The 52,073-nt window shown below is 51.3% G+C and overlaps 4 protein-coding genes across 7 annotated transcripts; 2 read left to right on the top strand and 2 right to left on the bottom strand.

The window, feature by feature from the left end:
• Positions 1-7,799: 7,799 nt before the first annotated feature.
• Positions 7,800-22,736, bottom strand: UBQLN4 (ubiquilin 4). 4 transcript variants are annotated; one of them, XM_073806294.1, is made up of 11 exons: positions 22,562-22,735; positions 20,888-21,039; positions 20,282-20,499; positions 19,208-19,470; positions 17,422-17,580; positions 15,700-15,799; positions 12,260-12,399; positions 11,693-11,776; positions 11,413-11,528; positions 11,028-11,214; positions 7,800-9,659 (listed from the first exon to the last, which is right to left on the bottom strand). In XM_073806294.1, the coding sequence occupies exons 1-11, from the start codon at positions 22,667-22,669 to the stop codon at positions 9,507-9,509; spliced, it is 1,680 nt and encodes a 559-aa protein (XP_073662395.1). In that variant the 5' UTR covers positions 22,670-22,735; the 3' UTR covers positions 7,800-9,506. The 4 variants fall into 4 exon arrangements, 3 of the variants coding, with proteins under 3 accessions (XP_073662395.1, XP_004312558.1, XP_019788881.1); XM_004312510.4 differs by lacking the exon at positions 15,700-15,799 and adding an exon at positions 13,471-13,696 and having other exon boundaries at positions 22,562-22,732; XR_012332591.1 differs by lacking the exon at positions 15,700-15,799 and adding an exon at positions 13,471-13,696 and having other exon boundaries at positions 9,484-9,659; positions 11,028-11,251; positions 22,562-22,736.
• A 959-nt stretch (positions 22,737-23,695) lies between these two features.
• Positions 23,696-27,124, top strand: LAMTOR2 (late endosomal/lysosomal adaptor, MAPK and MTOR activator 2). The gene is made up of 4 exons (XM_033857342.2): positions 23,696-23,853; positions 24,149-24,311; positions 26,609-26,698; positions 26,935-27,124. Exons 1-4 carry the CDS (start codon positions 23,786-23,788, stop codon positions 26,989-26,991), a joined length of 378 nt encoding a protein of 125 aa, XP_033713233.1. The 5' UTR covers positions 23,696-23,785; the 3' UTR covers positions 26,992-27,124.
• Positions 27,125-28,523: 1,399 nt separating this feature from the next.
• On the top strand, positions 28,524-35,139 carry RAB25 (RAB25, member RAS oncogene family). The gene is made up of 5 exons (XM_033857335.2): positions 28,524-28,787; positions 31,690-31,885; positions 33,499-33,692; positions 34,350-34,430; positions 34,810-35,139. The coding sequence occupies exons 1-5, from the start codon at positions 28,745-28,747 to the stop codon at positions 34,920-34,922; spliced, it is 627 nt and encodes a 208-aa protein (XP_033713226.1). The 5' UTR covers positions 28,524-28,744; the 3' UTR covers positions 34,923-35,139.
• An 809-nt stretch (positions 35,140-35,948) lies between these two features.
• MEX3A (mex-3 RNA binding family member A) lies at positions 35,949-49,144 on the bottom strand. Its single transcript, XM_033857328.2, has 2 exons — positions 45,265-49,144; positions 35,949-41,661 (listed from the first exon to the last, which is right to left on the bottom strand). The coding sequence occupies exons 1-2, from the start codon at positions 45,716-45,718 to the stop codon at positions 40,553-40,555; spliced, it is 1,563 nt and encodes a 520-aa protein (XP_033713219.1). The 5' UTR covers positions 45,719-49,144; the 3' UTR covers positions 35,949-40,552.
• Positions 49,145-52,073: the final 2,929 nt, after the last annotated feature.

The raw sequence follows: 52,073 nt of genomic DNA, 5'->3' as shown, positions 1-52,073 counted from the left end.
CCCTGGTCCGGGAAGATCCCACATGCCGTGGAGCAACTAAGCCCGTGCACCACAACTACTGAGCCTGCGCACCACAACTACTGAGCCCGCGCACCACAACTACTGAGCCCGTGCACCACAACTACTGAAGCCCAGGCGCCTAGAGCCTGTGCTCCACAACAAGAGAAGCCACCGCAATGAGAAGCGGTGGAAGGGTAGCCCTCGCTCTGTGCAACTAGAGAAAGCCTGTGCACAACAAGGAAGACCCAACGCAGCCAAAAAATAAATAAAATTGAAAAAAATATATTTACCAACAAAAAAGGCTGTAAAAGACTTTGGAAAGATTGAGGAACTGTCATGTATTAAAGGAGACTAAGGAGACATGACAATTAAATGCAATGTGGGATTCTGGATTGGATCCTGGAACAGAAAAAAGGCCATTAACAGACAAAGTGGTAAAATTCAAATAAAGTCTGTAGTATAGCTCATGTTATCATACCAATGTTAATTCGTTTTGATAATTGTACTGTGGTTATGCAAGATACTAACAATAGGATAAACTGGGTGCAGAACACATGGGAACTGTTCTATTTTTGCAACTTTTCTGTAAGTGCAAAATTATTTCAAAACAAAACATTAAATAAATAAATGCTTACTCTGAGAAATTATAGTAGCCACTGCTCAGGTCAGGAAATGAACATTATCAGTACCCCTGAATTATCCCACATGTCCTTCTTCCGAATCACAACTTCTTTCTTCCCATACAGGTAACTGCTATGGTGACTGTTACGGTAATTACTTCCTTGCTTTGCATTACAGATTTTCCTTCCAGGCAACCATCCTTAAAAAGTATAGTTTAACGTTGCCTGTTTTGGAGTTTTATATACATGAAATCATAGACCATATATTCGTTTGTGTTTCCCTGTTTGCTTTGTTGTATTTATTTTTTATTTCATTAATTAAATTTATTGCGGTAAAATATACAACATAAAATTCACCATCTTAACCTTTACGCGGGCCTCTCACTGTTGTGGCCTCTCCCGTTGCGGAGCACAGGCTCCGGACGCGCAGGCTCAGTGGCCATGGCTCATGGGTCAGGGATCTTCCCGGACCGGGGCACGAACCCGTGTCCCCTGCATCGGCAGGCGGACTCTCAACCACTGCGCCCCCAGGAAAGCCCATCTTAACTAATTTTAAGTGCACAGTTTAGCAGTATTGAATACATTCACATTGTTGTACAACCATCACTACCCCCATTTCCAGAACCCTTTTCATCTTGTAAAACTGAAACTGTATACTCATTAAATAATAACTCTCCGTTTTCCTCTCCCTTCAGCCCCTGGCAACCACCATTATACTTTAGGTCTTTATGAGTTTGACTGCTCTAAGTACCTCATACAATCATACAGTATTTGTCTTTTCTTGTGACTGGTTTATTTCACAGCATAATATCTTCAAGTTTCATCCATGCTGTAGCATATTGCATAATTTCCTTCCTTTTTAAGGCTGAATAATATTCCATTGTATGTATATACAACATTTTGCATATCCATTCATCCATCAGTGGACATTTGGGTTACTTCCGCGTTTTAGCTATTGTGAATAATGCTGCTATGAACATAGGTGTACGAGTATCTCTTTATGACCCTGCTTTCAATTCTTTTGGGTATATACCCAGAAGTAGAATTGCTGGATCATAGTGGTAATTCTATTTTTAATTTTTTGACAAACCACCACCATACTCTTTTCCATAGCAGCTGTACCAGTTCAAATTCCCACCAACAGTGCACAGAGTTCCAATTTCTCCACATCTTTGCCAACACTTGTTGTTTTCTGTTTTTTTTGTTTTTGTTTTATAGTAGCCATCCTAATGGGTGTGAGGTGGTATCTCACTGTAGTTTTACTTTGCATTTCCCTAATAATTAGTCATCTTATCACGTGTTTATTAGCCATCTGTATTATCCTCTTTTGAGAAATGTCAATTCAAGTCCTTTGCCCATTTTTGAATTGGGTTGTATGTTTCATTGTTGTTGAGTTTTAGGAGTTTTCTATATATTCTCTATATATTTCTATATATTCTATATCCCTCATCAGATATATGATTTGTTGTGGTTTTTATTTCATTAATTTTTTTATAATAGTATACAGCCTCATGAGTTAGTGGTGAGATTTTTTTTAATATTTATTATTTATTTATTTTTTCTGTACTGGGTTTTAGTTGTGGCACACGGGATCTTTAGTTGCAACATGTGGACTCTTAGTTGCGGCATGCACAAGGGATCTAGTTCTCCGACCAGGGATCGATCCTGAGCCCCCTGCTTTGGGAGCGTGGAGCCTTACCCACTGGACCACCTATTTCATTGATTTTTGCTCTTCTCTTTATTTTTCTATCCTTCTACATTCTTTGGGTTTATTTTGCTATTCTTTTTTTTAACTTTCTGAGCTGGTTGCTTAACCCATTACTTTTCAAACTTTCTTCTTTTCCAATATATGCATTTAAGGCTACAAAATTTTCTCCACATACTGGTTTAACTGCCTCCCATCAGTTTTTACAGGTAATTTTTTATTATTTAGTTTTTAAATATTTTATAATTTACATTGTTATTTCTTTTTTGACCCATGGTTTACTTATTAGTATAGATCCTTATTTCCAAAAATCTTGGGGTCTAGAAAACTGCATTATGATTAGAGGTCATACTTTGTATTATTTCTGTCCTTTAAAATTCATTGAAAATTGCTCTCTTTTTTCCAGCATATATTTAATGTTTGTAGATGTTCCATGTATGCTTGAAAAATATATATATATATTCTATACTTTATTGGATGCAGCATTATATGTACTGTTTTTCACTGAAACTAAGATGCACCCAATATTTTTTTGGTATGGTTGCCTTTAAAAAGTACCACAAACGAGATGGCTTAAATAGGAATTTATTGTCTCACAATTCTGGAGGTTAGAAGTATGAGACCAAGGTGTTGGCAGGGTTGGTGCCTTCCGAGGGCTGGAGGAAGAATATGTTCCATGCTTCTTCCCTAGCATCTGGTGGTTTGCTGGTAATTTTTGGTGTTCCTTTGCTTCTACAGACATCACCCTGCCTTCATCTTCAAACGATGTTCTTCCTGTTTGCCTGTCTCTGTCCAAAAGTCCCCCTTTTTTTTTTTTAATTTATTTTTAACTTTGGCTGCGTTGGGTCTTCGTTGCTGCGTGCAGGCTCTCTCTAGTTGCAGAGAGTGGGGGCTCCTCTTGTTGTGGAGCACAGGCTCTAGGCGCGCGCAGGCTTTAGTTGTGGCATGTGAGCTCAGTAGCTGTGAGCTCGTGGGCTGCAGAGCGCAGGCTCAGTAGTTGTGGCCCACGGGCTTAGCTGCTCTGCAGCATGTGGGATCCTCCCGGACCAGGGCTCGAACCTGTGTCCCCTGCATTGGCAGGCGGACTCCCAACCACTGTGCCACCAGGGAAGTCCGAAAAGTCCCGTTTTTTAAAAGGGACAAGTCTAATTGGGTTAGGGCCCACCCTACTCCAGTATAACCTCATCTTAATTAAATTCATCTGCAATGACCCTCTTTCCACATAAGGTTACATTCTAAGGTACTGAGAGTTAGGACTTTAACATATGAATTTTTGAGGGACACAATCCAACCTATAACACACTGTTACTTTACTTACTATCAAAAAGTTTTAACATGCTGCCAATTAAACTATGACTCAATACCAGGAAACCAACAGATTAAAAAACAAAACAAAACTTCCTTCCAGAGTTGTTAAAATGTGAAAAAATCTGTATCTTAGAATGAATTAACATCGATATTTTTTCCCTGCCTATTCTATCAATTACAGAGAGAGGTATATTCAAATCTACAATTGAGGGTTTTTCTAATTCTCTTCAAAGTGCTCTCAATTTTTTTCTTTTTATATATTGAGGCCATGTTATTAGATGCATAAATATTTAGGATTATTATATTTTCTGGTGAATTTTACCTTTTATCATTATGAATTAACTCTTTTTTAAAAATTTTATTTATTTTTTATTTTTATTTATGGCTGTGTTGGGTCTTTGTTGCTGCGCGTGGGCTTTCTCTAGTTGCGGTGAGGGGGAGATACTGTTCGTTGTGGTGCGCGGGCTTCTCACTGCAGTGGCTTCTCTTGTTGCGGAGCACGGGCTCTAGGTGCGCAGGCTTCAGTAGTTGTGGCACGCAGCCTCAGTAGCTGTGGCACGCGAGCTCTAGAGTGCAGGCTCAGTAGTTGCGGCGCATGGGCTTCCTTGCTCTGCGGTATGTGGGATCTTCCTGGACCAGGGCTCGAACCCGTGTCCCCTGCATTGGCAGGCAGATTCTTAACCACTGCGCCACCAGGGAAGCCCAACTCTTTATCTCTTAGTGTTAATTTCTGCCTGAAATTCCAGCTGGTCTATTATTAATATAGCTCTCCTAGTTTTCTTCTGGTTTGTGTTTGTACAGTTTGTCTTTTTCCAAACTTTTACTTTCAATCTTTCTGTTTTCTTATGTTCTGTAAATGTCTTATTGTCAGCATACTGTTAGGCTGTTGCCCTCACCCCCAGCTCCACCCACTGGGGAATTCAGAATGTTTCACTTAAAAGGGAGTGATTAAAACTAGTCCCTTGCCATGCTTCTCTGGGACACCAGCTTCTCTTTGAGGCTGGGCCATAACCCTCCTCCCCCATCACTCTGCAGACAGGGCTATGACCCAGGAGGTGGCGAGGTCTCTGGGACCAAAAAGCACAAAGCAGTTGGCCTGTGACCCACCCACCATGGCCCCTGTGAGTGCCCCTGGGGTGTCTTGACCCCTGCTCAGGCTCAGGGAAGGCTCAGTGCCTCACCTCCTTCCAGAGGTGGGCCACCAGTGGGCCCAGGGCCTCCTGGATTTGGCTTCTGGGTCCCCAGTAGATGTAGGGTGGGGTGTGGATTGGGCTGTCCTGCAGGCTCACATCAGAGCCTCCATTTGCAAGATCTTCAGAGCCTTGTAGTTAGATTTTTATTTTATTGATCCAGGCTGACAATCTTTGCCTTTTTTTTTAATAAATTTTATTTATTTATTTTTTGGCTATGTTGCGTCTTCACTGCTGCGTACCCTGCTTATGTACAGTTTCTTTTGCCTTTAGTCTTATAGATTCCACTAATTTCCAAGTTACTTAGGTAATAACTTACCACCCATCCTTCAGTGAAGTTATTCCGTGAATTTGTAGTATAGTTAGATTCTCTGGTTACATTCATTTCATCCTGGGATCCCCTGACTTCCCTTTTTTTTTTTGGCCTCACCATGCGGCATGTGGAACATCCCCGACCAGAGATTGAACCCAAGCCCCCTGCAGTGGAAGCTCGGAGTCTTAAGCCCTGGACCACCAGGGAAGTCCTATATGGTTTTTTTTAGTTTGCATATATTAATGTTTACTCTTTGTGTAGTAAAGTTCTATGGGTTTTGGCAAATGCATATTGTTGGGTATCCAACATTACAGGATCAAACAGAATAGTCTCACCATCCTAGAAAATCTCTTGTACTTCTTGACATGTTTGGGTTTTTTTTTCCCCTTGTCTTGTTTTTGAAAGGTAATTTTTATCTTATTTTCCCCCGTATTAGTTTGGTAGTTATACATTGTTTTTCTGTTTAGTGGTTTAGCAAAACATTCATCCTTGCCTTACCAACGCCTAACATTAACTGACACTTTACTTTCTACCAGCACAATGCAAAGACCTTAGTATACTCCAACTCCATTTACCACTGCCTTTCTGACTCCTATGCTGGTGTGTGACACACTTTAATTCCTTGTCTATACATTTTAGCACCATGAGACTTTATCATCTTTGTTTTACAGTCAATGTTTATTTAGATTTACAGACATATTTACCACTTTCATTGTTCTTCCTTTTATTTATTTTTTCCTTTTTATTATGACTGAAGATTAATTACCCTTTGGAATTTCCCTTAATGTGAGACTGCTGGTGGTGGACTGTTTTTGTCTGAAAATATTTTTATTTTACTTTCATTTTTGAAAGATATTTTCACTGGGCAGCTACCTTCTTTAAGCACAGGGAAGATGGCATTCCCTCCTCTGTCTTCCAGTTTTGCTGTTGAGATGTAAGTAGTAGTCTGTTGCTCCTTTGAGGATAAACTATCTTTATTCCTTAGGTGCTTTAAAATATTTTCTTTTTGCTTTTGCCTTTTTGCAGAGTGCAAGTTTAATTCATTGGGCTTCCTGAATCTGTGACTTGATGGATGTTTTCATCAGTTATAGATAATTCTGACACTATTTCTTCAGATTGCTTTTTCCCCTTTCTCTCTTCTCCTTGGACTCCAATTAAGCATAATTTAGCCCAACTTACTGTCTCTTCTGTATTTTCCATCCTCTTATTTTTCCAAGGTTCATTCTGTTTCTATAATTGACCAGTTCTCTCCTTAGCTATGTCTAATCTGCTATTAAACCCATCTATTGAGACCTTAATTTCATTTATTTTATTTTTCTAGCTAAAATTTCTATTTGGTCCTTTTCCAGTTGTGCTATGTCTGTTTGTGTTGTTTCAGGTCTCTGCTGAAATTTCCAAGCCTCGCTTTTATCTTCTTGAAATACGAAGCAGTTGTTTTCATTTCTGTATAACTCCAATATACGGAATTGTCCATTTGTTGTCTCTCATTTCCTTGTTTTTGGTCTGTCATTTGCTTGCTTTCGTTTTCATTGCCTTATTTCTTCAAGAGCTCGACTAATTGACTAATTCTTATTGTGGCTGATGTTATATTTGAAAAATTATTAATTATAATACTTTTGAGGTCTAGATTGTTGTTAAGTTCCTTGAGATTTCTGCTTGCTTCTACCAAGTATCTGGAGATGCTAGCAATCTGGGATCATCTTATTCCAAGTTTGAGACTTGAGAATTTCTGGACCACCCAGAATGTTGGGACACTAGGCTGCAGAATATGAGGACTGGTTTACTTCCGATTCATCCTTAGGGGTTCTTAGTCCAAGTGGATCTTTACCAGCATCGCTATCTTTAGCTGTCCCCAGATTCCAATTTTTTGTTCCTCTAGCTCCTAATCCTTCAAGGCCCTCAAAACCACAGCTTAGCCTCTCAGCAGCCTTTTCCCAACTGGAAAAGCCCCCTGGGCAAAGGCAGCCTTTAGGGCCTTCTTTTCTTTCTGGATTCCCAGCCAATCTTGTTAACCCTTTGATTTTTTGATAGTTTTCATATTTAAAATTTCTGAGAGTGCTGGTCTGAAACATCCAGCCTACCACTATCAGAAGTGGAACCTCCCACTCGCTTTATTCTGATATCACAGAGCTCTAATCCATAACCTCACTACACAAAAGATAAAACCGAATACATATGAAAAGACTTCCTTAAATTCACATATTTAGTGGTAGAGCTAGGTTTAGCCTCAGAGCTCAAGACTAATAACTGTTAAACTCCACTTGCATTAGGTCTGGATACAAGGGTTTCTCTTGTTTTGACCTTTTTCCCTGGGGTAAGGAGAGGGCAGTCTTGCCAAAAGATCAGAGGATGGAAGTAAGGACTTAGCCATATTCCCGGCACCTTTCATACATTCTTCTCCCAGCCCTGACCTATGGGGGAGCAGGGGTGGGATCTGATAACTTATGGTCTGGCGATGGGGAGTAGAAGAAAGCAATCCTTCCCATTCCTAAACTACAGATTATAGATATCCCCACGATCAGTTATCCCTTGTTTCTGAACACCTGTGGTAACCGAACCCAACTTCAAATTCCTCTAGATCCCACTTTACAAAAGTCCTCTAAAACCAAGAAGTTGTCTTCAGCCAGCCTCCTCTCCCCCAGAAAACAAACACCAAGACACCCTCACAACAAAGACCACACCATTTATTTACAAAGGCCAGTGTGGGAGCTGGGGGAGGTAGGGAGGGAAAGCCACACAGACATCCTCTCTGGACTGCTTGAGACCCTTTCCCACTTGGAGAAAATTCCGTTCCTCTTGCCTCCATATTCCCAGCAACGGGTCCTCCAAGCAGCTGGGCTAAGTAGCAGATAGAGGAGGTGATACGAGCCTCCTCTGTGCTCCAATAGAGCAATGTCCAATTCCAGATCAAAGGCATCATTGCTGCCCTCTCCTTTCCTTCCTCAAATAGAACTTTCTGGCCTGGAGGGAAACAGTGAAAACTCAAAGGGCAGGAGCTAAGACGCCAAAGGCCAGGGGTTCTAGAGGGAAAGACTCCTCCCCTACTATTTCCCGAAGCAATGAGGGGAGGGGTAATAAGGGTGCTGGTCACAGCCCTGACAGCTTCAGAAGAGGTACCCACACTACCCTTGGCTTACCCAGTATCCAGAAGCCCAGGGGATCTAGCTCTCCAGGCTGTATTTATTCCTGACCTAGACTGGCCCTTTTGCCTACTTCTCTCTGGTGGGAGAAAACTCTAAACCGGAAATCGACAAGGGATCCACCCTCCCACTCAACTCACATGCACATGTGTGCGTGCATGCATGCATGCACCCACCCACCCCCACACACACCCACTGCTAAGACAGACCCCAATCCTCTTCATGTCTTTTGAGGGGAGCTTAAATTACTGGTACCTGGAGACACAGACAGGTCCTGGGTTCATGGAAATGTGTGTGTATATATATAAGCATGTGTGTTTGCGGAAACGGAACCAACATAACCCCTTGTGAGCCGTATTGTTTAGCTTCATTGAGCCCTTTTCTTCCACTCAAATTCCGTTAACATCTCTTAAGTCTCCTTTGCCAGGCCTGAGCCTGGACTCTCCGGCCTAAAAGAACTATTAGTTCTTCCATTCCCTAACTGTCAGTTCCAACTTCCAAGTCCTCTACTCAGGCTCTTTCCCTGATTGCCTTCCTCCAGAAAATCTCATTCCCTCCTCCCCTCATTGGGCTGGTCCAGGGCCTGTTAATTCGTGCTCCAAAGGGCTGTGTCTCACCTCTCCCTTCAGACGGGGAGAACAGGCATCTTCCTTCCTCTGGAAGTCCCAACAGACCCCATGAAAAAGTGCTGGGTGACGTGAACAGAACAGGGGGTGAGGAGGAAAATCACAGCCTGTTTCACCTGCCCCTCCTTCAGAGCATGGAAGTCTAGCATTGGTTAGGCTAGAGGTGGGAGGGGATGGGGGAGAGAAAGAAGGAAGAGTTACCAAAAGTAAACATAAGACAAGCAAAACCCTAGTGGTTCAGACGGAAGACCCTGTTCCAGTAAAGCAGAGAGTCGGTTCCTCCTTCAGCTCTGCACTGCCACTGAGAAGTCTGAAGGTTGCAAAGGTGAAGGCGGGGAGGGCCAAGGAGGAGGGGCCAATCAACAAAACTGTGAGAACTGTTTAAATAGCTCTGCTAAAGCAGGACCAGGAGAGAAGGTTCTACAAGAGGTGCAGAAGTAAAACTGGAATTCTCAGAGCTACGGGGCTGGGGCCCACGCCTCTAAAGTCACCCTGCCGTCTGGAGAGGACAAGGGAGAAGACAGAAGGGATGACAAGCTGCAGAGGGTCGGAACCAAACGCTGGCATCGAGGGACGGGACAGGCAGGAGGCACGGGCCGAGGGATTAGGACAGCTGAGAGCCCAGGAGTCTCTCGATAGCTGCGTTGATGTCCCCTCCTGTGGCGATCAGGGCCTGCAGGTTGGCCTCACGATTGATGAAGCCCATGGAGTTGAGCTGCTCCAGCTGCTGCTGAAATCTCACTTCTGGCGTCTGCACCTGGAGGGGACAGGCCTTTTGAAGCGGGCACAGGACCAACGCCAGGGGGCCTATCTGATTCTGAGCGTTTATAATGGTGAGAAGAAGACATCCTCAGAATCAACCAATGGGGCAGGGGTCGGTGAGCTGCAAACAGAGGCCAAGGAGCCGGCGTCCCAAGTCACTAAACAACTGTGTCATCATAAGATGGGGGGCATCTTTCTTAAGATTTCGAAGTAATGGATAGGCCTAGATCAGCCGATATTCCCAACTGCTTTCCATCAACACTCTGGAGATGTTAACAGGCAATCCAAAAGCCAAATGTTCTGTGGTTGATAAATACCACCTCCAAACCCCCTCCTTCCTGGCAGTCAACACACACATGGCCATAGTAAAGGTCAGAGAAGGGCCCCAGGAAAGCAAGAACCTGCTAATTGTGTTTAACCAATCAACAAACACGGTTATTTACGAAAGAGAAGGCTTTTCGTTTTTGACACTCCTATAAACATCTCCTGGAAATGTTTTCCCCAAGGCATGTTTAGGAGGCACTAGCCTAGATCATGAACAGAAAACTCAGAGCTGAAAGGAGCACAGCAATCACAGAGGCCCCCAACACGCAGTACAAGAGCCGTTTCCAATGCTCCGTGCTGTTTTTCATCACGGTCCACACAATTTAAGCTGGACTGGGCCTTGGGGATCCCTTCATCCAGCCCCCTCAGTGCCTTGCACAGAGCTGGGCACACTTATATTCCTGTTGAAAGGCTTTTCCCAGATGAGTCACAGAGGCCATAGAAGGGATAAGGGGCTCATCCCTGCTCCTCCCCCAAACCCCAGGCCTTGACTATGTGGCCCACGGCTCTGGTCACCTCACCTCCCAGAATCCTCCTCTCTTGTCACAGAGAGGGAGGCTACTTTAATTATCAAAAGGGTCCTCTGATATAAGCAGAAATGGTGTAACAGTACTTAAAGTGTAAATTCTGGAGCCAGCATGCCTCAGTTTGAATTTTAGCTCCATCACTTACTAGATATGCGACTCTGAGCAAGCCACTTAACCTCTCTGGGCTTTAGTTTTCCCCTTTTGTAACACAGAAATAATAATAATAGCTTCCTGGCAAGGCTGTTGTGGAGAATAAAGTAAATGAGCTCTTATACATAAGGCACACAGACCAGCACCCAGCTGACCCAGTAAGAGCCATTACTAGTCTCATCTCCATTTCACAGCTGTGGAAACTAAACTTACGAAGGTCGGTAACTTGTCCAAGGCTAGAAAGTAGCAGACCAGGAACCAAAGCCAGGTCTGGCTGACTCCAAAGCCTGCTCTGCTGTCTCCATTCTACTGCCACCCTGAACACTGCAGGGTCCCAGCGCCAGCCCCGCTGCCCCATGTACCTGTGAGTTTCCACTTCCAGCCAAAAGCTGGATCATCTGCTGCATGAGCTGCTGCTGAGCACTGGAGGCCCCTGTTGGAGAGGATGTGGCTGGAGGGGCTGGCAAGGAGGTGGGGGCCTCAGGCGCAGACCCAGCGTTGCTGCCTGTAGAGGAGGCTGGGGTCCGGGACATCCCAAAAGAGCCAAGGCTGCAGGCAGGAGAGACCGAGAGGTGGGAGATGGCCTCTGAGAAAGGGATGGCAATGTGAGATCCAGAAGGAAAAGCAGTTGGAAGGAACAGGAAAAAGACCCTCAGAGACACAAGGGCTGCTCAGAGAGTGGCAGAGAAAGGGGTTGAGGGGGAGGAGTAGCCAGAACCTTGCTGCCCACCTGCCACCGACCCTCACCTGGGTACCAGTCCGGGGGCCTCGGTCTGCAAGGTCTGCAGTCCCTGCTGGATCTGCAGCAGCGCCTGCATGGCTCGGGGATTGGTAAGAATGGAGAGTGACTCCGGGTTCTGCATCTGGTGGGAAACAGCAGAGAAAGGCAACAGGAGGTACCAGGAGACAGGAGGCAGCCTAGACCCTGAGTCCAGAGCCAAGCACGGCCCCTCCTTTAAGTTCCACCCACTGGGCCTCGGGGTCTACCCCGGCCCTCAACCTCCGCCCATCTAGGCTCCTCACTCACCTGCTGCAGGAAGACTGGGAGCTGCAGGCGGAGCTGCTCCTGCAGCTGGGGGTTCCCCGCGAAGAGCGGCACGTTCACCATCATCTGCCAGGGTGAAGGCAGTAGGGGAGGCCTGGGCCTACCCACCCCCAGAATGCCCCCACGGCCTCATCTCCCTTGGCACCCCCTCCACTGCAGGAAATCTGGCCAGCTTTTCCAAGGCTCTCAAAGTATCCTGAAGGCCTAAGTGGGACAGTGAGAGGAAATGGAACTATACTCTGGACGAGGATGAGTCAGGAGCCAGTCTGACGAGGATGATGACAGCTAACATTTCCGAGTACGTAGGGCTTACTACGTGCCATGCCATGTTCTAAACACTTTATGGTATTAACTCAACGCTCACAACTCTGAGGCAGGAACTATTGTTATTACCATTTTACAGAGGAAACTGGGGTTAAATAACTTGCTTGGCTCACGCAGCTAGGAAGTGGCAGAGCTCAATACAGAAACCCGGCGGTCTGGCTCCAGAGCGTTTTGATCATCGCAAGCAACAGCCCCCAACACACTCCCCTCGTGCCAGTTCCATACCTGAGCAGCAAAGTCGGGGTTCTGGGCAAGCGTTTGCATCATGCTGCGCATGTAGGGGGCTGAGATCACATTCTGCATCAGCTGGGGGTTCTCAGAGATCTGCTGGAGGAGGGCCTGCATTTCCGGGCTGTTGAACATCCCTAGGACAAGAAGGAAAAAACAAGAGAAGAGGGGTCCAGATGGAAACCAGATGCCTCACTTCCATCTACATTACTTCAGGCACTGAGTGGTTACAAAACTCAGAGAGGCCACGGTCAAATGGGCACCCAGGTACTGGGGCGTGGATCCAAGTCTCTCTTGACTCTGAGGTCATCTCGCCCGGCTTTGTCCTGGCCCCTTCCCCAACTACTCTGCTAAGGACAAGCCAGTTGCAAACTGGATCTGATTCATGCCCCTCTGGACTGTTCCTGCCACAGGTCAGATGTCAGAGTTGGAAAGGATTTGACTAAAGATCATCCAGTTCAATGGTTTTCAAACTTGTCTTAGCAGCAGAGACCCTTTCCTCAAACCAAATCTCACTTGGAAACCAAGTATGTCAGTGGTCTGGTTGGAGCCAGGGCAGGAGGCCTGGAGCCTTTCGCTTTTGGTCTTCCCTCATCCTGGAGATGGGCCAGAGCCCTCAAGACTCAGAAGTAATTTTAAAACCATGGATCAGGTTCAAGTACCTTATTTATGAAATAAGCACATAGAGGGGAAGGGACTTTCCCAATCAAGATGCTCCCCAGGGTACAGAGAAATCAGAGCATCTACCACACATCCCTAGAGCCATATGTATAGTCATAGTCCAGACAAATGGGGCATCTCCCAGGGTTGTGCAGTGCATAACCTGCACCTCTGTACAAGGCAGCTCTGCACATCCCTCTCCCCCAGCCCACATCTACCTGCCCCCTGATTCCTCTCCCACACCCCATTCCCAGTCTGACCCATTTACTCTGGATAGTACCAGGAGTGTTGAAAGAGCTTAGGAAGTGGGGCCTGGTTTACTCATAAGCCTTTACTTAGGTCACTCCTAGGGACATCAGGACAGGGCCAGAACCAACCCTTACCCTGAGGGGTCGAGCCACTACTCCAGGCTACAGAGCCCCCTCTGTGGCTTCAATACAGTCTCACCTCTGTCTTCAATATTCTGGAGCAGTGTGAACCCCATTCAGTCCTGGGGCAGAGGGACTGCCCTGGTGACCCCACTAAGCTCCTTCCACCCTAGGACATACCTGACCCCAGGCTAGCCGCATTGATCCCAAAGGGGTTCGAGACTGTCGGGTGCACCTGGCTGGTCCCCGATCCTCCGGTGCCCTCCCCACCGGACCCGGGGGCCTGGGAGGTGGGGGGCGAGGGGCTCCAGGGGTTAGGGAGGGGCTCTCGATTCTCAGTCCGCAGAGGCTGGGAGGATGAGCTGTCGGAGTTCCCGGCCAGGGAAGAGAAGGGATTGTTGCCAAACTGGGAGGAGGGAAAGGTTTTGGGTTAAGGACTGAAACAAATCCTTAAGGGCTAGGCCCTTTCTTTCTTCTCACCTAATAGCCTCCCCTTCCCCGGGAAAGGGAGAGAGATCTAAAACCTTGGAGGTCCTCAGGTCAATTTCTAGCCCCACAATGGGCAACTTCACCCTCATCCTGCAGGGTGGGAGCTGCCTGCTGATGACTGGATAACTGAACCCCTCAGATAACTGGAAACGTCACTTCTCCCCTGGTGGCTCTAAATATTTGGTATCTAATCTCCTCTGTGCTCTGTAGTATCAATACTTTACACACACCTTTCCCATTGTGTAGTGAGATATTTGTTTTCCTTAGCTCTTAAGGGGCAGAGACGATGTCAGAGTCACCTTTGCACCCCTGGCCCCTGACACTAGTAGGTGCTCAATAGGTAATTATTGGTTTGATGGGAGCTGGCTCTCTACTTCGACCCCGATCTGCCTCTAGCTCTCCCTTTTCCAGCCACCTTGGTCTAAGACTAACTCCACTGAACCCTCTCCCTCACCCCCAGGTCCCCCACGTGGCATTCTGTCCATCCAGGCATGCCACAATGGAGCCCCTTAGTAGGCACACCTCTGGCTGAGCACACCTCTGGCTAAGCACACCTCCCTAGGTCTTCTCCTTCTGTTGCTTCCTCCATGTAATCTCCTCCTTCCCCTCCCTCCCCACAGCCTATCTCCTCAGACTGGCTGCTTCAGCTAAACAGTCCCCCTCAGCACCAGGCCCCCAACTATGTTATCCAGGATCGTCTCAGGGTCTGCACCCCACCATATGGTGGGCTGCCCACGGCAGCACCCACATGTCCTCCCTCTGGACCCGCCAACACCCACGCAGGAGGTACCTGAGCAGCCTCAGCCCCTCCCCACCATGGACTTTCGTATCCAGTCACTTTTCCTGTTTATTCAAAGTGGGTCGTGGGGACCAGGGTTGACCAAGGACCCTCTTGCTCTGAGCTGTGGTTCCTTCACCCTACCAGATACCTGTTCAGGTAACAGGGATTGCAGGCCAGGGTTCATGCACCACAGTTTCAGTCTTTGTCAACGTTTCAGATTTCCTGTTCAGGTAACTTGCCTAGCACCCAAACCCACCTAGTTCTGGGTCCTGCTTTGCTCTTCCCCATACACCCTAAGGCCTGAATTTCTTTCCCTGAACTCCCAAAAGTTATAATAGCTGCCATTTATTGAGCACCTACTATGTGCCTGACCCATTTATTCTAATGTTTACACTATCCCTCTAATACACCAGTTCTCAAAGTGTGGTCCTAGGACCCCTGCAAGGTTTACAAGCCATTTTTATAATCCTAAGATGTTATTTGCTTTTTTCACTCTCATTCTCTCATAAGTATTCAGTGGAGTTTTCCAAAGGCTATGTAACATGTGACATTGCAATGGACTGAATGCAGAAGCAGATCTGAGACTCCAGCTGTCTTGTAGTAAGCCAGACATTCAAGAGATCTGCAAAAAAGTCAAACAAGGCCATTCTTTCCTCTAAAGTTTTGTTTTGGAAAATAAAGTTATTTTTCAAAAGAATATGCTATTTATGTTAATGTATAATGGATTGTTATTTTTAAATGAGTTAATAAATAAATTTTTTTTTACTTCTCAGTTTTAATTTCAGATACAGTGAATATCAATAGGCCTAACCCACAAAAACAAAAGCTTCTGGAGTCCTCAATAATTTTTAAGTGTATAAAGGGGTTCAGAGGGGAATTCCCTAGCGGTCTAGTGGTTAGGGCTCTGAGCTTCCACTGCAGGGGGCTCGGGTTCAATTCCTGGTTGGGGAACTAAGACTCCCGCATTCCACACGGTGTGGCCAAAAAAAAAAAAAAAAAAAAAAAATTTTTTTTTTAAAAATTAAACAAAAAATAAATAAAGGGGTCCAGAAACCAAAATGATTGAGAATACTGCTATAACACATTGTCTCCATTTTGCAAATGAGGAAGTGAAGACTCAGGGAGGTTAAGCAACTCACTTAAGATCACACCACTGAAGTATGATGGAGCAGGTATTTGAATCCAGGTTTGTTGATGCCAAACGTTATGTTCTTTTAGTTGAACCAGTGGTTCACATACCTTAGAGTACATCAGAATTAGCTGGGTGCTTGTTATAAAGCCTTGCTCAACTACCTGAATTTTTTTTTAACCAGGTACATACATTACTTTGATATACATTTTTAATTAAATACTTATATAAAATTAAACTTAAAATAAATTAAGTTTTTTAAAAACTCACAGTTGATCCCTATAGCACTTTCTAAAATTTGAAAGAGCAATGGCAAGAATAACCAAGAGGATGGTGAAGTATAAGCTGGAAGGGGGGAGGGGAGGTTCACCCTACCTGATGCCCAGACTTAATTAAGACAATGTGGCATCATCGTAGGGACAGGGTCAACAAGGCACACTCATCTGTGGAGACTTGGTGTAGGGCAGAGACGGCATGAACAAGGAATCTGCTGGGATAGCACGGGCCACTCAGGATATGGTGCTTTTTCCTTTCCACAAGGAAGAAGGAATGTGAGGCCCCACCCTCCCACTGGGTGCTGGTTGGGGATGGTGGGGCGTTCAGTCTGTGAAGGTCCATCAAGCTGTACACTTATGATATGTGCACCTTTCTGCAACTATATTATTCTTCAATAAAACATTTTTAGATTTTTTTAAAAAACAAGTTTAAAATTATATGAACAGCATGATACCACTTCTATAAGGTTGAAAATATGCAAAACAAGGCCAGAGATTGTTTATGGATTCATACATAGGTAATTAAAAGAATCGAAATGACAAACACCAACTTCAGGGTGGTAGTTAGCTCCGGAGAGGGAAAGAGAGGTATAAGATGGGGGAGGGGTATGTGAAGGCTGCAATTCTATGTGTAATATCTTATTTGCTAATGTTTAATACGCCTAGGAAAACATACAAAATACTAACAACATTTGTTAACTCTGGGGTGGAAAAGAGGTGGCTGGGAGATGGAAATAGCAGGATCCCTTGTGTATACTTTTGTTGAGCCTGTATACCTTTCTATACTTTTTAAATACCCTTTTGTTTACTTTGTGTAACTTTTGAGTTTTGAAACAGGTAAATGTATACTGTATTTAGTGTAAGCTAAACTTTAAAAAAAGAACCCAAAAAGACACTAAAACTATATATGGCAACATTTTAGGGCCACAAGGATACAAGAGAATGCTATACTTTTTGTATATTTGGAAAGAATTCTTAAAGCCTTTTTTAAAGTGTGTATTCCCAGGACTTGATTCCAGAGATTGACTCAATAAGTAGCTCAAAGGTGGGGACCAGGAATCTCATGGTTAACAAGCTCCCCAGGTGATTCTGATGCAGGTGATCTGTGGACCACACTTGAGACACACTGTGCTAGGGCTGGCTGTTTGACCCCAGGCGTGCCCCACAACCTCTGAGCCCTTGGTGCAAGAAGTTTGTCAGAACAATGTCAAATCCCTTGGATACTACCCATTGCCCACTCCCCTAGGGAACTCTGCTATCTTCTGCCCTAGTGCCTCAGTCCCATGCAAGTTGGACCATCCCTGGCTATGCAGCGTGAGAACCACTTTTAAGCCAAGGCCCACCCTCAGGGGGCTAGGGAAGGAAAGAGGAGCAGACAGCACCTCAGTCTTGCCTGGGTCTGGGGTAGGTAATCCTAAGTCCAGACTGCCCTCCCACAGCCCAGCCCCTGGCCCCACCTGTTCCCGGGCAGCGCTAAACATGGGCTCCTGGATGTCCGTGTACATGCGGCGGAGGGCATTATACCCTCCAGGGATGCTCTCCAGGTTGCTTAGGGCCCGGTCCTGGTTCCGCATCATCTCCTGCATCATGGCTGGATTCCGAGCAAGCTCCATCGTCTGGTGGAAAAGGGAAAGAGAGAGAATGGCCCTGGAACCAGGGGATCACCAAGCTTGGAAAAGAGTGGGCCCTGATGAGGAGGTCTGCATCAGGACCAGGGTCCAGGGCCTAGGAACTGACCCATAGTGGCAGGGAGTAGGGTGAACTGGACTTCCTTCCTCTACTGTCACCTTGGCTCTAACCCTGTCTCCCTATGGGTATTCTGGTTGACTTTTGGGGGTACAATGATCCCAGATGGGGTGAGGGGAGCAGTTTCCCTCCCTCAGGTTCAGAGGATCCTCAGAAGTGTCAGGGAGCACAAGGAAGTTGAATAAGAAAGGACATGAGAAAAAAGAAGAAGCAAAAGAGAAAATTAACATCTACTGAGCAGTTACGACATACAGGCACTGGGCTAAGTACTTTATAGAATTCAAATCATTTAATACCCACAATAACCATCCCATGTAGGTATTTCTGTCCCTATTTAGCAGATGAGAAAATAGGCTCAGAGACTCATTGCCTGGGACACACAGCCAGTTAGTGGTGGAGACAGGGTTCAAGGCCAGATTGGTCTGTCTGACCGAGACCAGACTATGGCTTCTGGTAAATGACAAGTTGGGGAGGGAAAGGATTCAAGCTGGGACAATGCTACCAACACCTTCTAGATCTCACCCCAGGTCTTTGGCCTCACTGAATCTTGAGAAACAGGATGGGGGCTTTCTCTTGGGAACCAATGGCTCACTTTCAATAAGGAAGGGGTGACCTATGTCAGCTCTAGGGGACAGCAGTACATAACAGATAAAATGAGCATAGCTGCTTCTTGTTCCCATCCAACTTGGAATGCCTTCCCTGTCCTTCTTCCCAAATTTGCTCCATACTTGCCTCTTCTAAGACACTTTTATGTCTATGATAAGATTCTGATCTCTTATCCCACAATTCGTTCATTTAATAAGTACTTATTGAGTGACTACTATATACCAGGCACTGTTCTAGGCAGTGAACAAAACACTTGCAAATCCTTGCCCTCTGGAACTTACATTCTGGTGAGTCTAGCACTAGTGTCCACAGCTCTGCTGAGATCGTCTACCCTCGTCCCATCCCCTGGTGGATGACCACGAGATGGAGCTCCCAAAGACCAACACCAAATCACCTCCCCTGGGTCTCCCTTACCCACCAGGCCCTGTCCAGACACAATGCTCCCCAATCCTCCTATTATCTTTCATTCCCAGACCTTTGTACTTGCTGTCCCTCAGCCCTGAATACTCTTCTCTTTTTCTTCCTCTGGTTCATTCTTCCTCTTTTGGGTCTCTGCTTGGGTGACACTTCCTTTAGGGCCTCCTCTGAGCCCCAGGTAGGATCAGGAGCCCTTCTGTGTGCTTCTAGGGGATACTGTGACTATCTCTATAATAGCACCGACCACACTTTATTATAACAGCCTGCTTACTTGTCCCACTTCCCTTTAAGACCAGAAGTTCCTGGAAAGCTAGGACTATGTCTTTTCATCACTGTACCCCCAGGGCTCAAAACATGGCTGCTGAATGAATGAATGAATGAACAAGTCAAGGTAGGACAAGGTGGGAAAAGGCCAGGCAGGGCACAGCTGGGCACCAGGTGCCCTCCACAATCCCAACCTTCTCTCAGACCCACCTGCCTCATGAGCTCAGGGTTGTTAAGCATGTGGCTGATCTCGGGGTTCCGCTCCATCAGCTGCTGCATCTGGGGGTTGGCCATGATCATGTGGCGCATCAGGTCGGGGTTAGACATCATGTCCTGGACCAGGGGGTTCTCCATGATCTGCGACAGCATCTCAGGATTGGACATCAGCTGCCTCTGCATCTGCTGCTGCAGCTCCATGAAGTTGGCAGAGCCCAGGCCCAGGCTGCCCAGGCCCAGGATGCCCCCAAAGCCAGCTGGGGGGAGGGGGCAGGGTCACAGTCTGTCACAAGACTCTTCCCCTACCTGGCCAGAGCCAATGAAGTCAAGTCTCCAGGATGGGCCCCTTCTGCTTCTCACATCTCCCTTTTCCAATCATTTCCACAGCCCCAGCCCTAATCCACTGCTGGCAAAGAGATGTGAGCCTACTAGACTGAGACCTCTTTGCTGGCCAAGGCTGACAGGCAGGCACAATACTGAGCACAGAGAGGGTAAGCAGTGATGGCCTACTGAATGAGCAAATAAATATTCCCCAACTGGCTACTGTTGGACCCACCTTTTTCCCAAACTCCAATATCTTTACCCAGGGTTCCCCACATCCCCAGCCCCATTTCTCCCCTCACTCTTTTTTTTTTTTTTTTTTTTTTTTTTTTTTTGGGTACGCGGGCCTCTCACTGCCATGGCCTCTCCCGCCGCGGAGCACAGGCTCTGGACGCGCAGGCCCAGCGGCCACGGCTCACGGGCCCAGCCGCCCCGCGGCACATGGGATCCTCCAGGACCGGGGCACGAACCTGTGCCGCCTGCATCGGCAGGCGGACTCCCAACCACTGCGCCACCAGGGAAGCCCCTCTCCCCTCACTCTTAACATTTTGCCATGCTCTCCTCTTCTGGGAAGCCCTCACAAACTGGTTTCTTCCCCCTCTTGGCTCAAGTACCAATGTCTGGACCCCTATGTCCAGGGGTCCCCAATCCCCATCAAATCAGGAACAGGGACCATATTTTCCCCTCTTGGCTCTCCCACAATCCACAGCCCAAAACAGGACAGTGCCTTCCACCCTAAAGGCTTACAGAGTATGGATGCAGTGGCACTGGGAGGTCCCTCCCCAGTCCCTGGGGAGGTACCCCCGCCACTGCTCCTTCGGCTTCCACTGCCAGTATCTGAAGTGGCACTGCCAGAAGTGGAGGGCTGAGCAGAAGTGGCGGGTGAAGCAGGCGTGGTGGAAGGCGCTGAGGCTGGGTCTGGAGTGGAAGGGGAAGAAGCAGTGGCAGTAGCCGGATCTTGAACCCTGAGGACAGAAAGAAAAATCCTAGTTGAAGTGAACACAAAAGGGAAGACAATGATTTCTATGTTTGCTGTGCAGGTACAGCCCTAACCCAAGCCACCTCCTAAGCAACCTTGAGGCTGGGGCAGGGTGATGCTGGGGGCAGTCAGTAACTCAGACAGAGGAAGAGAGGAGCGAGTATCCTCTATCTTCAGGGTATTCAGGGAGAGGTAAATCAGGTTCCCTTCCCCTGCAGATGAGATCACAGGGCTTCCTGGCAATCCATCCAAGAGCCACCTTCCTGGGCCTTGGCATAGGCCTTAGAGGTACAGTTGAACAATGGGTGAGAAAGTATCAGATGGGGAAAAAAATGCCCAATCCGAAGCTGGACCTGCTCCTCTCCTGAACTTACTTCTGAGGGGTCTTGATGACCAGATGGACAGTGAGCCCATCCTTGATCCCATGCTGGTTCAGTGTGTCCCCATCCTTGAGGATCTTGCCTGCGAAGATCAGGACCAGCTGATCCTGCTGAGCCTTAAATCTCCGGGAGATTTCCTCTTTGAACTGTGATCAAGAGGCAAAGGTCACTGTGGAGGCTGCCTGGGCTCCTCCAACCAGGGACCCTGCCTCTTCTGCAAAGCCTCTGCATTCCCTTGCCCCCATCTCTAGTCGTGGGAAGTCCTTTCAGCAGTCCTGACTGCATCCCTCCAGCTGCAATAAGCAGCCCCTTTCTTAACCAAGGAGTGGACCAGTGAGAAGCTCCTCTCAGCTCTACCCCAGGGTCTCCCACCCTAGAAAGCCCTTGCTTCTATCTGCCACTCCTTCTTCAGTCCATCCACCCAGTTTCCTGTGAGCATACTACCTGGGCAGTTCTCTCCATCCCAACTCCTTCAACAGCCTTGGGCCCAGGCCCTATCTCCCTTCAGCCTTCTCTTTCCTCTCTTTATTCCCAGAGTTCCTGTAACAACTACAACAAATAGATCCTACTTATAACGGCACTAACTATTCACTAGTTAAGAGTCTAAGTCCCATGAGATACATGTTAATTATTATCTCCATTTTAAAGATGAGAAAACTGAGGATCAGAACAATTAGGTAACTTGCACTGGGCAGACTGGAACTCAGGTCTTGACATCAAAGCCCCAGGCTCTTAACCAAATACATGGGGCCACCCAGTTAGGGCTGATTTCAAATTCAGCTTTGCAGGCAAAAATTATTTAAATTCTGGAATGTAGTCATTTTATAAGGTGGGGGGAGGGGCAATGACGGCACTAAAGGCTGGCTTGGGGGAGAGTTAGACTCCCCAAATCTATCAGCAACACCCCTATCAACCCAACCAAATCAAACCCACACTCTAAGTAAAAAGAGTGCACTTGTTAAGCAAAGGCAGCTTCCAGATCCCTCCCTTCCAACCAGACGCCTATCTTAAGCCCCGCCTCTGTGAAATTCTGGAGCAGCCACAGGGGGGTGGTGAACACAGGCAATATTCCCTCATTCACTCATTCAACACATTTTTATTGAGCACCTACTGCACACTGTGTAAATCCCAGAGGGGCTGAGAATCAAATGTAACCACCTTGATTGGAAAGAGTAGGAAACATCCGGGCAGAGGGAAATCCTGCCCCCTGGCCGGGCGTGAGAATGCTGGGCGTTCTCTGAGGCGCACAGTAGCAGCCCGGAGCTCTCCCCCAACCTGCGCCTCCCGCCCGCTCAGCTCCTTGCCCGGCCCCCACTCTGACTCGGCGCCTCGAACCCCGACCAGTAACTGGGGCGAATACTCCCCTCAAACCCAGGGTCCTTCCCCCTTCCCTGTGCAAGGTGTTCTCTTCGCACTCTCCACCACGCCCCCAGCCCAGGCCACAAGGCAAATCCCCGGCCTCCCTTCCCCAACACGCGCCACGCTCCCCCACACCACCCCCGCAGGACGCCCCCTACCCTCCTGCCCTTCCCTTCCGCTCCTCCGAGTGCGTGCTGGGCCCCCGCCCTCCTCTCCCCGGCCCTCCAGTACACCGCACCGTCTCAGAGCCACCCCCCTCTTCGCAGACCCCTCCTCCGCGCTCACCCCCACCCCCGCCACCCGTACTACCTCTTTGACCGAGGCTCGATCGCAGATCACAATTTCCTCCTTGTCCTTGGGGGTCTTGACGGTGACCCGAATGGGGGGCCTCGTCTCGGCCCCGCTCGGCTCCGCCATGCCGCCGCCGCCACCCGGCCGCCCGCCAGCCCGCCCCGGCTCCTCCTTCTCCCCGCCCGGCCGGCCGTCCGGGCTCGGCTCCGGCGCCTCCAACACTCCCCTCTCCCCTCCCCTTCCCAAGGTTTCACCGCCCCCTCCGGACCAGCCTCAGCCACAGCGCCCCGGGCGGACTGGGGGGGCCACTGCAGCGGGGTCCGCCCAGGACTGAGCCCGGGGTCCGGCAGCTTTGACAGGGCCGTGCTGGGTTGCGGCCCCCGAGGGGTTCGGGGCGGAGGCGGGGCGTGTCCGTCACTGCGGGACGGGGGCCGAACTAGCCCGCCCGAGCCGAGTTGAAGTCCACCCGGGCCCAAAGCTGCCCCCGCCCCTCTGCGGGTTAAGTCCCGTTCCGGGACAAAGGACTTTCTGTGTCGCCGCTTTATCTCCGTTCCCTGTGACAACTGGTCTTTCTCGGGAAGCCCAAATTCTTTCTAGGCCTGAGACCTCTCCCGACTTTGAGGTTGAATTTTCCCACTTCTGGATGTCCACCTAAAACCTTGTCTCTAGGATTGACTTTATTCCCCTGAGAGTAGTGGCCTGCCCGAAGTCTATTAAGTACAGTTCTAGAGACCTGAATTTTGCCTGCGTGGCCCTTCTGAGCCTTGGTTTCCTCAATAGTATCTATCGCCTCATCTCACAGAACTGTGCATAATGTAGAAATTTACTTTGAAAAGTAACCAAAGGTGTGCCCGACAAATATAGGGATTTTATTTTCTTTTAACTACTGAATCGTGAATTCTCAAGCGGATATGACTTTTCTCTGCCCGAGGGGGTTAAATGTCCTTCCAGTACTGCCTCTGTCCTTTTTCTCCCGCTCTTTTCCCCCATAACCGCGTGGTCGCACTGGAAAAAACGAACTGTAGTTCCCAGGGTGCCTCGCGAAATCGCAAAGAACTACAATTCCCAGGGTACTCCGCGGTGGGGCGGGGTTGAGTCAGAACCACAAAGCCAGGCCAGAAAACTACAACTCCCAGGGCGTTCCGGAGCAGGGCAGCTGGACTACGGGAAGCGGCAGGCGGAGGGCGGCAGTAGGAAACTCGGAGATCTGGGTGCAAAAGCCCAGGGATAGGAGCTGCAGGCATGCTGCGTCCCAAGGCTTTGACTCAGGTGCTAAGCCAGGCCAACACTGGAGGCGTCCAGAGCACCCTGTGAGTGCGGACCGAGAACCCGAGTGGCGAGCACTGGCGTGGGGCAGCGCGCGACTCTCCGAGGGAGGGGTGGGGAAGGGAGGAGGTGGCAGAGGGAGCAGCAGCTAGGTGAACCGGCCGGAGGGCCCCTCTCGAAAAGAGAAACCGACGTAGTGGGTGCTCGGGGCACGTTGTAGCACACACTCAGCCCAGACGCTTGCTTTCTAGAAGGGCCAGTGGCGGGAGTTAGGATGGGAGCCCAGGCGTTTGACTCCCCGTCCTGAGCACGTTGATATCCCTCCTGCTCCTTCGCCAGGCTGCTGAATAACGAGGGATCTCTGTTGGCCTACTCCGGTTACGGGGATACGGACGCCCGGGTCACCGCTGCCATCGCCAGTAACATCTGGGCGGCCTACGACCGGAACGGGAACCAAGCGTTTAATGAAGACAATCTCAAATTCATCCTCATGGACTGCATGGTATGGAGAAGGGAGCCACTTCCTCTTTCTCTAAGGGCATCCCCAAGGGGCGACCTGGACCCCATCCTGGATGGTTGGAGGGGCAGGGACAGGATCTCTGGAAGATTACTAAGAGTCGGTCTGCAGCAGCATTTATAATAGGCAGGACCCTATGCATCAAGTGGTGATGAGAAAGGAGTCCTGGACCTGAGGTCTGGCTGGGGTTCTGGTCTCAGCCAGCCACTTATCATTTGTGGAACCTTGGGTAAGTCACTTAACCTCTCTGGGCTTTCTTAACCACACCTCCAAGGTGAAAACAATAATCCCCATCACCACACCATGCACACAGGGTTGTTGTGATCAAATGAAAGGGTGGATATAAACTGTAGAGTGATATGCAGACACAAAGTGTTGTCATCTGAGATTCACAGACTCAGAAGCATGGCAGAGACTCCAGACCCTAGTCCAATCCCTTCAGTTTACAGAGGAACGCGATGCAGTCCAGAAAGGGGAAGTGGCCATTAGACTGTGAACTTCTTGGAAACAGAAACTGTCTCATTCACCTTTCTATCTGTTCAGTCAACAAATTTTTAGATCCCTGCAGTGTTCTCAGGACTGGGGAAAAAGTAGCAAACAAGACAGACAAAAACTACAGCCCTAATGCAGCTTACAGTCTTACATATGCCTTAAATTAAGTAAAATATGTATGTTCATAAAATAAGTTCGTAAATATGTTTTGTAACATGTATGTAAGTGTAAAAAGTAGTATGTTAGGTATTGAAAATGCTGTGGAGAAAAAGCAAAAAGGAAGTGAGATAGGATGTTTGTGTCAAGGACTGTCTCACTGAAAAGGTGACATCTCATCAAAGATCTAAAAGATCTAAAGGAAGTTGGCAAGCCATGTGGCTCTCTGGGTTAAGAACATTTCTTTTTTTTTTTTAATTAATTTATTTATTTTTGGCTGCATCAGATCTTCGTTGCTGCGCACGGGCTTTCTCTAGTTGCAGTGAGAGGGGGCTACTCTTTGTTGAAGTGCACGGGCTTCTCATTGCGGTGGCTTCTCTTGTTGCGGAGCACAGGCTCTAGGCACTCAGGCTTCAGTAGTTGTGGCTCGTGGGCTTAGTTGCTCCACAGCATGTGGGATCTTCCTGGACCAGGGCTCAAACCTGTGTCCCCTGCATTGGCAGGTGGATCCTTAACAACTGCGCCACCATGGAAGTCCAAGAACATTTCTGATAGAGACAACAGTAAGTGCAAACGCCCTGAGGCAGAATGATGCCTGGTCAGAGATCAACAAAGTTGAAGTGGCTGGAGTAGCATGAGAATGGGAGAGGTTAGTAGATGAGGTACCCAGAGAGGCAGGGGGTGCAGCACCTGGTTCCAAGCACACAGTGGATGCTTAGCGAAAGCTTGCTGAACCAAATTGAAAAAGCCTCAAGACTGAACTCTCCAGGAAGGATTTCCACTGTAACTCAGCCACCTACCTCTTCCTCACTCCCTCCTTAACCAAGGATACTAGTTCCACTGATGATTCCTAGGGTGCCTACCCTAGAGCTGGTGCTATAAAGGCGATAGCTTTCAAATGTTCTGACCACAACCCAGCCATAAGAAATATATTTTAAGTCAGAGTCCAGTAAAATGAAAGTTTCATGAAACAGTACTTCCCTTACTATATGCAATATACTTCATTTCCCTTCTTTTTTTTGGCCGTGCCGCACAGCTTGCGGGATCTTAGTTCCCCGACCAGGAATTGAACCTGGGCTCCAGCAGTGATGGCGCCGAGTCCTAACCACTGGACCACGGAATTCCCCTTCTTTTTCTTTTAATGCTGATCAACTTCTTAATTGATCTGGGGTCAGTTAACCCTGGGGCCAAACCTACAGTTTGAAAAACATTACGTTGGGTAGTGAGGAGAAGTATAAGTTGGGTTACTGCTCTTCCCTTACCATAATGATAATAACTGTATAATAAGCCATAATAATAACATCACCCATCTGGACAGCCCTTTGCAGATACAAAACTCCTTCCTGTGTATTAGCATCTTCACCAGCTGGAGTGAGGTACGGGTTACAGAAAGAGTAACTGAGCTTCTGGGAGATTGAGTTTCCCAGGGCAACTTGGTTAGTAGGTGGCTGTGCTGAGGCTGGAATGGCCTCAGAACTTCACGTCCAGGTCTGTGGCCAAAGTTCCCCAGCAGAAGCTCCTGCTGTGCCCAGGACATGGAAGGAAGATACAGTCTCTCTCAAGAAGAGCCCATGGGGGAAGCGGGGCAAAGGGTGCAAGCAGAGCATCACATCCCCTGATATCACCCCCACCAGGAGGGCCGTGTAGCCATCACTCGAGTGGCCAACCTTCTACTGTGCATGTATGCCAAGGAGACTGTTGGCTTCGGAATGCTCAAGGCCAAGGTGTGTATGTGCCCATCCCTGTAAAACCCTGGGTCCAGCCTTCATGCTGCGTCATTGTGTCCACTCCCATCCCCACCACCTTCCCAGAGTCGTTCTCGTGTCACCCAATCCACGTCTGGTGCGGGCTAACACTGGAGGCTGGGGGCTGGGGGCTCGGCATTAGGAGTAGACCTGAATTTAAGATCCCTCCAATGGCAGGCCTTGTGTGGGACTGGTTTCTCCTCCCTTTCTCGCAGGCCCAGGCCTTGGTGCAGTACCTGGAGGAGCCTCTCACCCAAGTAGCAGCATCGTAATGGGTGTTGGTGGAAGCAGGGGTTCAGAAAAGAGAGATGACCTTTTGGAGGGGCAGGGCCCCCTGGGGAAGCCTTCCTGGATGTGGAGGGTTGGGGGGACTTTGTTCTTCCCAAGAATAAACTTCAACTCCTGTCTTGTGTCTTGGCTGCTTTCTTGGATGGGGGGGAATCAGAGGAGATAGGAAGGAGCAGGGATTGCTTATAAGGTTCTTCATGTTTTGCAAGTGAGGGGCTTCCCACTCACTCCTTCTCCACGACCTCCAACACCAAAAGGTTATTGGCAGTGATGCCTCAGGTCCCTTGGCCTCTCCAGCGGTGTGACCTCACCGGGCCGCCGCCACTCAGAGAAGAATCTTACCCACCTGTTGGCAAAACCTAGGGAGTGGGCTTCCCTGGTGGTGCAGTGGTTGAGAGTCCGCCTGCCAGTGCAGGGGACGCGGGTTCGTGCCCTGGTCCGGGAAGATCCCACATGCCGTGGAGCGGCTAGGCCTGTGAGCCATGGCCGCTGAGCCTGCGCGTCCGGAGCCTGTGCTCCGCAACGGGAGAGGCCTGCATACCGCAAACAAAACAAAACAAAACAAAAAACCTTGGGAGTGAGCTGAGAGGAACAAGGGGCTGGTGGGGGTCATGTTGGACAGAGAGAAAACAGGGCGTGGGAGTTCAGTGTCCTTCAGTCCTGAAGTCCCTTGGGGGACACCTTTTCTACTCTTGGTTGGGAGAGTGCCCCCTAGCGGCCTACAAGGGCCACCCCTTCCCTCTTCTCCAGGCATTCACAAGCTCACACAGACCTCCATATCAGTAAGCCCTTTGCAGACAGGAGGGCTTCTTTCTGAAGCCTCAGGTCCTGGGGAAGGAGTAGAAAAAATCCAGAAGTCCTGTCACTGCACTCAGACCCCTCACCTCATCTGCTGTTTCTGCCCCAGGTCTCCCCCTATCCAGCGTCCTTAGAACAAGGCTGGATGGGGAGCTACCAGCCCCTTTCCTAGTGCTGTAGGAAGGGACCCATCCCAGGCAAGCAGGTAGGTTGCAAGTTCCAGCTCCACCCAGGATGAGGAACTGCCCATCCCAGGCCCTGGGCTGTCAGGGAGCGGCAGAAGTTGCTATATCTAAGATGCACCTCCCAGAGCTCTGCGCTGCAGCAAGGTGACCCCAGCCCCTCCTCACGACAGCCCTTCCTCTTGTGCCCCTAGTTACCCCTCACCACAGGCTCTGCGGAAAAGCGGCAGGCCGAGTAGCTTCCTGCTCCCCAAGGGACTATTACTCACTGGTGGCTGGGCCCCCCATGGCCACAGGTCCCAGGAACCTAGCACCGCGAATTCTGTCCTCTCAGCTGGTTCTGTGAAGGTCCTGTCCCTGTCCCAGCTGCCTCCATTGTCACTCCCTTGAGCCTGCCTGCTGCCTGCTTGCAGGAGCCCAGGCTGAGAGCAGACACCCAACCTGTCTAACCTGTCTGACGTCATTGTCTCTCCACCCACCTGGGCCCCAGGTCTCCAGCCGCTCACTGTTCCTGTTCTCAGCTTCCGTCCTCTCAGCTTCCTTACAGCACCGCCACCTGCCAGAGCTGAGCCCCCCTAGGCCCTGGCTAGCCTGAAGTCGGCCCTCGATCCCTCTGGCTGCAGAAGTCTCTTTACTCCCGATGAGAGGAAGGCCGGATCCAGGTCTCTTGAGAGCTGAGGGTTGACGGCATTGAACCAACGCACAGACCCGTCACCTCTGCCCTCGAAGACACTTGTGCCCTCCATGTGGAGCCAAGATGGGGAACAGAAACGAGGAAGATTATAACTTTGTCTTCAAGGGTGAGTCGGGGTCCGTAGAGAAAGAGGAACGCCTGAGAGAGACCCAGGAAGAGCACAACAGAGCCAGAGGCCCCTTCCTGCTTTTTAATCACTTAGCAGGACCTACCTCCTAGGGCTCATCATTCCTTTGGATAAGAAAGAAAGCCTAAGGAGTGGGGGAGGGTCTGTTTACTGGCGCTGCCAGAATGCTCTAGTAAATAATGCTGATCACCCCTTAATGGTACCAAGTTAGGCTCCTCTGCCCTGTTCCTAATGGAAGCCCAAACCCCTAGGAATATTCAGCCACTGCAGCACCAGAGATGGAGGATTCCCTCCTGAGAAGAAGGGGAAACAAGCCGACTTAAGAGGAAGAAAGTCACCTTTCTAGGCAACTGTACAGGAAAGGAGAGATAGGATAGATCTATCCCGTCGTAGCGCTGGAGAAAGCCATAGGGAAGATGTAATGATTGGGAGAAGGGTCTAACAGAACCTGGAGGACCCCCAGCACCATGGCTTTGTCTGTCTGCCCCTTGGGCTCAAATACCAGCAGCTGGGTTCAACTTGGCTGTCCCTGGAAGCCCGCATGTATCTTTCCTGCTCCTTTATCTCGCCCCTGTGTTTGGTCAGTCTAGTGTTCCCCACCCCCACCTGCACACCTCCTTCAGGGCAGGGTGGACTGGCTGCCCTATGGTTCCCTCTCCAGCCACCCCACCCCACTGCCTCTCCCAGCCTCGGCCCCGCCCTCACTTGAGCTGGGACTCTCAGTTGACCAGGGGTTGGGGAACCTGTACTCCCAGCATCTTTCCCAGGAAGGGAGACAGAGTAAGGGTTAGCAGTAGACTGGGGCAATACTACTCCTATCGTTTATTGAACCCTTGCTATGTGCCAGCCAGTGGCTCATTAATCACCATAACAACCCCAAAATTATCTTTCATTTTGAAAGCATGAGTTCAGATCTCAGCCCGGCCGTTTACGAGTTATTACAGGTTGGGGTCACTAGAAGCAGACACTGAGAAGTTTGGGGCGTAAGATGTTTATTGTGGCCCAACAGCAGTGAAAGGAAGAGGCAGGACGCAGGATTGGGCAGAGGGAGAAGTCACACTACAAGGCAAGATCACAAAGCCTTGGCCGAGGGCAGGCAGCTCTGGGTTCCCCTCGCCTTGCTCGGGCGCTGCGTGCAGACTGCCCAGGAAAGGTATGACCTCAGGTGAGGCTACCCTCTGCATCAGAAGCAGATGCTGAAGGAGCCAACAGCTGAAGGCTGTGTGCTGACTGCACTGCCTGCGGCTGGGGGCAAGTCCTTCCTAGAAGGCTCATCTGAGCAGCACAGCTCGTGTTTACCACACTAGCTGTGCCATCTTGTGCAAATCATTTAACCCCCCTGTAAAAATGGGGTGATACTAATAATGGTACTTGCCTTATGGCATTGTTGTGAGGATTAAATGAGTTAATATGTGTAAAGCCTTCAGGATGGTGCCTGGCACACAGTAGGTGCTCAATAAATGTTAACCATTAGCATCTCCATTTTACAGATGAGGATGAGACACAGAGCAAATAGCTTACAAAAGGTCACTAAGTCAGTACTCAAAGCCAAGTCTGTCTGACTCCAAAGCCCTTGCCCTGAGCCCCTTTTGGGCCAGAGGGTAGGGCTCAGAGCACACCCACTGGGAGGGATGAGATGGGGATGAGGTTCCCAGTAGGGGAGAGGCAGGACACACAAACACACACACACACACACACGTCCACACAACCTCTTATCCACACACACCCATATAGCTCCCAGCTCTTTCCTGCACTAAACAAATAGGGAATTTTTTAAGTTGGCGGGGGCCTTTAAAGGTTTTATAAACAGGGAAACTGAGACCCAGAAAAGGTGAGCCACTTGTTCAGGGTCACACAGCTAGTCAGAGGCTGAGTGGGGACCAGCGCCCAGCATATGTGGTGTCCAGTCCTGGGGTGCCTGCCTGCCTTTCCAGAACCGCCCTGGGTAGCTCAGGGCCAGTGCGATTATGAGCTGTACTTACGGCAGCCCCACATTCTAACCCCGGTCCCAACTCACCCATGGTGGGTAAGGCTGGGCCCTGGGTGCTGCCCTCCAGCCTAAACGCTCTTCACGGCCCCGCTGGTGGCTCCTTGTCCCTGGAAACCTAAAGGTAAAAGCACTGTTCTACCAACAACAGTAACGACAGTAACAGTTTTGCACACTCACTATATCCTGGGCAATATCTCGTTTACTTCTTGCAACAATCCGTAAGATAGATGCTATTGTTATTACCACTTTTTCATAAGAAAAAGGTCAGAGAGGATAATAGCTTGCTGAAGGACACACATAGCTGGTCCCACACCCAGTCCCATGGTCTTAACCATACAAGACTGCCCCTTCTTGGGGACAACTGGATCCCAACTTCTTGTACACATACGTCCATACCTTTCCCCCACCTACAGACGTGTCACCTGCCAAACTTTCTCCTCACCCACGCTTCTGTTCACACCTCTGCTCCCCACGCAGAGACACACAAACCTCCCACTTGTCCTTCCAGCTCGTATACATAGAAACACGCACAATGTTCTCATACTCCCCCACCCAGAAATGTGCAACCTCCCCCCCAGGCCCCTACCCTCCCTCCTTCCTCACAGCCCTGAATGCCAATACCCACAAACAGCCCATAGACGTCACTCCATCACCATATTCGCAGGTCGACTCTGCAGCCACATCACAACACACCAGGCCTAGAACTCTTAAACGGCCTGTTTCAAACTCTCAGCCCTTCTGCCCCCCCCCCCCCATGGATGCATTCATGTAGAGTTGCAGACCCTAGCCTCTGCCAGGAGACCTGGCTCCCTCCTCAGTTTTCTGAGCTCAGCTCCCCTTTTCGGATGGGCAGACCCTCCAAGCTCAGCCCTTATCTCTCCACTCCTTCAGTGGTGCTGATCGGCGAGTCAGGCGTGGGGAAGACCAATCTGCTATCCCGATTCACTCGCAATGAGTTCAGCCACGACAGCCGTACCACCATCGGGGTTGAGTTCTCCACCCGCACTGTCATGCTGGGCACCGCCGCTGTCAAGGCTCAGATCTGGGACACGGCTGGCCTGGAGCGGTATCGAGCCATCACCTCGGCGTGAGCTGGGGTTGGGGGTCTCCTGGGGCGCGGGGGTGCTGGGGAAGTCAGGGCACACCTCTGGAGGAGAGGTGGAGGAGGAGAAGGAGGCAAGGACCCTCAGCAGCAAGTTCCCTGAATGGGACCACAGGCCACTGCGCCCGAGTCAGGAGACGTGAGTACTGTGAGCTACGAACAGTCTGAGACAGGCTGCGGTGATACTGACTGCTGGACCTAAACACAAGGGTCATCGCCACCACTTACTTAAGTCTTTGCTATGTGCCCAGGAAGGTACAAGGCACTTTACATTGGGCATTTTATGTAATCCTCAAAGTACCACAGGAGTAGGGTGCTATCATTAATTCCTCTTTAAATACGAGAAGTTTGAGTCTCAAGTAGATGAAATCAGGGTGCAGCTGGGATGGGGGCAGGTTCCGCGGTCAAGAGCACCCCCTCACTTCTGCACAGTGCTTTGCACTTGGCAGCCTTCACTGTCTAACCACAAGGTGAAGGGCTGGACCCCTCAGCTGCATTTTACAAAGACTCAGAGGACATAGAGGAACGTAGGTCTCCTGACACCAGACACAGAGTGTCTCCCAGTCAGTGTTAGGCCAAAGGTGGTGTGTGTGTGTGCGTGTGTGTGTGTGTGTGTGTGTGTGTGTGTGTGTGTAGTGGGGGACAGCACAGGAGTCAGGGGCTTTGTTTATACATACCCATTACTCTTGCGCTGGTCACCTGACTCTTTTTTTAAAACGTTTATTTTATTTATTTATTTTTGGCTGTGTTGGATCTTCGTTGCTGCACACGGGCTTTCTCTAGTTGCAGTGAGCGGGGGCTACACTTCATTGCGGTACGCGGGCTTCTCATTGCGGTGGCTTCTCTTGTTGAGGAGCACGGGCTCTAGGCGCGAGGGCTTCAGTAGTTGCGGCTCACGGGCTCTAGAGCGCAGGCTCAGTAGCTGTGGCGCACGGGCTTAGTTGATCCGCAGCATGTGGGATCTTCCCAGACCAGGGCTCAAACCCGTGTCCCCTGCATTGGCAGGCGGATACTTAACCACTGCGCCACCAGGGAAGTCCTGGTCACCTGACTCTTATGAGCCTCAGTTGACTCTTCAATGACATGGGAGTAATTAGATACCGCCAGTCTGAAGAAGCTCCATCTAACTCCAAGAGTGAGACTGGGTGCTTGCAAGGATGCCTCAGATGATAGGGGAGATTTAGCTAGTCCTAGAAAGACGGCCATGAGAGAGAAGACACTGTGGGTCAAGATCTTAGAGGTGGGACATCTAGGAGGCTGTCTTGACCAGAGCCCTGGTATACATTGGTGAATAGCAGGGGCTAAAATCAGAAAAAAAGACCTGGAGAAGCAGAAAGGCTAGGAAGGAGGAGGGAGCCAGTGGTTTTGGAGAAGGGAGGTGAGTCTTCGGAGGCTCCAAGACCAGTATCCCTGGAGGGTGCTCAGCTTCGGACATGGGAGCTTTGGGCTGCCCTGTGCGGTTTGGGTCTCTGGACTCTAGTTTTCATATTTCCCCATCTCTGGTACTCATCTCTGGCTTTTGGCTTGAGGGCTCTGCTCTGAGGCTGGGCCTGATGGCCCTGACCTTGCCTCTGTCCACCCCACTACCCCCCACCCAGGTACTATCGTGGTGCGGTGGGGGCCCTACTGGTGTTTGACCTGACCAAGCACCAGACCTATGCCGTGGTGGAGCGCTGGCTGAAGGAGCTCTACGACCACGCCGAGGCCACGATCGTCGTCATGCTCGTTGGTAACAAGAGTGACCTCAGCCAGGCCCGAGAGGTGCCTACTGACGAGGCCCGCATGTTCGCTGGTGAGAGCCCACCGTGACCCAGCCTGACCCCTCCAGCCCTGCCGATGCAATCCCAGATCCCACCTCCCCAGCCCCTGTTCCCACCGTAGGGCTCCGGCCTGGACGTCCTCCGCAGGATCCCCTACCTCTATCTCATCTTCCTCAGAATCTCCTAGACCCTCCCCTCTGTGACCCCGTGTCCCTCTTTATGTCCCACCACTTGCCCTGAGATTGTCTTTATGGGCAATTATTCATAGTTGGTTTTAGGACAGCCCACCCTGCGATGCTCAGAGATCTTAAGTGTAGCAGGTGGGCTCCCCTTGACCACCTGCAGTCACACTTTCCCCAGGCTTTCTGGGGTTTAGAGGCAACAAGATACAGTGGTTAAGGGTGTAGGCTGTGGAGTCCCATGGCCCAGCTTCACATCTCTTGGCCAATGACTAGCTGTGGGACACCAAGCAAGTTCTTTATTCATTCTATCTGCTTCTGGGCTTCAGTTTCCTCTTCTATAAGAAAGGGTTAGTATTCAAACCTACCTCACAGGTTGTTTTAAGTTTTATATGAGCTACACATGCCAAGGGTTTAGTGCATAAAAAATGTACATGGTAAACATGAAGTAAATATTATTATTATCGCGTTGGCCCTCCACAGCTAATGGTGTGCTTCCTTTCCTGTCAGAAAACAATGGGCTGCTATTCTTGGAGACCTCGGCCCTGGATTCCACCAACGTTGAGCTGGCCTTTGAGACTGTCCTCAAAGGTAGAGCCCCTGCCATTCGGCAGGCACCCTATCCCATCCGTGAGCCTCTGTGGACAGTGTGAGGAACGCAGACACCCAGCCCTCGCCCGCCCCAGCTGATTCCTCAGCCCCTCTGTCGACCCCCAGCCTTCTTAGAGCCTCCCTAGTATGCCCCCCACCCCCTCAACTGGAGCTTAGGGAAATAAGCAGAAGGCCACACTTACCAGGGAGCTGAGTCTTAGCCCTTTTCCACCCACGTAAGTAGAAGGGACCCAGGTGCCCAAACTCCTCTTCCTTCTAGCAGAACCCCCGGTGTTCAGAAAGGGGCATGTGCAGTGTGTATGCGGAGGGCGGGCTCTAAATCTTCATCTGACCTGACCACTGCCCTCTGCCCTCACAGAGATCTTCGCCAAGGTGTCCAAGCAGAGGCAGAACAGCACCCGGACCAATGCCCTCACCCTGGGCAGTGAGCCGGGCCCTGGTGAGAAGAGGGCCTGTTGCATCAGCCTCTGACCTGCCCCTGCTGGCGCTCTGGTGTCCCCCATTCCCACCCCAGATCCAGGAGCTTTCCCTGCCCTGTGGTTCCAGATGTCAGAGTGGCCGGTCCCTGTTCGCAGCCCCGCAGAGCTCTAAGGTCTTCATGCGCTGCCCCTCCTCCCCACATATCTCTATTATCGGTCACCCCCTCACAGAATAGGACCCCCCAATAAAGCTGTGTTTTGTATCAAGACCTGGACATCCTGCTGCTTCCTTGTGCCTCCCCTTCATCTCTGGCCCAGTTCCCCTCCCCCTCCCCCTCCCTCCATCCTCCCCACCATACACTGCCCCCCAGGGCCAGCTGCCTCTGGAGTCCGGGGACAGTGCCAAGGGGGTGGGAGGGGCCCGCCCTTCCCTCTGCCAACCCCCAGGGCAGGTAGGGGAGGGAGGACAGCATGGCAGAGAGGGGGTATCTGGAAGGCAAGACAAAAGGAAACCATCGGCGGGTACCATCTGGTGCCCAGGGCCCTGGTGCCAAGAACTGAGGGCACTCCAATGCCAGGGGTGAGGGGAGGAGGCGGGAGTCAGGGCTGGCCCTGTCTGTGTGTGCTGGGGAAGGGGTTTTAAGCCTGGGAGGTGGCGGGTCTAAGTGTTCCTTCCAGGTTTCTGCCTGACCCCGAAGAGGGGGTGTGGTGTGTAGGGATGGATTGAACCTGGTGGGGATGAGTGGGGAGTGCTGGGCTCTCAGCTCTCTGCCCCTTCTCCATCGAGTCCACGAGCTGGCTGTCCGGGGAGCGTCGAGGTCACCCAGCCTCGCCTTCCCCTGTTCTGCAGGGCAGAGTGGAAGGAGGTCTGCTGGCACCCCCAAGGAACAGAAGGCGGTAAATGGGGAGAAAAAAGAGAGGTTGAGCACTTGGAGACGCAAGTAGGGAACTGTGGAGAGCAGACAGGAGCCGTCCACTTCCTGCAAGGTGAGCAGGGTCGCCCAGAATCACACCAGAGAAAACCCCACTCACCCCAAGGTGGTTCAGACTCGCATGCAGAGAAAAGAGGCCAGAGCCATAAGTAATAATACTTTTAATAAAATTAAGTTCTTAATAGCACATTTAATACATTAACCCTCCCCCTTCTTGGTTTCTCTGTGTTTTGTGCAACATCACTTTGACTTGATTATTCATGGGTCCGTTTTTTTCCCGCCTTTATTTTGCTTTTGAAACGTTTTTCCTTGGTGGATTTGTAACGTGTCTTCACTAGATGCCTCAAATTAAGTCTGACCACAATCCTACTCTACTTTCTACAGTGGAGAGACCACTCCCCCTGCCCCAGGGCTGTCTCCCCCCACCCACCCTACCCCACCCGTACCCTCGCGCGGGGAAGGGGAAGCCCTCCCCACCCCAGACGCTACCTTCCCAAACTAGCGGGGTTTCTAGGACAAAAAGAGCAGGGGGGATATCTGTCCCTAGGTGGGGTGAGAAGAGTAAACTGGGGAGAGGGAGATGTGTGTTTGGGGTCTAGGGCCAGGGAGGGCCATGAGTCACTGGTGTCATGGAACAGGCTCTTCTTGCCAAGAACCAAGGGGCCTCCACACCCCCTTGGATAGGAGGGAGGGGCCCGACCTGATTGCAAGCTGGGGTTGGTAGAAGGCAAGTGCTTAAAAAACAAGTTGATTTCTCACAAGCGAAAGCCAAGCTCCCCAGTTTTCTGTGGGGAGGGCGATGTGCCCTGGGGCCAGGGCACAGTGGACGACCCCTACCTGAACACTTACAGATGGAGGTGGACTAGAACAGAGCATTAGGGTCAGGGTCACCCAAAGTTGCTGCTGCTCTCCCCCTGCCTTTGTACCCTTGGGGACCAGTTCTCCCAGGCCTTTAAGGGCAGCATCTCTGCTCTACCCCAGTGGGTGGGAAGTCCTTCTTGGAATCTAACTTCTATGAGATAATAAAGCACTTTTGCAAACCTGTAAAGCACAGTGCAGCTTTAAAGGAGAACGATTATCGAGTTGGCTCCTCCACCCGCTGCCATGGAGGTCAGAAGCTAAGTAGAATATTGGGTGGGAACAAGGAAGGGGGACAGACCACCCCCTCAGTCCCCTTGAAGCTCTGAGAAGGAAACATGTGCATGTGTGTCTGTTGGTGAAATGACCTACCAGGCTCTTGAATCAACCTGAGGTGGAGTGGATTGAGGTTATACTTCAAGAAGGACTTCCTCAGTTAGGCCCGGGAGAAGTTGCCTCAGGAGGGTTGGAGCTGGGCAGTCTCCATCCTCCCAGAGAACCCCAAGAGGACATATTCGCAGTAAGGGCTGCCCAACAGACAGGGAAGGCCAGGATGGCCAGGCCCTCAGGTACTGGGGTGCAGAGCAGGGGTGCAGGTGAATGTGCTCTCCCTCCTCTGCTGTCCCTAGCCCAGCCCTCCTCTGGTTGAAATGACCACTGTTCGTCCTTTCAAAGACCCTGGGAACTGAGCCCCTTATCTATTTGTCCTATAATTTAAAAATCCAAGGATTCTCAGAATCAACCCCAGCAGACGGGAAGGAAGCTCCTAACCTTACCTAGCAACCTGCTCCCACCCTGATATCTGAAGATGGAGCGGCTTAGGGTGGACTCAGCCACTTCCCTCCTCTATTTTCCTTTTCGTTATGACTTTTATACATTCTACTGGACCCAGGGGCCCTCAATGCTACTAAACTTTAAGCTATCTGAATATCATCTACTAAGTAACTAGTAATTCTTTCTCTTTTTCTCTAGGATTATATGAAATAAATTTGAATTATTATTATTATTATAATTATTATTTTGTAGTATTCTTTTCTTTTAAACCCCTCGGTTTCTTTCTTTTTCTTCTCTCTCTCTCATTTTTGGTTAAAAAAACAAACAAACAAAAAAAACTATTTCTCTTAAATCTCACACCTCTCTGAGGGTTCCCGTAGGCCTGCTAGGCCTCAGTTCTGGACTTCCCCTTCTCACTCGCCCCTGGGACAGGGCAGGGGAAGGGGGGGACACCCCAGGATCCTCAGTCCTCAGTCCTCCAGCTTCTTCCTTTCTCCTTAATCCCTTTCTTTGTTTGGCTCTGCCGGCTCCCCCGAGGGGGAGGGGTAGAGGGGAGAGGGAGCCCCGGGAGTGAAATCCAATCTACTTGCAGGGCCCCCGAGGGACCAAGTTCCCCTAGCCCCTGTCTCCACCATCCATCCCAGGATGCTCCCCCGGAAAAGCAAATGACATTCCTCCCCAAAAAAAAAGTGGGGGGAAAAAGGAACGTAAACCCGAACATATATTAAAAACACTTTTTTAAGATTTAACTCTGAATACAAATGTATTTTTTTTCTTCTCTCCCTACATATATTCTAAACCTTCTAAAGTTTTTTTATTTTTTTAAGGATCACTTTATCATAAAATAAAATATCCTTTTCATATAATAAATTACCTAATAAAAAGTCTTTTTTTTTCATATTAGCCCAGGTTCTTTGCTACATTTATACGGTAATAAACGCCTTTATTAAAATAGAATATTAAATTATAAAGAACTGCTTTTTTTTTTTTTTTTTTTTTTTTTTTTTGCTATTTTTGTTTTCTCTCCTCTGTGTTGGTCACCTATCTCGCTCCCTCTCACGCTCTCTTTCTCTCCTCTATCTTGTCTCTCACTATGTGTTTTGCGTTTGTTTCTAGGTTTGGCTCAATTAGTAAGAGTGGGATTGAATTTTCCGAGCCCCCTAGTGTAACAGTCTTCTGCCTTTGTGGGTAGAGTGGAGAGGGGGAGGGGGATCGACAGACAGACATCCCATCTTCCCACCCCCCTCCCCACCCCCCCTCGGCGACCGAGGGGTGCCCATTTGGTTTGGTTTCTATTGTACAGACATCTCAGGATGGCTCACATTGGCGGGAAGGAGGGAAGTTGTCACAGGCCAGTGTTCCTGGCTGTGACCTCCTTCCGCTCCCCTCCCTGGCTGGTGGTCTGGAGGGGAAGGCTGAGGAGAGGTGAGTTAATTCACAACAGGAGGAAGGAGAGGAGGAAATCCCCTCTGTACCCCCATCCCTGCACCCCCTCTCCATCCAGGAAGAATGGGACTCCAGAGCTTAAGTGCTCAGAGATCACTTAGAAGAGTCCCACCCTACTATATACAAGAATCTCCTAGGACCCCCCTGGGACTCCCATCCCCCATCCTCTCCTGGCCCGGCCAGCGGAACCCAGGAGGGCGGGAGGCTGGTGGCTGCCCCAGATGAGCAGTAGGGAAGCAGCAAAGGGGGTACAAGGCCTAAAATCATCCATGATTCTCAGAACAGGCCCTGCTATACCCCAATCCTGCTTGGCTCTGGACTGACCCCTGTCTGAAGACCTGGTCTCTCTCCTCAACCACAATGAGTGAGACACAGACTTCATGATTAGCGTGCTAATAAGGGTTCAGGTCAGGTCCAGAGAGGGGCGCACGGAGCGGGGCACTGCAGGGGAGGAGGAGCAGCCCCTCCCCCCAGCAGCCTCTCCTATGGCCTCAGGCCCTTTCCTGCTCAAAACTGCAGACACACTACCCTGGCTCTCCCCTCCCACCACCAGAAAATCCAGCCCAAGAACTGTTCCCTAAATGTAATGCCCCAAGATGATAAAGGTGGAGGTTTGACCCTTTATGTAACCCAGTATTGGTCCCCTCCTCAAATTTTCACTGAGAACGGGGATACATTCCATCAAGAATTTGAGGTGTTTCTTTGGAGGAGTAGGAGAGAGGGCCTCCGGATGCCAGAAGAGGAATTAGGGGGGACCATCAAATTGTTCTTCCCCCTACTTCTCCCCAGGGGGATGGTGTCCCCAAAGCTGGGCTGGAAGGAGCAGGAGGGAGGGGGGAGAAGGGAAGAAAGAGAAAGAGCAAGACAGGGCTGGTTGTGACAGCCAGCAAGGGGAAGCAAAGAGGAGAGTTGGGGGAGAGAACAAAGGAGTGAGGAAAACCCGAAGGGAAGAAAGATGGGGAGGAGAGAGTGGAGGGAAAAGCTGCAAGGGGCAGAGAGGGGCACCCCCTCTCCAGATTCCTCTAGCCCAGCATTGTGGGGATAGATGAGTTCTGAGCCCTTTATTGGTCGACATACTTCCTCCCCTTCCCCCTTAGAAAATCTATCCCGACTTCCGAAAGGGCCCCAACCCCCTTATACTGCTGGAAACCCAGGAACAGATTCCCAAACAGGATATGGCGGTGGAGGGTCTAAAGGGTCGTGGTTGGAGGTCAGAGGTCAGGACCAGAGGGCTTGGGGATCGTTAGAGCACCTCTAGATACAGATGGTAATTCTCCCTCTCCCTTTCCCCATCCCCTCCACAGAGGAAAGGGTAGTGTGACACACACAAGGGTAGGTGGAGAGGGGGTCAGGATACCTTCGCGGCCACCTCTGGCAAAACAAAAGTTTCTCTTAGCTGCTTCCAGACTGAAGGGTGTGTTGAGGTATCAGAGTTGTAACTCTAGTAAAATTTCCGGCCTGGCCCCCTCCCAACCTTTCCAGGACAGGGTGACCAGAGGCTCTGAAAGTGGTCCACCCTTCAACCACCATCGCCTCCCCTCCCCCCTCCCCAGAGAGCGAGTATCTCTAAGCACCTTGCCCCTCAAATCACTGATTTCCAAAAGGCCCTAGTGGAACACAGCTCCAAGAAGGGCCCCTGGGAGGTGGCCCCAGGAGGCAAGGGGCAGGGGGCTTAGGAAAATATTCGGATGGCTTGCGTGGCTGTGATGTGGCAGACGGGACACTCCGGGTCCGTCCTCTCGCAGATGCGTACTGCACACTCCATGCAGAAGAGGTTGTGTCCGCAGGGCACGAGTGCGGCAGTCACCTCACTCTCGAAGCACACCATGCAATCCCGCCCGCCGCCGGGGCTCCGCAGGCCGCCCCCACCAAGTTTAGAGAAGCCCTGGAGCGGCTCTCCCGGCGGGCGTCTCGGGAGTCCTGCCAGCTCAGGCCCCGCAGAGGCGGCAGGAGAGCGGTGCGCGCCCGGGGGCCCGGCGCGGGCCTTGGCGGAAGAGGAGGAGGAGGAAGAGGCGGAAGAGAAGAGCACCGAGGTGGGCGTGGCGTTCTCCTGGCCCGCCCAGAGAGGGGGGCTAGTCTCCGCCACCCCGTAATACACGTCCTGCTTGCCCACGCCGTAGCCGGGAAACAGGTACCCGCCGTAGCCAAAGTCCCCTCCCTGCTCGCCCAGGCGCGGGGCCTCAAAACCAGAGTCCACTCCACACTCGCCGATGCAGCCCAGACTGTTCTGCCTGAAGGTGGAGAGGGGCTTGCAGCCAGGCGGGTGCACCCGCCAGGCCTCGGAGTAGCGGCTATCAAGCGCGGCGTCGGGGCTCCCAGCCAGGAAGTCGTTTTCATTGTTGTACTCGAGGATCTTGCCCGTGCGGACCGCGATGTGCGTCTCGATCTCCTCGCGCGCACGCTCCACGTTGCCCGGAGCACCGGTGATCTCGAACACCGGGTCTCGGTCCCGGCTTGGCGTGATAATGTACGTGTTGGTCTGCTGCTGGATGCGTTTGATGGTTGCCCCCTTGGGGCCCACCACCAGCCCCACCACGCGGTAGGGCACCCGCACACGAATAGTCACTTGGCCGGGCAGAGCAGGCGCCACGCCAAAGGCGGCGCCCGACTTGTTGCGGGAGGCCCGGATCATGGAGAAGTGCTCAGCTGCTGAGATGATTTCGCGTCGGGCTGTGGCCACGTCCTCCCGCCGCCCGGTCACCATGAACACTGGCTCCTCGCCTCGCACCGGCGTCTTGATGTAGGTGTTGGTCTTGGCCCTCAGAGCCTTAATCTTGCAGCCTGGGATAGGTTGGGAAGGGAAGAGAGAGAAAGAAACTCACCGGGCAAGAAGGTTTGTGCTGAGTCCAACAAGCTCCTGCTCCTGCTCAGATACTCAGCCCCCCAGGAGCCTCTGTCTACCCTTTGAACCCCGCCCCCCCAATCCACCCTAACCGGAACAATTCACTCATCGTATCTTAAATCTACCCAACGTCTCTATCAACCACAGATCGTCAAATGTCCCAACATTCCCTTGAATTCCATTCAGGACCTCCAAATTCACGCACTCTTTGAAATCCTGAAAAAATCACTGACCCTCCAGACGAGGTGCTAACCTCAAACCTACTCACTAACTCCTCTCCAACCACGAGCCGTTCCCACAATTTCTCTACTGATTTCTGGCTACTCAAACTTCCAAATCACTTAATCACCCCACCCTGCCCTGCAACTGCAATCTCCGATCTGTCACTGATCTTGATCTTTCCTCAGAACTGCAATGGACCCAGCAACCCACAATCTACTCCTTACTTGATCTCCATGCCTTAAAAGTGTCCTCCAGTCTACTCTGGGACCACTGACCCCCAGCTGCTCCCATGCCTTCCACCATGAGTGTCTCTCAGTGGGTCCCAAATTCATAGCAAGTTTTCAGCAACTAGTGGAGTGTGGGAGACTGGGAAGGGTCTGAGAATCAGAGTTTCAAGAGGGAAAGGAGGATAATGATGTGTGGTGCCTGACCCCATGGACACTCCTGCCACCCTGTCCCCTGGGGGCAGGAGAGCCAAGATGGGCTGGGAGCTGAGTAGGGTGGGGAAGAAGGTGTTCTGGACCTGTACTCTTGCTTTGAAGGAGTGGGTTCAAGGTAGGAGGTTGGGGAGAGAGGCAGAAAGAGAAATGAGAAAGGCCCAGACAAAGAGAGACAAAGAGGGAGAAGGGGAAAGAGAAAAGTGAGGGAGGCTGGGGTGGCCACACTGCAGTTTAAAGGTGGCAGACCTTGATGGCTGACTGAACAAGCCTCTCTCCTCCTCTCCCACTTCCCTCTCCCTGCCCCTAGCTTCACACAGAACCTCAGAGACTCACATGCTTTCTCGAAGCACACATGCTACGCGTGTGAGTTTGCGCGTGCGCACACACACACGGACCTAGGAGCCGTGATGCAGTGTGCCTTTATCTAAGTGATACTTGTGGTGCAAACCTAATGTACACTTTCACATACCCCTCTCTCCCATACACACAGATTCCCTGCGTTTCAACCTTTCATCCGTCCCACTCTTCCATCCCCATCATTCCCAGCACACAAGCAGCACATTCCTATACACACCTGCCCACAACTTTGGTCCCCATTCACATTTAGACACGTTCACACCCCTCTCCAGATACACATTCACCATTCCCTTCCTCGCTCCCCAACCAAGGCCAGTGGTCCTAGTTTTCCGATTCTGCCCCAACCCTCAAACCACAGGCCTGGGGTGAGCTCATCTTTTTTTCCCTCTCCTTCCTCCACTCCAGATGGCTTCTTCTCCAGATTGGCTTGTGGGAGGAGAGAGTGGGTTGGGGGCAGCTCTCCTCACCTTCAAGAGACCTCAGGAAGGAGAATTTGCTCCTCCCTTTTTGTCTTCAGACCTCTTGGCAGCTGAGAAGTCCTACCTGTTGTCCAGCCCACATCCTTGCTGCTCTAATGTCAGTAAATGACTGCTCTATTTGTGAGGCATGGAGGGTTAAGGAACAGTGAAGCCCCTTCTCCTACAACTTCTAATCGCACGGCATCTGATAGGCATCGGGGTTCTGGCTCTAAGTTTTGAGCCCATAAACTTACGCGAGAGCTAGGTGCCTTTAGGGACTGGAGTTAGGGTGAGGAGGACAGGCCGGGTATAAAACTAAGGAGAAAAGCTAGAGGCCTGGAGGTGCAGAACTGGTGGTGGACCTCGTCCTGGGTTTCGCAACCCTGAAGAAGCATCTCTTGAAGGGAAGACCCAGTTGGCTTCACCTTCCTAGAGGTCAAATAGAGGAGCACTGACACTGCAGCAGGAGGAGGGAGGTTAGACAAGAGAAAGGACTTCCATTTACTAAAGGAATGAGGGAGAGGCCTATCTTCTCTGAATAGGAGAAATCCCCCTACTTTTATGAGAGACAGGCCCATCTGATGCGGAGGCAGAAGAGGAAAGAATGACTCTATGAAATTCCGGGGCCTCCCAAGACCACCCCCGCACCCAAGAAAAGATATCAGTGTCCCCACCCAATTCCAGGGCTCTGGGTCCCTAGTTTCTGGCAACAAGAGGAAATTCAACTTTTAAAACCAGAAATCTCAAGAGATGGAGTGCCCAGGAGGATGAGGGCTATGCCTGGGAGTGGCATCTTCCCCTCCTCCATTCTGGATCTCCCTGCAAAATCCCCCCAACCCCCCACACTTCTGGTAGATGAGGTGAGATGTGGAGTAGGGGCCCTCCTGGCTTGCCTCCCCTCTTCCCCGGCCAGCAGCCGGCCTCCTCCCTCACTCCCAGCCGGAATGCAGCTCCTCTATTGTTCCCCACTGTGGGACAGCTCCTCCCCTGCTCCTCCCCCACCCCACACCTCCCCAGCCCAGCCCCCTTGCAATTTCCAAATCCCACCCCCCAACTCCCCTTTGGGAAACTGGGAGAGGGAAGGGTCCCCAGGATCCCGTCTGCTCAATCTGGACCCTCACCAACACTCCCACCCCCACCCGCCCAGGGATGCTGGAGCGGAGGAGGGTGTGGTATCAGACATACTACACTGGATTAATTCTACACCCACACCCCCCTCCCCCCAACAACACACCCAGACACATGCCCTCCACCAAATCTCCAGGTGAAGGTTTCTTACCCCCCAGCATGCCCTCACCCACTCCGTCCTACTCTCTCACTACCAGAGAACCCTCTCCAGGCCTCTGGCCCCTGGCCGTGGCCAGCCCAGAACAAAAGCCTGAGAGGGAGGAGGAGAGGTCCACACCAGGACGTGGCACTTCATTGGAGGCGCCCCTTCCAAAACCCCACAGACCATTCAACTTTGGTGTGTGGGTGACCACAGCACTCCCTCCTCCCAGCAGCCCCCCTTTCCCACCTCACCCCCAGGCTGGGACCCTCCCATGAGCCACACCCCCTTCCATTCCTACACTCAGCCCAACAAAGAGATAGATACTCAGTCTAGCTTCCCAGGCCAGGTCTCCCCCAAAGTCTGTAACTCCAGGCGGTTGGGGGTCCCAGGGGTGCCCCCTCCCCAAAACCACTAGCAAATGCCGGAGTTGGGGCTTCTGAGTAACTCTTTGCACATTCCACCAGTTTTTCTGTCTACGAGTGGACACCCCCTCCGGACAGCCTCCCCGGATTGGAAGACCGATCCCCCTCCCTTTTCCCTCTCTCCACGAGAGGATATTTCTTTGTCTAAGGGCAGAGCCCTGGGGGAGGAAGGATCTGGAGAACAGTCCCAACTGGGGGGGTGGGGGTAGCAGGGAACTTTGTGGCACTTGGAAATCAGGGTAGGGGGCGGGTCCCCCTTTGTGGGGAAGGGACAGAGCCAGAGGCGGGCAAGAAGGGAGGAAATGAACTTTCCGTGGTAGGGATGGGGTGCCCCCCACTCCAATCCCTCTCCGCGGTCCCGGCGCCCGCTTACCTTGCCTGCCCACGATCTCGGCCACGTGCTCGGAGGTGGGCACGGGTACACACTCGGTGGTGTTGCTGCTGCCCTTCAGGCGCAGCTCGGCCTCTTTGTAGAGAGCGCAGAGCTTGGCGTCGCTGGCCCCTTTGGGGGCGGTGGGGGGTTGGGGCGTCTGCGCCGCGGGGGCCGCCGTCGGGGCGGCCGGGGGCGCCGCGGGCGGCGGCGGCGGGGCCGGCTGCGGGGGGGCGGCCGGCTGCGCGGGGGCGCCGCCCCCCCCACCTCCCCCGTCCTCGCCCGCCGTGGGGGCGGGGGGCTCCCCCAAACCCAGGAGGCAGAGTTGATCGAGAGCCAGCTGAAGGGCGCGCTCGTCTTCCAGCAGCCCTCGGTCCTTAGCGCTTCCCCCGAAACATCCTAGTTCTCCAAAGCCCCCATTTCTTTCCATTATTCCAGATACCACTAGACTAGGCATGGCGAAACAAAAGCTGGGGGAGAGAGAGAGAGGGAGAGAGAGAGAGAGAGAGAGAGGTGGTGGAAGGGAAAAGAGGAGAGAGGAGGGGAGGGGAGAGGAGAGGAGGGGGGTGTGTGGGGAGGGGGGAACAAAGAACTGGGGAGGGGGGAAGAAAGCGAGATAGAAAGATAGACCCTCCCCCTAAGCCCCCCTCCCCAAACACCCTGTAACCCGACTCCCCTCGCCCCAGCCCCCAGGGTGGGGGTGGGGGGAAAAAGAAGCAAAGCCAAGAAAGCAGATCTCCTCTCCTCTCCGGGGGTGACGGGGGGCGGGGGGCTGCGGGATTTCTGCCCCCACCCCTCCCGCCTCGGTCCCGGGAGTCTCTAGACCCCACCGTCCAGACGCCCCCCTTAGGCTCCCGCACCGAGCCCCAGTCCAGGAGCGGCGCTCAGTGGCCCCCAATAGAGCCCAGCCCCTTCCAGCGCTCAAACTCTTTTGTTTTAAATGAACTGGATGGAGCAGCATGGAACTGACGGGAGGGGGGCGCGCCGGGGGCGCCCGGGGCATGCCGGGAGTTGTAGTTTCCCGCCCTCGGGGGCGCGGGGACGAATTCCTTGACCCGAGGAAGATATGGATGTGCCTTCGGTCTTTACTCGCGGCTGGGAGGCGAAGCTGGGGGTGGGATGGAAGTCAAGGTCCCTCATTTTTCCAAGAGGCGGGCACCGGGAAAGGAGTCAGTGTACAGAAACGGAACGTGTTGAAAAAAGGCTAATGGAATGTGCCCCCCTCCCAAGACGGGCTCCTTCCCGATCCGGGCAGGTCTTTGGTCCCTTTTTCTTATGGTAATGGGGGGGGGGGGCGAGAGGGCGGGGAGCGGTCCCGGCTGGGTCACTGCGGCTTTCTGTCGCTCGCTCTTTCTCTCGCTCTCGCTCTCTCTCCCCTCTTCCCCCTCCCTGCCGCGCTCCCTCTCCGCTCTCAGCTCCCCCCTCCCGCTTTCCCAGAGTCGATCCCGGCTCTGGGCCGCGGGGAGAGGTTCTCCGCAGAGCAGACAAAGCCCGCAGCCGCGATGCGGGGAGAACACGGCTGGGCGCGCTGGGGGGGCCGGGATGGGGTGCCGGCTTGGAGGGTGGGACCCCTTGGTAAAAGACGGGGTCCCCTCATCTCCAAGCGGCAAGCCATCCCCCCTCGTCCTCTCCCGCTCCCCCAGTCTCGGAGATCTGAGAGGCACCGACTGGGAGGTGAGTTAGTTAACATCCTTCTTATCAGTAGAGGGGAGCTGGGAGGGCTGTGGAGAGATGAAGTGAGGAGGATGAAGGGGTGGAGGGAGAGGAGAGAAGTGGGGGGACAGAGAGTGAGGAGGCAAGGGAAGTCTTAAAGGCATGATGTGACTTAACAGTTTCGGGTGAGAGCCAGGAGCTTTGGGTGCGACAGAAGGAGGAAAGAGAGACTGGATGGAATGGAAACCCAGACTTCTTCAGGCCTGGGCCATATATGTAGCTTGCGGGTGATCTGTTCTTTAGCCTTCACCATCATCCCACCTCTCCCCCACTGAAAACCCATTAATTCAGCTCCTTTGACTCTGGAAATTTGGTGAAAGTAAAAATCAGTTTTTAAGGCATGAATCGGACAGTTGGGCACTTTTAGGGGAGTTTGTGGAAGTTGGAGTGTAATGCAATCTTTTCTCCCCTTACCCCATAGCTTCAACATTTCTTTTGTTACCCTTTTTATGCCTGGGTCTTTCCCAGTAGGAGAAGGGATGGCACTGCAGCTTGAGGGCTTGAGGTCAGACTTTTAAGAACTTCCCAAAAGTTTTATAAGAATGGGTGGGTGAGCTACAGTGGTAAGGTGTCCTTTTCTGGAGTGCCTTGGAAACCAAAAATCTGAACTAGTTTGTGAGGTAAAGTCCTGCTTGGAGGCAGGGGAACAGAGGAGATGACCTCATAGACCAGGCACTGTGAGGCCGTGAGGGCTGAGCTGCAAGCCCAGTTCCCTAAATTGATTCTTGGAGAGAGTAAATTTGCACACCAATGGGAGGGTGGGAGCCAGCGTGGAGGATCACAGGAGGGGTTGGGGGTTGGCACACTGCGGGGCTCTTGCTTCTTTGCCTGGCAGAAGATGCAGGGAAGGGGAGCCATGACTGAGAAACCCCGGAAGCCCCGGGAATTGGAGAAGGGGTGCCCTCTGGATCGAGGATTTAACATAAAGTTAACAACAGACCTTCTTGGATTGGGTGCTCCCGCCTCTAAGCAAGAGTGGGCGAGGAAGAATTGGAGAGACATAGCCCTGTGGGAGTGGCTGTTTCCTGCTCTTGTCCCCTCTCCTTCTGCCCCAGGAACTTGGATTGGGGGAACCAGGCTTGGATTGGGGGAACCAGGGAAAGCGTCCTACTCTGTGGACCAGGTGACTGTTTTTCACATGAACAGAAATCGCAAACGGTTGCATAGGACTGATTGTGTGCCAGGCCTTTCTGTCACCAGCCGGTCTGAGCCTTCCTGTCCCCTCTGAAATGAGATTCCCCCTAGACACTCACTCCTGAATTTGCCCTGCTTCCCACTTTCCTCCCCACTAAGCTAATTAAAGCAGGAGGTTAATGACCAAAGAAGCCTTGGGGGTTTGGCCAGGGAGGAAAACAAAGGACAGAAACAAGTGTGTGCGAGTGGGGAGGGGACAGCTGCTGAATGGGAAGGGACAGACTAAGGGGCAGGGTAGGGGAAGGGGCAGTCCCTGCTGGACCCCCGCTCACTGATCCAACAAGGACTAATCAGCCCCCCTGGGTGTGTTCATGTACCATGGGTCCACCCTCAGGCTCCCACTGACTCCAAATAGCCAAGGTGAGAGAGGCAAACGTGAACCTGGCACCTGGAGGGCAGGACGTGTGTGTGAGCGCACTTAGGTCTGGGGCTTGGCTGTGCACATAGAGGCATGTGCCTGCAGATTGTGCGGGGTACATCCACCCACAGGGGGCCTGCCAGAGTGCCCAGTGGCAGCAGAGCCTGGCGATGGGCACCTTGAGGAGCCAGGTTCTCAGGAGGTTTTTTTTTTTTTTTTGGCTGTAGGATCTTAGTTCCCTGGCCAGGGATTGAACCCATGCCCTTGGCAGTGAAAGCTCGAGTCCTAACCACTGGACTGCCAGGGAATTCCCTCGGGAGGGGTTTTGATGAGTCCTTCCCTCACTCCCAGAGGCTGGTGCCCTCCTTTGTTCAGGGGATTCCCCTCCTCCACTGACATTTGTGTTGGCCAAGCTGAGTTTCTGTCCAGGGGCCCTCCTTTTCCTCTCTCCCCCGCCTGCCCATTCTAGAATTAGGCCCATGAGGGCTGAAGGCCTTACTTAAACAATTTTGCTTGGAACTAGGTAGCTATGCCCGCCCCACCCCAGCCCTCACTCTGCCCATGACCAGCAAGGTGTGTAGGTGGCATATCTCTCCCCTTCAGGACCTTGGAGGACAGGACTGTGTGTCTCATCTTTTTTTTTTTTTTTTTTTTTTTTTTTTTGCGGTACGCGGGCCTCTCACTGTTGTGGCCTCTCCCGTTGCGGAGCACAGGCTCTGGACGCGCAGGCTCAGTGGCCACGGCTCACGGGCCCAGCCGCTCCCCGGCATGTGGGATCTTCCCGGACCAGGGCACGAACCCGTGTCCCCTGCATCGGCAGGCGGACTCTCAACCACTGCGCCACCAGGGAAGCCCTGTGTGTCTCATCTTTGTCATTGTCTCCTACCCTAGTCCCCCAGTACCTAGCACACGGCCCTGCCCAGAGCAGAAGCTCAGTAAGGGTGTAGTGAGTGTAACTGCGCATTCCAAGCTTCGTGATGTAGGAGGAAGGAGCAGACCTCTGGAGCCAAACATGCTGGGTGTTAATTCTGCCCCTTGAGCAGTCAATTACTGCTGAGCCTCGATTTCCTCATCTCTCAAATGGAAATAATAAGCCAAGTTCCTAGCACAGTGCCTGGCTCATTTAAGGTGTTCAATCAATGTTAGTTTGGGGGCCCTGGTTGCTCTCCCCTGGCAATTGACTTTACCTAGACTGTGGTCTTCATTAATTAATTTTAATTAATTCATTCAGCTAACTACTTCCTATTGAGCTCTTAGGATGTGCCAGGCACTGGAGGAGGTCCTGACCCACTGTGAGTCATTTGAAGATAGTTCTAGATCTAGACTTGCAGAAATAAGATCATCCCAAACAAACAGCAGATAAATCCAAAAATAATTCCTGTTGAGCACTGGAGTGCAGGTGAACTCTGTATGTCTCTAGCACACACACAGCCTCAGGCCTGAGGAACAAAGGACCCTGTGGAGTCGTTGAGTTGGCTGTATGAGCGTGTGTGTCTATGTGCAGGTGTATCTGTGTGTGTGTGTGTGTGTGTGTGTGTGTGTACACAGGTCTGGCTGCAAGGCAGGAAAGGTGACCCAGTTGAGAGTGGGATGGCCCAGAACTCGAGTGGAGGCTGAAAGACAGGAGTGGGATGGGTGATCCAGACTGTGCTTATCTGTGTGTGGAGCTGTGTCCCTTTTCTTCTTCCAGCAAACCTGGGCACCTATTATTGCTGTCGTACCAAGGGATGGGGCACAAACCTAACACCTGCCCCTCCTCTGCCCTATTCTCAAAGCCCCCAGGGAGGGAGGCAGACACAGGAGGCTACCATCAAGGTTGCCCTAGCAAGCTGGCTGGCCCTTATAGAGGTTATCTCATCCATCTCCCTACTCCTCTCGGGATGCCTTCTCCATCTGTCTTAATCAGCTGGGCCGCCTGTCCTGTACTTTATGGGGTTTATGTTTTCTTTTCTTAATACCCCTCCCTATGGGAAGTCTACCTTGTGATCTAAACACCATTCGTCCTGCTGAGAGTGCAGCCAGTTTTCTCTCTGTTGCTGGAATACACTCAACTCATTAATTTCTTTCCTTCTTTCTTCCTTGCTTCCTTCCCTCCTTCCCTCCTTTCTTTCTTTCTTTCTTCCTCTCTTTCTTTCTTTCTTTCTCTCCCTCTCTCTCTCTCCCTTTCTCTTTCTTTCTTTCTTTCTTTCTTTCTTTCTCTCTCTCTCTCTCTCTTTCTTTCTTTCTTTCTTTCTTTCTTTCTTTCTTTCTTTCTTTCTTTCTTTCTCTCCCTCTCTCCCTTTCTTTCTTTCTTTTCTTTCTTTCTTTCTTTCCGGCCACACCACACGGCTTGTAGGATCTTAGTTCCCCGACCAGGGATTGAACCCAGGCCATTGGCAGTGAGGCAGTGAGAACACAGAGTTAACCACTGGACCACCAGGGAATTCCCCTCAACTCATTAATTTCAATCAGTGAGAATGTATTGGGTAAAATTCTCTAGGACACACAAAAGAAGTAACAGACTTGATCTCTGCCCTCAGCAAGACACAGAAACTAGCCTACATGACCCAGAGAACACGGACAAACAGGATTAAACGTGAGGGCAAAACAGTCTTTGGTACTTGGAGGCCTACAGAGATTGGAGAAGAGAGGAGGTCTCTCTGGGTCCTTCCACTGTTGTGGGCCCAATCTCCAAGGGCTTTGGACCTGGACAGACAAACACCTCTCTGCTCCTCCCCTGGGACCACTCCAGCACTCCCCCTAGCAGGTCCCCTGCACTCTCTGATTTCCCTAGGGAGAGCAGCTCCGAGGGGCTGGGGCAGAACTAGGGTCCCCCAGGACAGCTGGCTGGCAGGGCCCCTCTGGGATTCAGGGCCGGACCCAGGTGTCCGGGAGGCAGGTGATACCAGAGCTGTGACAGTTGGTCCCCAGATTCCTCACCCAGTGGCGCCAGCTCTGGTTTCGGGCTGAGGCAAGGGAGGGGGAGGGGCACCTGGTGCCAGGCAGGGCTGGGTGTTCTCTTGGGGCAGGGAGAAGGAGGCAGTAAACATGCCCTTGCTAGGTTGTTGGGGAGGGATTTTTCCAGTGCCCTCTCTGTGCCAGGCACTGTACTGGATACTAACAGGGGATACTGAAGCATAAGACACAATCTGGCACAGGTGAATTAATGGATATAAAAGACTGTATAGAATGTCATAGGTGGACTAGAAACTAAATGAATGAATGAATAGATTCACCAGTTATCTAATGACCTTGTTTTACAGAGAGGAAGATTGAGGCCCAGAGAACTCAGGTCCTATGACTCTCTTGTGCCTTTTGTTCCATCATGCTTCCTTTTTCAGGAAAGGGAAGAGGAAGTTAGAGAGAGAGGGGTGGGAAGAGGGACTTTCCAATTCCTGAGTTTCCTTATTTCCAGGCTCTCTTCTTGGTGTTTACAGACTTGATCTCATTTAATCCTCTTACAACTCTGTGAGGCTGGAATTGCCATCTCTGCTTAACCTCAGGGACCTAAGGCTCAGAGAGGTTAAGTAACTTGCTCAGGTCACACAGCTGGTAAATGGACACTCCA

This window comes from Tursiops truncatus, chromosome 1 (assembly GCF_011762595.2).
Source record: "Tursiops truncatus isolate mTurTru1 chromosome 1, mTurTru1.mat.Y, whole genome shotgun sequence".
NCBI classification, from domain to species: domain Eukaryota; kingdom Metazoa; phylum Chordata; class Mammalia; order Artiodactyla; family Delphinidae; genus Tursiops; species Tursiops truncatus.
This window is presented reverse-complemented; position numbering and strand designations above follow the sequence as displayed.

Bases quoted from the DNA above. Each gene is read 5' to 3' on its own strand.
- LAMTOR2 (XM_033857342.2), top strand. From the start codon at position 23,786: ATGCTGCGTCCCAAGGCTTTGACTCAGGTGCTAAGCCAGGCCAACACT. The intron at 24,312-26,608 runs GTATGGAGAAGG...CACCCCCACCAG, and splicing joins TCATCCTCATGGACTGCATG to GAGGGCCGTGTAGCCATCAC. The intron at 26,699-26,934 runs GTGTGTATGTGC...CCTTTCTCGCAG, and splicing joins TCGGAATGCTCAAGGCCAAG to GCCCAGGCCTTGGTGCAGTA.
- RAB25 (XM_033857335.2), top strand. From the start codon at position 28,745: ATGGGGAACAGAAACGAGGAAGATTATAACTTTGTCTTCAAGG. The intron at 31,886-33,498 runs GTGAGCTGGGGT...CCCCCCACCCAG, and splicing joins TATCGAGCCATCACCTCGGC to GTACTATCGTGGTGCGGTGG. The intron at 34,431-34,809 runs GTAGAGCCCCTG...CTGCCCTCACAG, and splicing joins CTTTGAGACTGTCCTCAAAG to AGATCTTCGCCAAGGTGTCC.
- MEX3A (XM_033857328.2), bottom strand. From the start codon at position 45,718: ATGCCTAGTCTAGTGGTATCTGGAATAATGGAAAGAAATGGGGGCTTT. The intron at 41,662-45,264 runs GTAAGCGGGCGC...AACCTATCCCAG, and splicing joins CGAGATCGTGGGCAGGCAAG to GCTGCAAGATTAAGGCTCTG.
- UBQLN4 (XM_004312510.4), bottom strand. From the start codon at position 22,669: ATGGCGGAGCCGAGCGGGGCCGAGACGAGGCCCCCCATTCGGGTCACC. The intron at 21,040-22,561 runs GTAGTACGGGTG...TCTTGATCACAG, and splicing joins ATCGAGCCTCGGTCAAAGAG to TTCAAAGAGGAAATCTCCCG. The intron at 13,697-17,421 runs GTGGGGCCAGGG...CCCTCCTCCCAG, and splicing joins TTAGCGCTGCCCGGGAACAG to TTTGGCAACAATCCCTTCTC.